The sequence below is a fragment of the Mytilus edulis genome, chromosome 6 (assembly GCF_963676685.1).
Source record: "Mytilus edulis chromosome 6, xbMytEdul2.2, whole genome shotgun sequence".
In the NCBI taxonomy this organism is placed as follows: domain Eukaryota; kingdom Metazoa; phylum Mollusca; class Bivalvia; order Mytilida; family Mytilidae; genus Mytilus; species Mytilus edulis.
Genome location: NC_092349.1, coordinates 23,903,718 through 23,975,806, shown reverse-complemented (window position 1 = coordinate 23,975,806; position 72,089 = coordinate 23,903,718). Strand labels below are relative to the sequence as shown.

Sequence of the window (72,089 nt, the reverse complement as noted above, 5' to 3'; positions counted from 1 at the left end):
TTTTGATAATCCTTTAATTGCTTTTACGTAACTAAATAAAATACATGTCAATCATATAAATCTATAACATTATTATTACATAAAAAGAGAATAGTTGACCAATAAAAAGTAACTTCATAATATTCAAAATTGACGCTTAAATTTCATTGGTGAATAAAATAATTCCAATCAGCACGTAATGTTGGGGTTAAAAAGGGAACACCGCAAACTCCCAACATCACAGATCACATATCACACTTTAATGTAGATTGCTGTTTGGAATAAATAATTGAAACATCATTGTATTTTATTCACCAGGTATGTAAATTGTTAAAGTATAAACTATTTTCAAATGAATTTTAAAGTAAGAATTTATCTTCTGATTTAAAAACTTAGATATTTAAAACTTAACTTAAATTTATAAAAGATTTTCATTAACAGAAATAAGTTAAAACAAAGTTTACTATTTAGATCACAGATCACATATCACACTTTAATGTAAATTGCTGTTTGGAATAAATAATTGAAACATCATTGTATTTTATTCACCAGCGCCAGGCCTCGAAAGTGCAAGTGTCCGAGATGAGGGACACGACAGCAGAAGGTATTACAAAGACCTGAATATGAGCGAGCTAGTATTCCCCAGATTACCGAGTGAAGATATTGTCCAAAGCCCCATTATGATAGAGACGCTAAACCCTTAAAATGCACCAAAGCGAGAAAAGTCCCTAGTGAAAGAAGTCAGTCCCCCGACATTTAAGTGTTACTAACGTTTTGGAGGGAAAGGGGAGACAACCTGACAGAGTAGCGATTCTTCCCCCTTTTTCTGCATTACAGATACACCATACACCACAGGACCATACACCTTACACCATTACACCATTACACCAGTACACTATACACTTTTTTGGGGAAGTTTACACCATCCAAGGGCTGTATATATATAATTTCCACATTATTTATGTATATGCCTGTCCCAAGTCAAGAGCCTGTAATTCAGTGGTTATCGTTTGTTCAAGTGTTACAAATTTGTTTTTCGTTCATTTTGTTAATATAAATAAGGCCGTTAGTTTTCTCGTTTGAATTGTTTTACATTGTCTTATCGGGGCCTTTTATAGCTGACTACGCGGTATGGGCTTTGCTCACTGTTGAAGGCCGTACGATGACCTATAGTTGTTAATGTTTGTGTCATTTTGGTCTTTTGTGGATAGTTGTCTCATTGTCAATCATATCATGCACATCTTCTTTTTTTATATTTCATCCATTTGTATATCAATATATCCTACTATGCTTTTAATAGTGCAGTGTAAGTGCATGGTGGACATTCTTTTGTAAGAAATCGATTTTTCTGAAAGATTAGATATGAAAAGCCATTCATATTTTCCCGCTAAAAAATACAGAGTTATCGGTCCTTACCGGGAGTTTTGTAAAACGTTTTTGAGATATTCTTCCGCAAGCTTTAACACAATTTACAATTTCAAACGTTTAATGTTTTGCATTTTATTTTCTGTAATAAAGCATTAGCATGAATTTTATTAAATGGCGTGCATATATATTTCCAATTTCCTTACTATTTCCTATACCTTTCCTAAGATTATAAATATAAGGCGATGTTGTATAATTGCCAATGAGACAACTTTTCACCAAAGTTCATATCAAGTAGATGTTAGCAATAAAAGGTAACGGTACGACCATCAACAATGACAAAAACCGATACCTTAAAGTCGATGATGAAAGGCCACGACATAAATAAAAAGTGAAACAATTAAATTGAGAAAAATAACGGCAATTATTCACAAATCAATTGGGAAAAACAAAAATTCATGACATGAACCATTACAACCACTTAATTGCAGGTTTTATACAAAAGTCAGGCACATACATAATGTGGCGGGTTTAAACATGTTTGTGAGCGCTCAACCTTCTAACATATGAACAAACTATAGAAACCAGTTGAAATGGCTTATCTCATCAGATACATACAAACAGAAAAAAACTTACTAAAACATAGACCGGACGTGACAGAGTATTCAGCTGAAGGACGCCTCTGGGTGCGGGAATTTCTCGCTACATTGAAGACCTGCTGGTGACCTTCTGCTGTTTTTATTTGGTCGGGTTGTTGTCTCTTTGACACATTCCCCATTTCCATTCTCAATTTTATACATCTCTTACAACAAAATATAAAAAGTTTAGATCTAAGACAATATATATTGATGTTTCGACTAATGATGGGTCTTAGATTTAGCCTTTTTAATATTTGTTTAGGCTACAACAGTGAACTAATGGAAGAAATAAATGTCTAAAAAAAAACGAATGATATAAACATACAACAAAAGTGCCTAACTATATAAGTTTAACATAGAAAAGTAAACGTATAATTGATTTTAAGACCGAGAAATATTTTCCAGTTAACAAACATATATACATAAGTACATGTACGTTCAATTGAAATTAAAATGAGATTTATAGAATAAATTATCGAAGAATCCAAAAAGAAAAATATTCAACGAGTGACCGAACAACACATGAATTTGCTAATACGCGCAGCTTATTTGAATTCTTTGATTAGTTATTCTTTTTATTACATTGGCAAATGGCTTTTTTTTTAAGTAGAAAGGGTAAGAAACTAACATGTATATCTAAATGAGATTTAAATTTCACACACATTATTTGATAAGAAGATACCAAGTCAATAGCTGATAAAGGAATTAAGAAAACAAATGGCACACATACAGGTGAACTCGTGTGGACCCTGCAAGATGATTGACTAAAAGGAAAAATGTAAATCCTATAATGCACTTGTCATTAGTCATTTCTTTGCATGTCTACTGTCATAATCTTAACAGACTAAATGCACTGATCGAGGGTTTGGTGTTTGAAGGCTCTACCAATGTTAGGAGTTAAAGAACCATATTTTACCCAAAAAAATGGATGTAGTCTAATCTATGACATATATTCATTTCTTAAAAAAAGGGGGTGGGGTAAAATTGAAGAAAAAAAAAAAAATAAGCAACTGCGCATCCAATTTATGATTTCAAGCATGTCAGTCATTGTGATTACAATTTCTAAAACATATCATTTTTTTTTTCTTTTTTCTAATATATTTTTCCGTGTTAAAGAAGTTATCTAGTCCTCCCCTCAGTGCTCCGTATAAAAACACTTTGGGGGAAAACACAGATACATTGGATTTGACAGTTTGACACCACCATTTAATTGTTTTTGTGCTGCTACTCGTTACTCGACACGTTACTAGGATAACCTTGGGCTGATATGTATAAAACTACTTATGCGAAAGGACGGATTTGTTTCTACATGCCCTACGATAAATAGATAATACAATACGATCTGTCCTACTAAAAAGCGCCCGAGAGCGCCCGAGAAAAGAAAAAGCGTCCGAGAAAGAAAAAAAGGCCCCGGAGAATAAAAGAATAATATTTAACATACTATCAGTGGGATTTCCAGTGACACTAGAACAATAGAAAAGTCACTCTTCTTATGAAAGAGATAAAAAAGGTCTAAAAACAGGAGAGACAATTTACGCATAAAACCCGATATGCATAGGGATGAATATTTCTTAAAACACAAAACCATTATATAACTTTTATACAACCACTATAAATAAAGTATATGTTAAAGCTAAATGTGTTAATATATGATTTTTTTATTGCCAAACATGCTGTTAATTGAACAACCTATTGTTCAACATAGGGGTGTGTAAAAAACTGCCACATTTGACTGCATATTTTTCTTTTTTTTTGAAAAAAATATATATCAAACCTTAATAATGTAGCTTTCTAGGTATCCAATTTTTAACGTGTTCCGAAATGTAGTTTCGTCACAAGAATTTTTCAAAGTTGTGTAATTTTGTCTTTATGAATGTCGGTAAATTCGTATGATCGAGCACACCGACAAGTATATCGTTGGGACAACTCGATATAATGTAATCAATTATACGCGAAAGATTACCTAATGTGAAGTTTATCAAAATCATCATAAGATAATTGATCAACACATTATGTTTGAACAACATGAGTCCTACAATATAAGATTTAAAGTTGCATATCATTTACATTCAACGTTTTAATGGGATTTTTTTTTACTACAATGTAACCTCGAGGTTCAACGTTGATAGCAAAAAAAAATCCAAGAAATTTTTTGAATGATATTGTAAATGATATGAACCTTCGAATTCTTATAACATCGGAATAGAAAATATGTGATCCGAATTAACCATGCACGTGTGTTACAGAAGATTATGAACTTTTATGAAGTACAGGGGGTAAGGGTTTTTCTTCAACAATATTATGATCCCAAATTTGATGAATTTTGTTGGCAATACTTTAATATACACACTACATATAGCAAAGTATATATATTAAATCTCAATGTATTATTATAAGGAAAAAATGTTTGACTCTGTAAAAAAAAATCTTCCCCCCTCCCCCGTATTGCATGTAATGGTTTAAACCTAAAGGATTCGCACTAACTGCCTAAAAGGGGTCCGCTTCAGTCTTGAATCAGTGATTTTTTTTTTATCATAAACAAAATATTGTCTCACACTGAAAGGGGCAGCCGGGCAACATGCACAGCCCGGATTGTCAAAACAACTAAGATTTACAAATATGATTACAAACAAAAACCATCAGTTGGACAATCTTACAGGAATCTGATTATCTCTACTGATAAATAATGCAACACTAATGACACATTTAAGTTTTGGAATGATTTTATTCACAAAGAATGTTTCTCATTGGTATACATTTCTATGCTCTTGTCTTTTCAGAGTTTATATTGGAAATTAAAAATTGCTGCATGAACGAAAGACACTAGCTCCACATTCCTATGCATATGATTTTATATGTACGAGAATCATTCCATAAAATATCCGTTTGATATCCTTTCAATGCATGACAGTGTCTAGTGGTTTTTCTGCCACAATTACAAGGAAAACCTGGCTAAACTTGTGCTAAATCAAACACTTGAATCTTACATCGCTATTGATAATAAGCAATTATTTAAAGGGTCATCCGGAACTGTTGGGTTTTATGACAGTCTTCCTTCCATACACACCATCGCTGCAAAATAATTTGAACATTCAATTAGATGATTATAATATTATTTGGCAATCCAAAGAGAACCTGAAAACATCAGACCACAATAAACAGAGACCCCCAAAAAAGCCAAGTAGTTAGTTACATATCAAATCATCTTTTGGCTGTCGACAAAAAATAAATAAAATCTAAATTTCGTAGCATTTTACCCCCCCCCCCCCCCTTTTTTTAACTGAATTTGTTCAAGGTATGGGGGTTTTACCCCTTTTCAGATTTCAGTATGTCATGTTGTATATCTTTTATAAATTAGATGAATTTCTAGCAAGTTTCTACGATATTCTTTATCATTTGACAAAATACTATGCATCTGAGTTAAATTGTTTACTATTTGAAAAAGCGCGCCTTCTTTTACTTTAATTTACTTCCCTTTATTTCACATAGCAACAAATATTAAAAACTGCCACATTTGACTGCATATCAATTTTTTTTCCCAAAAAAAATATATGTCTAGCAGCATAATTAACTTTACAAATTGGGAGAAAATCAAGATGTTCCGACTATAGGTTAGTATTAAAAAAAAATAATGAAAGGTTGGCATGATTCCAGGTTTGAACCCTGGCGACACTTAAAATCGAAAATTCACTCATTTACCTATCATATGAAGATACGATGATGTGATAAACTTCACAATTAATAATTTACCTGGTGCATTATCATATTCACATTACGTTGACACGTCTCAGTTCGTCTGTGTTAGCTCCTTTCAAGCCCGTAAACAATGTACACCATTTTCCGCTATTATTTACCGATTACCTCTAGTCAGAAGAGCCCACTGTTTACAGGGGCGATAATATTTTGTCACCGGTTCACGCACTGCTATATAGTAAAAAATCATTTCTGTAGATCACCGAAAGGGGAAGTGGTCTAGAACACAGTATTATTTTATTTAGGGGGTTCACTATACACGCAAATTTTTATTAATCTTCACTTCAAGGTTAATCGAGCAAATTTTATTATTATTAGTAAAAAAAACTCTGTAAAAAGCCTTATTTAAAATAAGGCTTTTTACAGAGTTTTTTTTACTTTACTACGGGCTCATAAGGATCTTAAATCTGATTTTATTGCTGTGTCCACAATAGACACAGCAATATTATTCTACGTATTTCACCTGTATCGGTTTGGACAATTCCATGGACTATTCCATACACACACCATTATGCTTAAGGGGTTTTCATATGTCATGTCAAGATGATATAGGCTATTTACCGTTGTTTGCCACCAAAAACAAATCTGGTAAAGTCACTTTTCTGAAAAACCAATATAAATATAGTTAACATATTTATATATTTAATCTAACTGTGTTCATTGACCCGAATGTCTTAATGACAACACACACCTAAAATTCGTTTTGGTCTATTCCTTCTTCTTCTTCTTCTTTCCTCTATAACTTCCTCCAATAGTTGGAGTACACCAACCTTACTAAATTAAGGCTGGTTAAACCCTTATAATAATTAATTATTCAGTGAATACATAACTATTTAAAAATAACATTATAAAAAATATATACAGTTAAATCCCTGAAAAAATAATAATAATAACTTCTATGTACATTAAAAATGTGTCACAATTAAAAGGTTATTAATAGAGTTTTACGAAAGTTTTGAATATTATTTACAAGACATACATTATAGTAAAAAATCTTTACATTCACTAAAACAGTGTTACTAAAAGGTAAAAAGAAAATATAAAAATAAATAGTTTTCAGATTTCTGCCTGCTACAGCTACTACATCTGTCTATGTGTACTACTAGGCGATATATCAATCAATAAAATCATGCATATAAGCTTATATGTCCTAAGCGATCTGATTATGCATAGCCATTATAACATGTATAACTATCTGTTATATATATATGTGTGTGTGTAGCTACTGGGTATTAAAGCTAAACATGCATATTTATTCCCTTTATAGGTATAGCGCGGCACAACCACACTGACCAGTTATTCTACTATTTCATGGATTTTCTCAGCATTTAATTTTACATACAGGATTGATAGGTTTAGCGCGGAACACCCACACTGACCTAGTTGTTCTGTACAAAAGGCTTGGCGATGACTTTACATTAAAGATAAGCAATGTTTCATACTACGGAGTTTAAGACAGCAAATGAAGGCATAGCGCGGGACAGCCATATTAACATAAGGCCACACCAATTTAATTTCTTGTTCTACGGATTTTTGGACTCCAAAAATTGGGGCGAGCGAGCGATTTGAAAATTTTAATAAAAAAATATTTAATTTGCAAATTTTTTAGGCGAAGCTTAAAAAGCAAAGGCGAGCGATTACAATTTTTTTTTGTAAACATAAAATAGTAGGTTTTGACTAAATTAAAACTTGATTTATCACTTGTACCTTGACATTTCTTTAATTTATGAAGTATATTTTCCCTGTTCAACAAGAAATAGTTGAATAATTAAATCTGGTCTATGTGTGTGTGACTGACAATGAGACAATTCTCCATCCAAGTCATAAGCAGGTTCAGAACAACCCCTTAATGTTATGAATATCCCTTTTATGAGGGGTCAAAATATTAAAGTTATAATATATTTGTTTTGTAAAAACACTTTAAGTACTAAAGGACTTATATTTTCCCAAAGAACTATAATATTTGGTATTAAAGGGTAAAAACATGTCCAAGAATTTTGTAATATTCCTGGACTTTAACCATGTTAACACATTTACTTTAACAGTTTAATATTAGGCCCCTATTCAAAATAAGTGGATCCGGACCCATCCCTCTTTTAGAAAAGTTGTTTAAAATATAATGTATTTCTCCTCTTTTTGAGTAAAAAATTCTAAGTTGTCAAAGGTTTTGTATAGTAGCACTGTACAAATCCTTAGTATTTCTATTTTCTTTTCAAAAATAGACTTAACAGTAAACATGGTAAAATGACCCCTTCAATGCCCTTGTCTGAGGGAGGGTTGGTCCCAACCTGATAACAAACATTGGTCAAAGTATGGCCTTTTACACAGTGCTTTGATAAAGATCAACCAGCAAGTTATAAGGGACCACAACTTAGTATTGTACACAATTCAAACAGGAAAACCAACGATCTAAATTATATTTCCAAACGGGAAAATACCAATGAACCCTGAGAATGAACCACATCAACAAACGATAACTGCTGAATCAACCAGGACAGGTGCACAAACCTGCAGCGGGTATGACCGTCACCATACATTATAATTGCAGTTGACGGCAAATCCTTCAGAAGTTCTTTGTACTTTATTTTTAACAACGAACATTTATTTTATAGGGAATAAAAGATAGGGGGAAAGAAACCAACGTTTTGTTCTGTACTGGTATTTCTATTTATATCGGAGCACTCCCGCTTGGATTAAATTGGTTTTATGCTGAAACAAATATTCTCGCAGATATTTACAGTGTTGTGGGTGCTGATAGGTTTAAAATCGTTATATAAAGGCTAGACTGTGATTTTAAAAAACAAATGTTGAGATCTTTTTATAATATTTACAAAAAAAAACGGTGCGGGAAATGGACATGATTTCATTTCCGGATGCGGGAAGCGGGAATATAATAAAAATTAAAAAAATCTGTTTTGAAAAAAATAGGTGCGGGCGGGTCCGTCGAACAAGGAATCAAATTGGTGTGGCCTAATGAAGATTTAAAATTCGGTGTATAAGATTGATGTAATTAAGGTTTAGCGCGGAACAACCACACTGACCTAGTTGTACTGTCGAAAAATCATTAATGATTATTCCTTAGATTGTCCAGAGAATACGCCATATTTCATTTCGTGAAATTGAAGATAACTGATTAAGGTATAGCGCGGTACAACCACACTGACCTAATGGGAACTAGATATTAAGAAAGGATACTCTCTTTAGATGGAGTCTATAACATAGGTTCCTGCTTAGTTCTTCTATTGAATTAAGAAAAAGGTCATCCAGAGGGAGAATATTGTTTAGAGCCAGTTGCTGACAATCCAAGATTAGTTGGGCAATACAAGTTCTCTCGTGAAAGTTAGAATTCCAGTTGCCTAGCCCAATTTTATTGATGGTAATTCTTTTGATAACACCAAGAGATTCTCTGCGTATACCTTCCAGAACGGGACAGCGAGTGAGAAAATGGATGATATCTTCTTATTCCATGACATTTGCGCGGGAAATATTCATCAGAGACTTAATTTTAATGGACGTTCATTTGGAAAATTTTACTATCTATTTTATGTGAACAATTGTCATATGTGTTTGTGTTTCGTACATTTAAAGGATCAACGTTATTTAAATCGCGTATATCTTCATTTGACATCAGGTTTGTACGCATTTAATCTCTTCTCTAGTCTATAATCTACAGAGGCGGATCCAGGATTTTGGAAAGGGGGGGCGAAGATTATAAATTTCGCCGAGCGAAGCGAGGCGAAAACTTTTTGAGACCTTTTTTGGGCTAAAAACATAAAAATAAGTGTAATATGCACTAGTTAAACGGTTCCTGGCGTGGGGCATGTATATTTCATAGTTGCTGTAAAGTGTAAGGGTTGGACATTTTTCATGCTGTTTTCTCCCTATTTTAAAATTGTCTATCATAAAATGATAGTATTGATCGAAAGCTATGTACTGATGTATTTGATGTAGGACTTGTCAGTAAAAAATAGACATGGAAATTCGTTGAAATTTACAATACGACCGACACGAGTTAAAAAAGACAAACAAGCAGTTTTTATCAAAATATGTGACTAATTATGTTTCACCCAACATAACTAAGGGAACCGAAGTGAGGGGTTCCAAATCCACCAAAGACTACGAAAGTGTCTGAAATGACAACAAAGTTATGAATGACGGTCGACAAATGGAGACATAAAGGTCACATCCAGCAGGCAGGTTACAGTCTGGTCTTGAAAAAAAGTATTCAATATATATAAGTCCGGCGAAACAGACATTCCGGTCAGACATGTAAACCCCGGCCACAAAAAAATACGCCCGTTTTTATTCATCATGTTCATTAAATGCTAAATAATTATGTTGGAAATTTTCGTTTTTAATAGCAAAAAAGTGGAGAAGACTATTTTTTCAATCCAGATACGGCCAGAATTTTTGTTTAAGGCAAGTCATTTTTTTTCTCTCAAATATCTCAGACTGCCTCCTCAAATCAAATGCTTCGTACCTGAGACTTGAAATCTTTCTAATACTGACTGGGGATCCTTATTCAACTTTGTTATTAATAAAATATAAAATAGGCTGGGGCATTTGGGGTTAGACATGTTTTCGTATGTAAATAATATTGTGGAACTTTTTTTTCATGAGAGTATAATAGTCTATAGAGTATTTACTATTACTTTCTTTTTGGTGGAATAGTGAAACAGAAGTCAATACGTTCTTGCTCAATCCTGTGTCGCTTTGAAGGTGTTCTGATTGTCATGACATCCTCAGCCTAAGCAATGTATATTACTGTAATTTGAATTTCAAAATGACCGAGTGACGTTTTTTCAACGCACTGGTCAACTCCACCATAACAAAGCACACGACTTTGACAGTCAGTAAATACCAGCGAAAAATATCTTCATAAGTAAAGAATTGTCGTATACAAATTAAATACTCGGGAAATGGCAAAGTTCACGAAGTCTAGTCTGATTAATCATTTTACAAAAAAAAAAAAAAAAAAAAAAGTCCGAGCAAAGGGGGGCGTACGCCCTCTACGCCCCCCCCCCCCCCCCTGAAGCCGCCACTGATCTAAACTGAAGGCCGCGAAAGGACACATGTCATGTAGCTGCGGTATCGTAGCTCTTTCGGTCCTTTTGAAATTTTTTGACTATTTGCGGACCATATGGTCCGCAAATCGCAAATAGTCAAAAAATTTCAAAAGGACCTAAAGAGCTACGATACCGCAGCTACATGTCATGATGACACGTGCTGCACAATCCCACACATTTCAACGAACATAAAAGTTACTATTGAATAGACTTTATCAGCTGTTTATAGACATCTTTATGCATTTCATCCCCTAATGTCAGTCATGATAACACTGGCATTAACAGCGGAAACCGTGTATTCGCGAATTCTGTCTTTCGCCTGCTATGGACGACTCCATACACCATTGTTGTTCAGGGGTTGTTTACTTTTTAGTCGTATCTGGTATCTTAGGCAGCAACCATTTGATTTTCGGGGGGGGGGGGGGGGGGGGGCTATGTTTTTTTTTCTGTGCAAACTTTTTTTATCGCCTTTGGCGAAGAACAATCTATTTTTTTAGCGACAAACTGAAAACAATTTTTTCACAATTTTTTCTTTCAATTTTAGCAATACATATAGTGGCAGCTGAGGGTGAAACAAACAAATTTTTTTTCTCAGGGTCCGAAACAAATTATTTTTTTCACCAAAACCTAGGTCTTACATAGTTGATGCGTATCCAATCCGTGATTTGTATATATTTCAATGGTGCTCTCGGTGCCCCCCATAAAAATCAAATGGTAGCTCCCTAAGGCAAAAAAAATATATGTTTGTTTACGGGTATCTGAGAGATCCTACATGTATTTTGAGCACCCACCCTAAGCCATTTTATTGCCGTCGTAAGAAATAATCCAATCATTATAAATAGGGCCCGGGGAACTCTCGCCCCATGGACAACTCGGACCTAGTCCAAATAATTATGACGTCTGGCAAGGCTATTTTGTCGTAGGAAGGCGTCCCAGAAAAAAAAAATGGCCTTGCCAAACGTCATAATTATTTGGACTAACTCGGACCATGCAAGACGGGCCACACAATTCAAAATCATGGCGCAAAAAATAAAATGGACAAAATAATAAAAAGAAAATACCGACCTACCTACCTACCCTACATATTTTGATGATGTAACCTTAAACAGACATGTTCGTTTTCTCGTTTGAATTGTTTTACATTGTCTTATCAGGGCCTTTTATAGCTGACTGCGGTATGGGCTTTGTTCATTGTAACATGTACAACAATCAAACATCAACCCACACTAAACTGAATGTAATTGAAAGACATCTAAAGGTTGATATCAGAGGAGGATTTGGGGGGGGGGGGGGGGGGGCGGGCCCCTGCTTTTTGAGAAAAAAATTGGTTGCTTATATAGGGAAGCACTGAATCGTGACTGGAGCGAGCCCCCTCTTAGGTCAGTCAGTGGGCCCCCACTTTAGAAAATTTCTGGATCCGCCACTGGATATACAGTATCGAACAGAAGATAAAAAAGGGAACAATACGGTGAATTTTAGAGATTAATATTATTTCATGTACATGCATTTGAAATATTTAAGATATATTGTTGCGATTTTTTTAGTTCTAGGTTCCACGGTGACCTAGCTTCCATTTTCGAAAACTGTGATTTAAATGCTAGTCTATTAGAGGGATATTTCCTTTTCATTGGTTGTAGATATGGAATCTTATTTTACCATGAAGTCAGATTTGAAAATGACTTTTAGGAATGAAGATATCGTAAAGACTGAATGTCAGTTTTAGTCTTATATATGTACTTTATAATTTTAGTCTTGCATGTACATAATCATGTGTACATATATCACTGATTCAGTGGCAATGGTAAATAGACACTGACAAGTCTTAAATTATATTTCGTAGTTTTGAATGTTTTGTCTGTTGACTAAAATTAGGTGGAGGTTTGTGTGTTCTTATTTCCAACAGAGGTAAACTCAACACATATCAATATGTGCATGAAGCAAATTGATAGTTGCTAGATACGGAATGATTGTACCACAAGAAAGTTTTAACCTGTGTATATATACTTAAAATATGATAAAAAAAAATCATGTCTTTTTCAGGACTTCTGAATTCGAATCCAACCATGTAGTATGGAATGTTTTTTGAGATGTGGTTTTGGTCGATGGATGTTAAAGAAGGACCTGTAGTACAAAGTATATCACTGAATTTAGCTCTTTGTCTAAGTGTATAATTGAATACTTTGCTTTGAGCTCAGTTCATTGTTATGCAAATCATTCTTTGTGAAATAAAGATTTGACAGAAAACTCTCATGTACAAGGATTTGTCAAAGTAGTATCACCTCTATTTACAATGTAAGTATTAGGGAGATAAAAGCATTCTATTTTGATTTGAACCAAACATACTATAAAAAAAAAGAACAAATTTACCTGAGAATGCTACTACCACTACTAGCAATATGATGCTAGGTTGTTTTAATACATCTGTACTAGCTGCCTACTGATGACTCGGTTCTGAGTGTAAATGGTCCTTCAACTATGCGGGGAAAAATTATAAGGCATATCTAGGCTTATCAATTTCTAAAACAATATTTCATTGTACATGTTTGAAATTTTTAAACAACCTCACAAATTTTGGCAGTTGAAATACATGTAGGTATCCTGTCGTCGTCTTCCCAAGACGGATGGTTTCCAGATAATAACTTCAGTATAAGTAAAAAGGAAGCCTTAAAATTATAACATACTGTGGATTCATTTATTTTCGTGAGAAACAACTTTCTGACCATGAAAGGAAGGCTGTGATTGATTTTGGGTATTTTGGTCTCAACAGTTTAGGAAAAAGGGCCCAAATTAGCATTGTTCTTGGTTTTTGCTCTATAACTCAAGTATTAGTAAACAGAAATCTATGATATTTTAACATAAGGTCTATGGCCACATAAGGAGGGTTGGAATAGATTTTGGTAGTTTTAGTCCCAACAGTGTAGGATTTAGGAACCAAAAACAGGTCCCAAATAAGCATTTAGGGGGGGGGGGGGGGCGGGCCCCTGCTTTTTGAGAAAAAAATTGGTTGCTTATATAGGGAAGCACTGAATCGTGACTGGAGCGAGCCCCCTCTTATGTCAGTCAGTGGGCCCCCACTTTAGAAAATTTCTGGATCCGCCACTGGATATACAGTATCGAACAGAAGATAAAAAAGGGAACAATACGGTGAATTTTAGAGATTAATAATATTTCATGTACATGCATTTGAAATATTTAAGATATATTGTTTCGATTTTTTTAGTTCTAGGTTCCACGGTGACCTAGCTTCCATTTTCGAAAACTGTGATTTAAATGCTAGTCTATTAGAGGGATATTTCCTTTTCATTGGTTGTAGATATGGAATCTTATTTTACCATGAAGTCAGATTTGAAAATGACTTTTAGGAATGAAGATATCGTAAAGACTGAATGTCAGTTTTAGTCTTATATATGTACTTTATAATTTTAGTCTTGCATGTACATAATCATGTGTACATATATCACTGATTCAGTGGCAATGGTAAATAGACACTGACAAGTCTTAAATTATATTTCGTAGTTTTGAATGTTTTGTCTGTTGACTAAAATTAGGTGGAGGTTTGTGTGTTCTTATTTCCAACAGAGGTAAACTCAACACATATCAATATGTGCATGAAGCAAATTGATAGTTGCTAGATACGGAATGATTGTACCACAAGAAAGTTTTAACCTGTGTATATATACTTAAAATATGATAAAAAAAAATCATGTCTTTTTCAGGACTTCTGAATTCGAATCCAACCATGTAGTATGGAATGTTTTTTGAGATGTGGTTTTGGTCGATGGATGTTAAAGAAGGACCTGTAGTACAAAGTATATCACTGAATTTAGCTCTTTGTCTAAGTGTATAATTGAATACTTTGCTTTGAGCTCAGTTCATTGTTATGCAAATCATTCTTTGTGAAATAAAGATTTGACAGAAAACTCTCATGTACAAGGATTTGTCAAAGTAGTATCACCTCTATTTACAATGTAAGTATTAGGGAGATAAAAGCATTCTATTTTGATTTGAACCAAACATACTATAAAAAAAAGAACAAATTTACCTGAGAATGCTACTACCACTACTAGCAATATGATGCTAGGTTGTTTTAATACATCTGTACTAGCTGCCTACTGATGACTCGGTTCTGAGTGTAAATGGTCCTTCAACTATGCAGGGAAAAATTATAAGGCATATCTAGGCTTATCAATTTCTAAAACAATATTTCATTGTACATGTTTGAAATTTTTAAACAACCTCAGAAATTTTGGCAGTTGAAATACATGTAGGTATCCTGTCGTCGTCTTCCCAAGACGGATGGTTTCCAGATAATAACTTCAGTATAAGTAAAAAGGAAGCCTTAAAATTATAACATACTGTGGATTCATTTATTTTCGTGAGAAACAACTTTCTGACCATGAAAGGAAGGCTGTGATTGATTTTGGGTATTTTGGTCTCAACAGTTTAGGAAAAAGGGCCCAAATTAGCATTGTTCTTGGTTTTTGCTCTATAACTCAAGTATTAGTAAACAGAAATCTATGATATTTTAACATAAGGTCTATGGCCACATAAGGAGGGTTGGAATAGATTTTGGTAGTTTTAGTCCCAACAGTGTAGGATTTAGGAACCAAAAACAGGTCCCAAATAAGCATTTGTCCTGGTTTTTTTTAACAATACCATTAGCATAAGTTAATAGAAATCTATAAAGGTTTATGACCAAAAAAGGAAGGTTTGGATTATTTTGGGGAGTTTTAGTCCCAAGGAATAAGGGCCAAAATTAAACTTTGTTTGCTTTCATCAAAAAAATGAATTATTGTGCTTCTTTGATATGCCAAATCTAACCGGGTTAAGATTCTTAATTTTTGGTCCTGTTTTTAAATTGATCTACATTAAGGTCCAAAGAGTCCAAAATTAAAATTAGCTTGATTTTAACAAAAATTGAATTTTTGGGGTTCTTTGATATGGTGAGTCTTAACATGTACTTAGATTTTTGATTATGGGCCCAGTTTTCAAGTTGGTCCCAATCGGTGTCAAAAATTATTATACTAAGTATTGTGCAATAGCAAGAAATTTTCAATTGCACAGTATTCTGCGATAGCAAGAAATCTTTAATTGGACAGTATTGTTCAATAGCAATAAATGTTCAATTGCACAGTATTGCACAATAGCATGACATCTCCAATTGCACAGTATTGTGCAATAGCAAGAAATTTTTAATTGCACTGTATTGCACAATAGCAAGAAATATCTAATTGCACAATATTGCGCAATAGCAAGAAATTTTTAATTGCACAGTATTGCCAATAGCCAGGAATATACAATTGCACAGTATTGTCCCGTTTTCAAATTGGTCTACATTAAGATCCAAAGGGTCAAAAATTGAACTTTCAAATTGTTTCATTTCAACAAAAATTGAATATATGGGGTTCTTCAATATGCCGAATCTAACCGTGTATTTAGATTTTTAATATTTGGGCCCGGTTATTAAATTGGTCCACATGGAGGTCTAAAGGGTCTAAAATTAAACATTATTTGATTTCATCAAAAATTGAATTCTTTGGGTTCTATGATATTCTGAATTTAACCATGTATTTAGATTTTGGATATTGGACCAAAATAGGTAAATGTCCAATTTAAAATTTTTAAGTTGAAGTTCTTTATAGACCACATTCAATCTGTGTCAGAAACCTATGTTGTGTCAACTATTTAAACACAATCCAAATTCAGAGCTGTATCCAGCTTGAATGTTGTGTCCATACTAGCCCCAACCGTTCAGGTTTCAACCTCTGCAGTCGTATAAAGCAGCACCCTGCGGAGTATCTGTTCCATTCATTTTTATTTCTTAATTTGTGTGAACTAACATTGTTACAGTAAATGTTAATTACTACACTTGCATACCACAACAAATACTGTATTGGTACATGTATCACTTATATTTGTATCCATATAACAAAACAAAAAATGAAAAGGAATAATTTTGCAATATATTTTGAGTACTAAATAGCTTTTAAGGTATTTAGACATAGTAAGACTTATTAAGAAGATGTTGATGATATCTCCTTGACATGCTTCAAATTCGATCAGATTACTTTTGAAGCAGTTATGAGTCTTTGATGCATGCTCACAAAGGTTCTTTTGGTGAAATCATTTTTATATTGGTCAAAATTTGTCTTTGCTTCGACCAGCTTTGGAGGAGATATAAAGAATTGATATAAATCAGCACAGAGGTTTACTTCCTATCTTATTTAGCCCCAATAATCATGTCAGACATAAGCCATTGTCATTACTTAAAACCAATAAATGTATTCTAATCTGAGGAAGAAATTCGACATTTTAACAAAAAAATTTACTAATGATACTGAGGATCCACCACAAAGTAATGTAAATAGAACCATACCAATAGTAAGCAAATACCTATAAAAAAGATGAGGTATGATTGCCAATGAGACAATTCTCCACAAGAGACCAAATCGACACAGAAATTAACAATTGCTCTCCCAGCTACAAAATGTATCCAAAACCAAAGATGTAGAACATGTTCTATCATAATCATTTGGTAACTAATGTAATAACTGTCTCCCCATGTCTGCATTGAACATAGAAAAATATCAAATAAATAACACTCCTAATGCTCAGATCGGTTGTCACTGTGCAACACAGTTATTAACACCATATAGGAAAAACATAGAACTTTATTGTCATAAAACACTGTCAAACATCCAAACATACTATCCACACTCATCTGTGTCCACACTTGTAACCAATTGTAAAATATACAATCACAATGAAAGATCGACCGGCAGATTTGATTAACAACAATGTATCATCATATGATTTTTTCCAATAAATTTCTCCATTGAATGTGTAATTTATAAACACAACTTTTTATTACTTATAAGTATATATATCAAAATTATTGTACATACAGGAAAAGAGTAAATTATTTTTCAAAAGCCTCATCTATCGCGGAGGAATTAGATAATTCCTAGAAACACGGTCCATCTTCTCATTAGGACATGTACAAAGGCGGAAATCGAAATTGAAACTTATCTTTGACCTGTAATATTATTTTATATCTGAAAATAGAAATGTATGTATCTGACAACAACATATTTATGTTAAAGAAAAATATATGAATTGGTGATTGGAGATTATATTATTCTAAGCCGACATATTTAAGAACGTGTTTCGCCGATTTTATGTGATATCTATACAAATGTGCATCTGTTTTGAAAGGTGTACTTCACTATTTCAGAAAATAAAACAGAAACATGCATTTTTTTTCGATTTTCAGTTACAATCGAAATTATGTGCAGAATCTATCTAAGTTTCAAATTAAAAAAAATGCTTGGCATGAGTAAAGTTTTATCCTTTCCAGAACTACATATATAGACAAAAGTTCACATGACATTTCATTGCATATAAAAAAAAACATCAATGGAAATTAACCAATCAAAATTAATCTCTTTTTTCCCCTGTGTACAAGCTTTACATCACTGCACACACGGACATAACGAACGAGTTCTGATATATAAAAACCGTATGATGCTTGTTTACAATTTGACTCTCTGTGGAGCGTACGGGCCTGAACGAAGAAGAATTTATAAAACATGTTTCGCGAAGAACCTCATTTAATGTTCATACTAGACAAAGAAAAAAATAAAAAGAACCAGTTTTAATTTTTTTATGATCTCAATAGCTCGACATTTCTTCTCAAAATTACAAAAAAAAACCAACATAAATAAAAACAATGAATCGAACCCTCCCCCCTTCCATACAGTTCACGTATTTGTGGTTGAGGAGTTCCAAGCACTATGCAAGTAGACAGACGAAGAAATAAACCAATATGTATGGGGTCTTCCGGGTTAACAGTACGTCAGTGCTTTTATATTGTCTCGTTTTCACTAAATGTTTTCTCTTCCTGTGTTCATTACTCATCGAGCTGAGGCCTTGTATGCAGCAAGGCGTATTTCTTACGTGCTGCTCAGAAAGGTAAATATGATATTAAGTTGTATGACAGCATGATCATTTTCCTTCAAAATGCTAAGAAATTTTTTTCAACTTTTAAGAACCATGCTTAAATGCCTTTTCCAACCGTGGGAAAATTAGAACTTTAAAAATTTACTATTATCAAAAGTTTTTAAAGAGGGACTCAACATAGGAAGGATCATAAAACGGATGTCTAAAGCAAATATATGAATGAAATACATATTATGATGATTTTTGAAAAACACAAAATCACAATGAAAACCGGAAGATTCCATTGGCGACAATATGTCAAGAAAAGAATGACTTATTTTGCTGAAGTCTCTCCTATCGGGGAAGGCGGAAATCAATTAGCTTTAATCTTATAGTTTTGAAAACTTATAGTTACATGATTGTCAAAAGTTGTTTTTTTCAGTTATAAAAATTTGTTTAACTTTAATTCATGACATATAGAAAAGAGGTAAATGTCGGAGAAGCGGAAACCTCTCATCATAGTAACATGTAGAAAGACGGAAATTGAAACTTAAACTTAATTTGAACTGTTTTATCGTTTTACATCATTAAAACGGAAATATATGTATCAAAAATATATAAATTTTGAGAAAAATCTATGCATTGACAATTGGCGATTCAATTATTTTAAGACAAATTTACGTACGTTTTCGTCTATTTAATGTGGTTTCTATACAAATGTGCATCTTTTTTAAAAAGGATAACGTTCGTCATGTTTCAGAAAATTAAACAGATAAATGCTTTACTTTTTTTTCCATATTTAGTTGTAGCTAAACGAGCCAACCTTTACCAAAATCTGTGACATAGCTCATTTACTTTAACTTGACCTTAATGTATTTTACTGTTTATGAAAACTGCATGTCGACAGAGAATTACGTATTAGTAATTGAATTGTATTATATAGTTTTTTTCAAAGTTATTTCTTAAATTGCAACGAAAATAATATCGTAATGGATAACGCATGTGCTCGATTTTTGACTTGAGTAAAACGGTTCCTCAGTATGGTGTCACACCACTTATTCATTCAATTAGCATTTAGAACATGTAAATAAAATTGAGAAAGGAAATTGGGAATGTGTCAGAGCGACAACAACCCGACCATAGAGCAGACAACAGCAGAAGGCCACCAATGGGTCTTCAATGTAGCGAGAAAACCTACTCTGACAAATAAATGAAACTTCACTTAATGAGAAGTTTTGAGGCCAAATTGACTTTTTCATTAATTTGAATTACAACTTTAGGGTAAACATGTTACTTAGTTTGCTTACGTGTAGAGAAGGTTGTTAGCAATAGGCGACTTCCGGAATGTCAATAAACTGAATTACCTCTCCCAAAATATGTGAAAAGTGTTTTTTACATTTTGTTCATAATGCAAAGTTATTTTAAAAACTTTCTACAAATCTTACTTTTACCCATCATTGCAAACCAGAAAGTCTAAAATTAGCAGTATTTGTACTCTACTGTACTGATTATTACTCGATCATTCTGAATGAGTCTAAAATAATCAGTAATTGTACTCTACTGTACTGATTATTACTCGATCATTCTGAATAAGTCTAAATTTTACTGGAAATTTACTTGACCCCAATCTTAACCATACTTGTATGTATTGATTTGTACTTGATCATGCACAATCTAGACAATACTTAAAAGTCTGAACTAATACTCAATCAGTCTGAATCATTTGTAACTTTAAGACCCTTTACAGCTTAATATGTGGTGAAGGGTTTTGCTCATTGCGGAAGATCTTATAGTGAACTATAATTGCTAACTCCTTCGTCATTTGGTCTCTTGTGGAGACTTGTCTCTTTGGTTTTTTAACAATAGATGATTTCCTGAATGAAAAAAAAAACATTGCGTGTTTCACCCGTATTTACGATGCTAAATCTAAAGTGTGTAGATAGTGTTGTTGCACTTTTACATTTTAAATATCTCAACTTAAGTAGTTTTTAATTATTGAAAAACAATACTAGTAGTTAATAGTTTTAAATAGTTTTAAGGAGTATGATTGAATTTAAGTAGAGTAGAACTCGTTTTTATAGTTTTACTTATAATTTTGCAAGTTAAATTAATCTAATCGTAATTTTTCAGTACAATATGAATTATGTAGAAACAAAGTTACAATTTCATTTAAAAATAACAGTATTTTTCGAATAGTTTATTACAGTGTAGAAAGTTGAACGTTAATCTTAACGGGATTCCTAAATGTTATGGCACCTTCAGTAGGTCAGTCTAGTCATTACGAGTTCAAATAATAGTCGTCTGCAAATGCAGCTGGTGGCTATTTAATAACATTGTTTTTATCATCTCTTGGAATCAGGTTAACTTAGTGTGAAATTTTCTGTCTAATGTTGCAGACGTAAACAGTTCGCTTTTATCACAGCGAAAACACTGTTGTGAAATTATAATAAATGTTGTAAATAGTCGATACAAAAAATAGTTATAAGCAAACATTCGATGTCACTGCTTTAGAGGAGGTGATACTTTTGCAAATTTAAATGTGAAATTACAAAAAATCCTAATGCAATTGTTATAAAATATATCATATAACAAATGCTATGAGAAAAATATAAAAATATTCATAACTGTCATAAAAGCGCGGAATATAGTTTCAATTGGGAGATATATTCTCCGTAACACATGGGAATATCAACCAGAATACAGGTGCGCCTTTACATGCGATTTCTTTATATTTTAAAATAACTAGAGGCTTTAAAGTACGAAGCCCTGTTGGTCTGACACAGATTATAAAATGTCTTTAAAAGTCCTGCGCTGAAGATGTATAAAGTCTAGCGCTGGAGATATAAAGTCTAGCGCTAGAGATGTAAAGTTAAGCGCTGGATATGTAAAGTCCAGCGCTGAAGATCTAAAGTCTAGCGCTGAATATGTAAAGTCAAGCGCTGAAGATGTAAAGGCTAGCGCTGGGGATGTAAAGTCTAGCACTGGAGATGTGTAAAATCTAGCGCTGAAGATATGCAAAGTCTAGCGCTGGGGATGTAAAGTCAAGCGATGCAGATGTAAAATCAAGCGCTGGAGATGTAAAGTCTAGCGCTGAAGATGTACTATCAAGCGCTGGAGATGTAAAGTTAAGCACTGGAGATCTAGATGTAAAGTATAGCGTTGGAGATGTAAAGTCAAGCGCTGGAGATGTAAAGTCCAGCGCTGGAGATCTAAAGTCTAGCGCTGGATATGTAAAGTCAAGCGTTGTATATGTTAAGTCTAGCGCTGGGGATGTAAAGTCTAGCGCTGGAGATGTGAAATATCTAGCGCTGGAGATATGCAAAGTCTAGCGCTCAAGATGTAAAGTCATGCGCTGGAGATGTAAAATCAAGCGCTGGAGATGTAAAGTATAGCGCTGAAGATGTAAAATCAAGCGCTTGAGATGTAAAGTCCAGCGCTGAAGATGTAAAGTCTAGCGCTGTAGATTTAATAAAATTAACGGTATCAATTTTCTTGCACCAGATGCGCATTTCGACAATACATGTCTCTTCAGTGATGCTAGTGGCCAAAATATTTGAAATCCAAAGCTTATAAAAAAGATGAAGAGCTATAATCCAAAAGGTCCAAAACGTATAGCCAAACCCGAGAGGAATCAGAGCTTTGCATGAGGGAGATGCATTCCTTAATTTATAATAGTTTCTATCATTTTGTAATAGCAAATTTTAATAACACATAAAAAATCCGTATTTTCATGCCAGTACCGAAGTACTGGCTACTGGGCAGATGATACCCTCGGGGACTAATAGTCCATCAACAGAGGCATCGACCCAGTGGTAGTAATAAAATTAACGGTATCAATTTTCTTGCACCAGATGCGCAATTCGACAATATATGTCTCTTCAGTGATACTCGTGGCCAAAATATTTGAAATCCAAAGCTTATAAAAAGCTGAAGAGCTATAATACAAAAGTCCAAAAAGTATAGCCAAATCAGTATAAAGTGAAGCACTGAAGATGTAAATTCAAAAATTCAGGCGCTGTAGATGTAAAGTCTATCGCTAGAAATGTAAAATCGTGTTTTATAGTGTGTTGCAAATAAGGATGCAGAATAGCCTCGGTCACATCTTACCGGATAGCTCGAACAAACGCCTAACGGAAAACTTGTTTTCAATCCGTTTATGTCCGTTAGACGTCCGTTTAGTTTAAACATATTTTATTTGCTGAATTAAAGCAAAAAGGATTAGACACAAGTAAATCATACTTATGAAGTCTTCTCCATAATACAATATAAAGTTACAATAACAGTATAATATAATGGACATGCATATAAAACAAACATGCAGTTTATACTATAGGGTTATTGCATGAATATTGGGGAATATTGTCCCGAGTAGAACTTTATATTGAACGAGCTTGCGAGTGCAATATATGTTCTACGAGGGACAATATTCCCCAATATTCATGCAATAACCCTTTTATTGTATAGCAATATAATATTTGAAAGTAAAAAATTGTGCAAACTAAGATTTTGTCGTTGATGACGTCATGAATTTTGAAGATTTATTGCACTAGTGCAATATTAAAATTTATTGCACGCTAACTTTTGGTTACTTTCTGTGGGGAATATTATATTGCTATACAATAAAATATAATACTAGCTTTCATAGGTGAACAAAGATGAGACAAAGTAAAAAAGGAAAAAGAAAGTTTGAAAAATCGTATACTTCTTTGATGATGACTTGTGGATTGATGACAACGATGACATCCGTTCTTATTCGTAAGACGTCCGTCCATATCTGTTGAATGTCCGTTAAGCGTACGTTTTATCCGTCGACGTCCGTTCTGTCCGGTGGAACATTTTGAGTATATTCAAAACGTTGAACGGACGTCCAACGGATTAAATGTCCGTTAAACGTCCGTTAGGCGTCCGTTTTGTACAGTACTCGTCCGTTTCGTTTCAATTTTGTATACGTTACGTGTCCGTTATACATCCGTTGGTGGTCTGGATGATAAACTCACCAGCGGACTTCAACCGGACGTTTAACGGATAAAACGGATGTTGAACAAATGAGAAACGGACTTCTACCGGACGTATAACGGATAAAACGGATGATCAACGGATCTGAAACGGATATAAGCCACTTGAAAATTTTGCGTCAGAAATGCCAATTATTGGTATGTCAGACTTCTTAAGGTTCATGAATTCTTATTATTCATAATCAACCTTAGAGTACGGGCGATTCTTCACAATCAAGCAGCTCTTATTGAGGTCAGACACTGACCTTTTGCAGTATTTTGAAGAATAAACCAAAACAGTTACACCTAAACATTTTGAATATTTATGCGATGTACATGTATTATTATTGTTGCCTTTTATTATTTTCGTATGTATTGTTCATCCGTTTTATCCGGTACGCTTCTGTTAGGTTTGCGTTTTATGCGGTACTCTTCCGTTGGATGTACGTTCGACATCCGTTCTGTCCGGTACGTTTCCGTTTCTCGTACTTTGCATATCCGGTATGTGTCCGTAAGGCATCCGTTACACATCCGTTGTATTCGGTCAGTACATCAATGGACTCCCAACGGATAACAATTCTGTCAACGGACAACTTTTATTTTCATTCGTTAGGCGTCCGTTCGTGCTTCGGTCACACCTTACCGGATAGCACGAACGGACGCCTACCGGATGAAAAAAAAAAGATGGCCGGACAGAACGGATGTCCAATGTATATACGGATGGTATGCTGCTTTCACGAAAAAATACTTTGGGTAGCACTTAACAAAAGAGAATAAGCCTTCTTCAAATCTCTTCGATCATAAGCTTATGTTTTTCAAAAATGTCCATGAACCAGAGTTTGAATGGTGTCGAAACTTTTATATTGACTGCTTTATTTGAATGAACGAATCAGTGAACTGCTCAGCTTTATTTGAATGAACGAATCAGTGCATTGCTCAGCTTTAAAATTAATGCACTTATATAATAGAATCGAAGAGTACATCGATAGAGTATGGTTATTAAATGGGGTATGTTGTAAATGTTAGACGAAATTGTCTACGTTTTATTTATTCTTCTATAATGTGTACTGTTTTCAGAGTGTTTTTTGTTTTCTTTTTTAGCCATGGCTTAGTCAGTTTTTTTTCGACTTGTGGGTTTTTATGTCCTCTGGGTATCCTTTGCCTGTTTTTAAGTTATGATTTTTATACCCCCGCTTTTAAAAAGGGGGTATACTGTTTTACCTCTGTCTGTCCTTCTGTCAGTCCGTCCGTCTGTCAGTCCGTCCTTCCATCTGTCCGTCAGTCCGTCAGTCAGTCCGTCCGTCCCATGAATATTTGTTGTCGCATTTTTCTCAGGAACTACAAAACAGGGATTTCTGAAATGTGGTATCAGGGTTTATCTAAGTCAGCTATACCGTGTGAAAAAAAGTAAAATCACAAAAATACTGAACTCAGAGGAAAATCAATTTGGAAAGTCCATAATCACATGGCAAAATCAAAAAACAAAACGCATCAAAAACGAATGGACAAGAACTGTCATATTCCTGACTTGGTACAGGCATTTTCAAATGTAGAAAATGGTGGATTAAACCTGGTTCTATAGCGTTCTGATGCGTTTTCAAATTGACCACTCGACAACTTCCTGTTTACCGAACACTTGTATGATTTTACACATGATAGCCAAGTTGAAAATTTTCGTCACACTTTTCTCAGGAACTACAATATAAGGATTTCTGAAATTTGGTTTCAGGATTTATATAAGTCAGCTATACCGTGTGATGCGTTTTCAGATTCATCACTCGACAACTTCCTGTTTACCGAACACTTGCATATTTTTACACTATTAATATTATCCACTTGCGGCGGGGGTATCATCAGCTCGCAGTTTCACTTGTTTTTTAAAGTAAAAGAAATGGCGGATAAATGGTTTATTTTTTAAATAAATTGTTACCTATGTCAAATTCAAAACTTTGCCCGTGTTTATCTTATGAGACCACCAAATGATAGATATGTCTACCGAAACAAAAACATATTCCAATAAAATCGTTTTCACGATATGTTCGATTTTTAAAATCATAATGCATTATAAGCATTTCCAAAATTATTTGATTTCATAATATTAATCCACACATTATTCTATCTTATAATATTATTGTATCTTATAATACATCTTAAATTATGGTGTACCATAATATTCGTTATGGTGTAATGTAACTAGCACTTTACCAAAGAAAATAAGCCTTCTTCAAAACTCTTCAATCATAGCTTTAGTTTTTCAAAGATGACCATTAACGAGAATTTGAATGGTGTCGATAGAGTATGGTTATTAAATGTGGTAATTTGTAGATGATAAATGATAGTTATGAATTAACCGTTTCACAGATGATATCGGATATGTTCCTTATTTCATAACTAAAATCCCCTTTCCTTTTCACGTATATGACATACCGAATTAAAGTATTGACTGGGTTTGTAATAACATGAGCAACACGACGGGTGCCACATGTGGATCAGGATCAGCATACCCTTCCGGAGCACCTGATATCATCCTCAATTTTTGTTGGGGTTTGTGTTGCTCAGGTTTCACCTTTCTGTGTTGTGTATTGGGTTCTATTATTTGAATGTTTGTCTTTTCTTTTTTAGCCATAGAGTTGTCAGTTTATTTTCAATCTATAAGTTTGACTGTCCCTCTGGAATCTGTCGCCCATCTTTCACAGAGAGTGGTTATATTGTTTTAGTATTTTGTAAGCGCGACATTTTTGTAAACTTCTTCGGTAGTAACATTCATATATTATGTAATTTATTATTGTATTAGTTTAAAGCAAGTCAATGGGCCGTCATATATCTTATATGAATTCACTCGTTTACACTTAAATTGGAGAAAACAGTTTCCTTACGACAAAACACGATAATACCATATCAACCCGGCTTTTTTACTAGTCTGAAATGTTGACCAGGATTCAAGTCTTGCTAGTTCACAAACTGTCAGTCTGTTGTCTGCTCTCTGGCTGGAGTGTTGTCTCTTTTACGCATATTCCCTATTTCGATCTCAATTTTATGTAATTAGACATGACGTCCAACTCGGACATAATGATATTATTGTGAATCCGGAGCAATAAGTCATTACTCTCAATAAAAAAAAATACTACTTAATTTGGAAATTAAGGAATACAGGTGTTATAGTTTTAGAATATTAGCTGAGATAATAGAACAATTTTTAAACCTTTATGCAACATTTTTCGTAGCTTTTATATTATACAAATATAGCCTTTGTATGAGGTCGATACAAGGATATATTGACCCGAAAGAAGTATATTGACTGAGGACGAAGTCCGAGGTCGATATACTTCTTTGGGTCGATATATCTTGTATTGACCTCATACAAAGGCTATATTTGTTATATTATTAATTTCCGACCATATTTGTATCAAAATCGTCATTTAGGTTTGTTGGAATTTTATAGATATTATCTCCTTGACAATAACAACATATTAGTTGTTATTTCATTTACTTTTTTTTTTTGGACATCTTATGTATTTGAAGATTTTATTCATCAAATAATCGATCACAGATATCATGTGTTTCAAAACGTTAAACAATATCCTGAAATTCATTACATGACGTCACAAAGTATATCGGTTTTTAGATATTCTAAAAATAACCGTGCGATATGCTTTTTGCAGGTCAATATGCTTTTTGCTATCCGCCGTTTTCTCTCTACCTTCGAAAATATAGTTTAACATGTGACTATCCCTAAACGAATCAAATTTGATAAAATATACGAATTAATAATATTATATTTTATTGTTTGAATCATCTGATTTACCATTCAATGAATTACGATTAACACGTAGTGATTGATATTTATTTTCCTTTGGAGTGTTCAAATCTCTATATCATAAATATTTAATATATTTATTTATATTATTCTATATTATATTTTGACTAACAAATTTCGTGTTTTGACTAGTATGATGTGCACAGAAGTCAACGAATAAATTTGGATAAGTAGAAACAGATTTTTTTTTTTATTTTAATATTATATATTAACAAACAAAAATAAAAGTCTATTATAAATGTCGTCATGCATAAGTCATCATCCACATTTCATACAGTACTAATATATCTGTATTGCTAAAAGATTATTTTGACAGGTTGCACTCCCATTAGTACGTTGTGATATAATTTCAACTAGGCATTAATATTATGAGTTCATTCTGCAATGTGTATAAATTTTCATATCACACGTAAATTATGTCATCTGTTTCTTACCAATTAATCATACTGCTGAACTTAATAATATTGTATTACATGACCTTGCTTCGCATTGAAATAGTTTAATATTTACAATTTATTTCTTCTGCTGTTTTTATACTTGTATATACATTAATTTTGAGTTTCTCGAGAACCAATATGTTATCTTAATTTTTTGAGAATTTTTTTCTGCAGATATATATAGAAGTCAAATGGACAATAACTGAATTTTGATATGCAACGTGTTATGTAGGGAAACAACATACATGACATAGTGCTGTTTTAAATACTCAGGTGTATCTATCATCAAATATTGACCTACGTCGAAATAAATATTTATTAGTAATACATCAAAATGAATATATCTAATTTCTACCCGACTATGTTTATAGATTATTATTTAAAAAAAAAGTCTGTCGTGATGTTTGGATTTTTATTCTAAGATGTAATTTTTGTTAACATGTAAGACAACACAAGAGACTTTTCTTTTACAGACACAATTTTAATTTTCAAGGATTTGAAAAGAAATATTTCATATTTGATGGTGACAGAAAAAATACGATGACCATCATGTATGTGTATTCGAAGTAATTTACCCACCTTACCCAATATACACAAATACACATAAGCAACATTAAAACGGGCTGCAACATAAACTGAATTTGAAACAATAACAATTGCATGTAATGAGTTTTTGTGGATCTGACCATTAATATTAAATTTCGTCAAATCAAGACATATAAACACGCGAAAGTAATGTGTTTCTATACCTATTGTGTACATCATTTGTACATAGTTATTTATAATTTATAAAGACGTCTGAAGGATGTGTTCTATTTTTTTGATAACTTTTCCCCTTCATAAAACTAATGTACATGTGTATTGTAAACGAGGTCAACTGACACACTTATTTTCTACATTTATTTTCTAAAACACGATTTATTCATTGTTTAAGGAACGATAATACATTTTAGAAAAATATGGCTGATAAGACGACACGATTTGTCTCCCTTGTACAAAATACTGTCCTCGATAAAAGACATTGAAGACGGAAGCATTTATAATGATGACGTAAGCAAGGCGACGATTTTCGGATGAATATAATCAATAGATGATCATAAAAATAGCATTTGAAGATTAATAAATTACGGAACTTGTTAGCAGTACCCAAAACATTGTTTTTCGGACACATCAAATTTTATTTTTTCATGCATAATTATGAAATTCAATAATATTCAAAATTATGGACACGCATAATATTACTGGAAATATTATTTAATCTCATAATATTATGGATTTTCATAAAGCAGTCAAATTTAGCCAATTCCATAATATTATGGAGTTCGCTAAGTGCCCCGACTGTAATGTGTATGATTAGGTGATTATTCAAAATATACGAAAAACATCAAATACACAATAAATAAAGAATATAAGAGGATATTACTTTAGGAAGTAGTATAAACTGGTACCATTCTATCTGAATCCAACCATTATAATCAATGTATATAGCTGAAATGATTTAATCAATAAAACTCGATCATATACTAGCTAATAAAAAGCTATAAATAAAATAATACCAAAGTTATTGCATAAAATAAGAGGTATGTCTGTTAAACCTACTAAAATTAAACGCTTTACGTTACCATACTTCTTTCTTTGTATAAAAAATGTCAAAATATAAGTAAAAGAATGATTAAATGTTGCATACTGTTTTATACTAGTATGTTAATCATTCATCGATTTAAAAAAAATGAATTTTCCAGTTTATGTATTGTTTACATGTTATAAAATAAACAGATACGGACAAAACCGTGCAATTAAATTCACTGATATTTTACTTTTATTTCAAAATAATGGGGAAACAATCTCAAGTCGTTCCAGGTTGAATATAATTTTTCCACGCATAAACACAGTGATTCGTTTTGTTTTGCTAGGACAACTGTAGAGGCATATGGGCTTTGAAACTTCTGAGTTATACTTTTTTCTATTGCATTTTTATTGATGGTTCTTTATTTCTATGTACATAAATGCAGTATGAAAATATGAAGATGTGGTATGGTTGTCAATTTGAGAGACCAACTGACACAGAAATTCATAAACAAAAATGTATATATAGCTTGTTTATTGAACTGCTAAAACAGGACTATATTACCACCACAAAAGCTCAGAAGGAGACTGCAGATCGTACCTCATTGATACAAATACTCTCAGAGTTTTTAAGAAATCTGTTTGATTTGGTTCTTAAACTTCTGAACAGATTGTAAGGACGAAAATACACATGAACAAATATTGGGTGAGGTTGGACTTTTTATAAATATAATTCCAAAGAATAAAACGTGATTGGTACTTTATAACTGACTATGCGGTATGGGATTTGCTCATTGTTGAAGGCCATACGGTGACTTATAGTTGTTCATGTTTGTGTCATATTGGTCTTTTGTGGATAGTTGTCTCATTGGCAATCATACCACATCTTCTTTTTTATACTTTTAAACAGTAGATGTCAGCTATCTTGCAATTGTATCCCCTATATTCAAACTAACAAGGCCAGAGGCGTCTGCCTTGCGACAGGCGTAAAACAATGTAACGTGGTAAAACATGTTGTGTAAGATCTTAACCATGTTAACCCTTCTTATAAACCTCTAGCCGATGTAAAATGTAAGAGTGTTGTGCTTGAACGTTATGGTCTATTGTGAAACGAAATTGTGATTTGAAATGTCTAACAGACACCGAAGGGATGATTTTATACTAAGGATTGTCTTATCCCAGGCAAAGATAAACTTAGCCGTACTTGACACAACTTTTTAGAATTTTGGGTCACAAATGCTTTTCAACATGATTGTACTTGTTTGGCTGGCTAAATATTTTGATTTAAGCGTCATTTGTGAGTCTTGCGTACTAAATTATAAGCCTGCTTCCTTTGATAACTATTTACACAACTGTGTCGATGCCACTACTGGTGGACAATTCGTCCCCGAGGATATTACCAGCACAGTAGTCAGTACTCTGTTGTGACATGAATATAAATTATAAGGTCATTTTTGATAAATCTACTGTTTACAAAAGTTTTAATTATTCCAAAATACGAATGATTTACTTATCCCAGTCATAAATAACCTAGGACTTTTTTGGGACATTTTTATTTCGAATACTGGGTCTCAGATGCTTTTAAACTTTGTATTTTTTTGTCTTTTGTAATTTAGTTATATTGAATTGACATTTACCGTTATTTAGCCTCTTACTAGTCTGTTAACAAAATGCTTACTGTGTATGACTTGCTATTCCAAAAACAAAAGACTTTTTTAATATTCATGTGTATTTAAAAAGAAATCTTATGTAATTTCCGGTAGGACAGACACTCTCTCAGATTGTTGAATTTGTTTTTGGATACACACGTATCATTAAAGTTGAATATTTGATTCATCGTGACGGTCTCGATTATAAAAAACAAAACGTTTGTTAGATTAAGGTGTCATACTACTAACTCATGGTACGTCACATCAGGTTGTATACGAAAATAGGTCGGAAAAATACGTCCTTGAATTTAACAGTTGTAGTGATTAATCCTACATTTTATTTCAGTAAATGATTTCTGTGTAATAAACCTATGTCTTGGGTATTTTAAAGCATTATTATTTTTTTTATTTGGGATTTCTATAGAATATTTTGTAGTATTGAGGTTACATGGTGACTTAACATTGTACACAGATAAAATAAGAGGAGAAATTTGATTGATTAACTTTTAGTGATAGTTATTTTCTTATATGCAATGAAATATTATGTGAATTTTTATATATAGTACTTGACAGGATAAAACTTAACTCATTCCAAGTATTTCTTTATTTAAAACAATGATAAATTTTACACATTTTTTTTAAAAGTGCAAATTGACAAGACTAATAGGGGAAATCAATGAGACTATCGATTGATATATGTTCAAAAATATAACAAAAATGATAGGTCTCCGCGCATTTTCTCAAGCTACAGGTTGTGATAAAATGACACATTTTTGTATGGATTATATAGGGCAAAGGAATATTTCAAAATGATAGAATTATCAAATAAATTAGGAAAATATAGTTTTGAAACCATGCTTTGAGAATATAAAGAGACAAAGAGACGGTCAGCGTATGTTTTATCCGACTAAAATACAAAATAGAAAAGTTCCAAATATATTCTTTCAGAAAATGCACTGTTTTAAAGTCACCTCCAATTAAAAGGCCAATTTACAAAGACACCCATACCACCTTGATATTTCTTTGGTATCTTTTGGCCTTTTTTCATATTTGAAATACTTATTTGCACTAAAATGGGTATACCATGTATCAAAGTTAAATGTTAAATTGAAAATTAAAATGGGGAATGTGTCAAAGAGATAATAATCCGATCATTGAGCAGACAACAGGCGAAGACCATCAATAGATCTCCAATGCAACGAGAAACTCCCTTCAGTTTGCCCCTAAACAAATATGTATACTGGTTAAATGATAATTGACGTCATACTCCGAACTATACACAAAAAAACAAACATTAAAATTCATACAAAACTAACAAAGGACAGAGGCTCCTGACCTGGAACAGGCGCAAAAATGCGGCGGGGTTAAAAATGATTTTCTTTAGATCTCAACCTTCCTTCTATACCTCTAGCCAAGGTAGAAAAACAATACGCACAGTAAATCTCAGTTTAAGAGAAGTCCAAGTTCGATGTCAAGAATATGTAACAATAGAAACGAAACAAAATGACAATAATACATAACTTAATAAATGACTATTAGCAGTAACTGATATGTCAGTTCCAGACCTCAATTAAACTAATTGAAAGATTATGTCTTCATCATATGTATATGTAGTCTCCTTATAGAAAATATTTATTAGTGAATGTTTCCGATCGATATATTTGATATTTATCATGTTTATTTACAAAACAGATATATGTTTTTTTTTTATTGTACCCTGTATCTTTATTGATTCCGGGTACTCTAAAAATATTCATATATAAAAATAACAACGCCAAAATGTTAGAACGTAAATAAAGGCAACAGTAGTATACCGCTGTTCAAAACTCATAAATCCATGGACAAAAAACAAAATCGGGGTAACAAACTAAAACTGACGGTAACGCATTAAATATAAGAGGAGAACAACGACACAACAATAAAATGTAGCACACACAGAAACGGACTATGCAGCAGACAAAATCCTATGAGAATAACAAAATTAATATAACATAAAAACCAAATACATGAATTTGTGATAGTTAAGTAACGTGACACGTCTTATTGTAATGTAAATGTACACTCGAAAATAAACGACGCAACGTTAAAATGTAATACACACAGACACGAACAATAATATAACAATGTTATTAGTATATTAGTTGTTTACTAACAAATAGATAAATAAGTAGACAGTCCACATTTGAAATTTTTTGTTTAACCAATTTAAGTGTTTGGCAATATTCTCTGTACCTTATATTTTCGTATTACATAAACTTTGTAATTCTTGGTAAGATATTCAATATTGAATACGTGCCAATTATGAAACTTTTTTCAAATTTTATTTCCCAGTTACTGTTGTAAGTCTTAACTTTTCAACAATATTACAAAGACGGTTTTACTGAGGCGGTGAATAAGACATTATTCAGACTTTAAATACTTTCACGCACATTCAACATGTTCAATTTTAGTGAAACTTGATAGTCGTGTCATTTACAATAAAGACCAGATAATATGAATTCCTACTTCACTTCACTTTTAACAAACCCATTATTAGAGCAGGGACGAATATATCACAAAAATGTCTCTTTAAACTTATACAAATTTTGCAAAAATCAATTAACAGAAGTCAAATAAATTTCTTTTACATTTTTCTATAAGAATAGATAGAAAACCAACGCAGCGAATTTGTCAGATGGTTTTTAAATAGAAGTGTACAATTCATTTGTTATCCAAACAAATGCATTCCTTTTTTCACTAAGTTATCGATAAATTTTAATTTCGAATAAGTTTATATTTCTAATTGTTTAACCCTTTTTTGTATTAAATGTCATGTGAAGGGTTTAAATTGACCCCAAGGCAACTAGAAAGTCTTGCAATTCTATTCGTAGACGCCGTTTTATTCAAACAAAACAATGAGATATTGACATCTGATACAATAACTTCATTTCGGACATAAACAATGTTAAAAGAAAATCCGAGGGTCTCATTCATTGTCATTAAAATTATTGACCTTGATCTGTACAGTTTACATATCCTTTGCAATAAATTTCAAGCAATCATAAAAGTTTTGTAATAATGCACCATTTTGTCTATATTATATAAGATCACTGCCTCGTTTTCTTCAATGGACTCATTTAAGTGAATATTCTGAATGTTATTATTCTAGGTGTGTCTCTTTATGAAAATAAACCAGAATAACTTGAGAAAAGCGAACAAGAATATATGTTATAGATAAGTGTCAACAGGTGGGATACGATATTGGTATAATTGCTGTCAGACAAACGTGACTGTAGCTTACTGATAGGGTTTCGCATGAATTGCAAAGGAACCGATTTCGCGATACGTGGACTTATTAAGTGATCCGAAATGTATATCCGCACGCGATGACAATGTCTTAGGGGAGGGGGGACAATAGCTGTCAAAATCAAATTCATCCATTTGACTCAAACACACATATTTGATTCATAACACACTAAAACACATATTATAATTATAACAAGTATTAAATGAAAAGATAGCAATGCATATACTAGATAATATATATTCGAATTTCGTGTGTATTTGAGTCTAGACGCAATCTGATTCAATATCGAGATGACTCCGAACACTACAGACGGTCTCATGACAAGATATAAACATAAACATATATATGTATAGATATGGTCAACGTGCAAATTGATTTTTCTATGTTAGTTTGATTTCGGGATAAAGATTAAAAAACGAGTTAATTTTCGATTACATCTTTATTAGAAAGATAGATCGAATTAAATGAAATCTTGTTTCACTTTTAAAGCTGGCATTCTTGTTTTTAAGATACTCAGTACTCATAAATCCTGTGTAATCCATCTCTACCTCAGGGGTCACCTACAGTGAATAAATCATCATCGATGATTCTTAGCGTATATCGTGTACATGATGTATATTGACTGAATGAACCATAGTGGCTCATTAAAGCGAATTTCAATACTATTTCGCTTTCATTTATGTTCGAACAAAGAAAATCGTACTTTGATTTTTTTATGTATCTCGCAGCTAGTCCCCTTTTAAAATGAACATATACTATAATGGAATTATACAGGTTTCCAGAGCATATACAACGAACAAATATAAACAGAATAGTCGAACGCCTAAGATAAACTTTACCCGAATGAGTTTTCATTGAAGATTTATAAAAAGGTTTGTTGGATCTTTGTCTGTCCATCCTTTACATTAGTCTAAGTTTTAAACAATTACTAGGGGAAGGGATACAACTAATTTGTTTGTCTAAGATATAAACATTTGTAATGTTCTTTTTGAATATCAAGCGGTTTGTACAAATTTTGTTTAGGTTAGCTTTGGGTTTGATTGACTAATTATCGCCAGAGTATTGTTTAATTTTTAAAATCCAGCGTGGTCGAATTCTTTATAATCATTTTTAACCCATCTTTTAAATAGTCTTTACAAAGGGTTGCACGTTTACTCTTATAGACTAGAGTTTCAGTCTTTTGTATTATTTCTTTTGGTATGTACATATTTGAGGCAATCTAAGGTAAGTTTGGAAGAAAAACATCTTTCCCTTCTATTATTTCATCCATTTATTTTTGACAGTCTTCATTGTTATATTCAAGGTCAAACCAATTTTTGTGAATGCTATCTGTTTTCCAAATATATTAAACATTAAAAAAAATATCATTTATATATGAGCAATCACTATTCATATTCAAATATGAGGCTTAATTGCTGAATTTGAATGAACTGAATCATGATATTTTGACAAGAATTACTAGAACAAGACTTCTTGAAATGTTTATGTTGAATAAACAGCTTGGGATCTTGTGTAGAGACGTCATTGAACTTTTGAAAATAATAATCGGTGTAATGTCGTCGCATGTGTTATTAATCGTAACCAATACTATTTGAAGGGACGAATTTTTTTAAGCAGATGATATAAATTTCATGTGGATATGTTACATATTCGTTACATACGATATTGTGTGTACTCGATTATGCTTTCCACCAACCGTTTCAATTAACAATTACGTTAACAGTCTATAGGTAGGATTTATTTTCCTTGGTAAGCACATTGTTATTAATGATATCATCAAGTAACCGTATTATCAAATTGAGAATGTAAATGGAAAATTAGTCAAAAAGAATAAGTCAAAGAAAATAAAATGAATAGGTTGGCATTTCCCGGGGTAGGATTTTAAAAATACATGATATTTTTAGAGCCATTTGAACATACGAAACTGAGCTCATTGAAAACGCACAAATGAAGACGATGAATAAAAATAAAACTGTTTATTGTTTATAATTTCAAAAAATTTACCTCGTGTGGGAGTAATTCAAGTGTAAAATAACTGACTCAACTACAAACTTCTTAATTATATATTCAGAATCAAATGTTCAAATTCTTCAATACACATAATTATTGTAAGTAATTTAAATGTATTATCTAAACTATTCTGTATTTGCAGATACATCGTCATCCACATGTATGAGCAGTGTTACCAAGGTGAATCACAAATATAATGACATACACCTCAAATTTCTCAAATATTTTATAGAAACCCAAAACAAACAAAAATAATGTGCTTAGAAATACTCAAGATATATGTCAATGACACAGAACTGATTTTCTGCAATGAAAAGGTAGGACCAATCCCCGCAACTGTCAAATTCAAGGGAAAAAGTTTTTCGACCTATCATCAACGTGTACTATGATTTGGTAATAATAAAAAAGAAACAAACTTTAATACAAAAAGTCACATAAAAAAAATAAGATGTGATATGATAACGAGTGAGACAACTCTCCACAAGAGACATCATGAAACAGAAATAAAGAATTATGTGCCACCGCTAGGTCTTCAACAATGAGGCTACTCAGCTATCAAATGCCCCAAATATTAAACAATCAAGCAAGAAAACTAACGGCCTAATTTAAGTACAAAAAATTTAAAAAATGAAATAAGTTACATATCAACAAACGACAACAACTGAATTAACGGCTCCTGACTAGGGGAAGGCACATACATACAGCATGTGATGTGGTTGAACATGTTAGCGGGATTCCAACCCTCCCCTAACCTGGGAGATTGTTGTAACGTTACAACATCAGAACGAACTATAAAATTCAGCTTAACTCATGGATACATATAGAAAACCATCTAACAACTGGTCCTTATGTATACAAATAAAAAAATAAAAGTAAAACCAATTTACTGAATACTTAACTCCGACGAAGTACAAAACGGAAAGTTTCTAATCAAATGATAGTAAATAGATGGATGATTATAGTCAGATAACAAAGAAATACTAACATGAACAACTGAAACTAAATGCATGCTATTCATGATTTTTTTATCTTGAGGAAAAGGCAACAAAATTTATTCACAAGGCGGCAAAAAGTAGCAAACCAGTTTACTTTCTCCAACTGTTTCAACTACCGTTTTGTCAAACTCATCATACATATTAGTTGAATATATGTATACATATTACAATAAATGTTTACCTACCTTATCAAAACAACTTCTGAACCATCAAGCCCTCATAAAAAATTTCCTGAAGTTTTCATAACTACTGGAATGTAAAGCAGTGTTCCGTGTGTAAAAGTTACAGATTTAAAAATTGAAATGACCGATCTGTTTCATTTAAAGTAATACAATTTTTCTTTTGTATAGATTTAAAGAAATCTTTGACAAAAACTTTCTGTTCAGGTTATTTTTTAATAAGTTTGTGGATTTTAAATAAAAGAAATTTCAAGGTCACAACACAATAAGTAAGGAAATCGAATAGACTCCAATAGGCGTAAAAGTTGGCATATTGTGTATGATTAGGCGCTTATTCAAAATATGTGAAATACATCGTATACACAATACATAATATAAGAGGATATTAATTTAGGAAGTAGTATAAACTGGTACTTTTCTATCTGAATGCAACCATAATAATCAATGTATATAGCTGATATGATTTAATCAATTAAACTTGATCATATACTAGCTAATAAAAAACTATAAACAAAATAAAACCAAAGATATTGCATAAAATAAGAGGTCTGTTTGTTAAACTTACTAAAATTAAACGCTTGACGTTATCATACTTCTAACTCTGTACAAGCAATATCAAAATAAAAGTAAAGGCAGGATTAGATGTTGCATCCTATCTGATACTTCTATGTTTATCATTCATCGATTAGAGAATTGTATATCACAGTTTATGTATTGTTTACATGTTATAAAATAAACAGATACCGACAAAACAGTGCAATCAAATTCACTGATTTTTTACTTTTATTTCAAAATAATGGGGAAAACCAGTTGTTCAAAGTTTAATATAATTTTCCCACGCATAAACACAGTGATTCGTTTTGTTTTGCTAGGACAACTGTAGAGGCATATGGGCTTTGAAACCTTTTAGTAATACTTTTTTTATTGCAGTTTTATTGATGGTTCTTTATTTCTATGTACATTAAATGCAGTATGAAAATATGAAGATGTGGTATGGTTGTCAATTTGAGAGACTAACTGACACAGAAATTCATATACAAAAATGTATATATAGCTTGTGTATTGAACTGTTCAAACAGGAATATATTACCACCACAAAAGCTCAAAGAGAGACTGCAGATCGTACCATATTGATACAAATACTCTCAGAGTTTTTAAGAAATCTGTATGATTTGGTTCTTAGACTTCTGAACAGATTGTAAGGACGAAAATACACATGAAAAAATATTGGGTGAGGACGGACCATTTATAAATATAATTCCAAAGAATAAAATGTGATAGGTACTTTATAGCTGACTATGCGGTATGAGCTTAGCTCATTGTTGAAGGCCGTACGGTGACCTGTAGTTGTTCATGTTTGTGTCATTTTTGTCTTTTGTGGATAGTTGTCTCATTGGCAATCATAACACATCTTCTTTTTTTATACTTTTAAACAGTAGATGTCAGATATCTTGAAATTGTATCCCCTATATTCAAACTAACAAGGCCAGAGGCTTCTGCCTTGCGACAGGCGTAAAACAATGTAACGTGGTAAAACATGTTGTGTAAGATCTTAACCATGTTAACCCTTCTTATAAACCTCTAGCCGATGTAAAATGTAAGAGCGTTGTGCTTGAACGTTATGGTCTATCGGGAAACGAAATTGTGATTTGAAATGTCTAACAGACACCGAAGGGATGATTTTATACTAAGGATTGTCTTTTCCCAGGCAAAGATAAACTAAGCCGTACTTGACACAACGTTTTTGAATTTTGGGTCACAAATGCTTTTCAACATTGTACTTGTTTGGCTGGCTTAACATTTTGAGTTAAGTGTCATTTGTGAGTCTTGCGTACTAAATTATAAGCCTGCTTCCTTTGATAACTACATGTATTTACACCACTGTGTCGATGCCACTACTGGTGGACGTTTCGTTCCCGAGGGTATTACCAGCACAGTAGTCAGCACTTTGTTGTGACATGAATATAAATTATAGGGTCATTTTTGATAAACCCACTGTTTGCAAAAGTTTGAATTATTCCAACATACTAATGATTTACTTATCCCAGTCATAAATAACCTAGGACGTTTTTGGGACAACTTTTTTCGAATACTGGGTCTCAAATGTCCTTAAACTTTGTATTTTTTTTGTCTTTTGTAATTTAGTTATATTGAATTGACATTTACCGTTATTTAGCATCTTACTAGTCTGTTAACAAAATGCTTACTGTATATGACTTGCTATTCCAAAAACAAAAGACTTTTTTAAGATTAATGTGTATTGAAAAAGAAATCTTATGTAATTTCCGATAGGACAGACACTCTCTCAGATTGTTGAATTTGTATTTGGATACACACGTATCATTAAAGTTGAATATTTGATTCATCGTCTCGATTATAAAAAAACAAAACGTTTGTTAGATTAAGGTGTTATACCACCAACTCATGGTACGTCACATCCGGTTGTATACGAAAATAGGTCGGAAAAATACGTCCTTGAATTTAACAGATGTAGTGATTAATCCTACATTTGATTTCTGTGTAATAAACCTATGTCTTGGATATTATAAAGCATTATTATTTTTTGATTTGGGATTTCGATAGAATATTTTGTAATATGGAGGTTACATGGTAACTTAACATTGTACACAGATAAAATAAGGGGAGAAATTTGATTGATTAACTATTAGTGATAGTTATTTTCTTATATGCAATGAAATATTTTGTGAATTTTTATACATAGTACTGGACAGGATAAAACTTTACTCATTCCAAGTATTTCTTTATTTAAAACAAAGATAAATTTTACCCATTTTTTTTAAAAGTGCAAATTGACAAGACAAATCAATGAGACTATCGATTAATATATGTTCAAAAATATAACAAAAATGATAGGTCATCGCGCATTTTCGCAAGCTTGTGATAAAATGACACATTTTTGTATGGATTATATAGGACAAGGAATATTTCGGGATTAGAAACTACACAAAATGATAGAATTATCAAATAAATTAGGAAAATATAGTTTTCAAACAATGCTTTGAGAATATAAAGAGACAAACAGACAGTCAGCTTATGTTTTATCCGACTAAAATACAAAATAGAAAAGTTCCATGTATATTCCTTCGGAAAATGCACTGTTTTAAAGTCACCTCCCATTAAAAGGCCAATTTACAAAGACACCGATACCACCTTGATATTCCTTTGGTATCTTTTGGCCTTTTTTCATATTTGAAATACTTATTTGCACTAAAATGGGTATATCATGTATCAAAGTTTAATGTTAAATTGAAAATTGAAATGGGGAATGTGTCAAAGAGATAATAACCCGATCATAGAGCAAACAACAGGCGAAGACCATCAATAGATCTCAAATGCAGCGAGAAACTCCCTTCAGTTTGCCCCTAAACGAATATGTATACTGGTTAAGTGATAATTGACGTCATACTACGAACTATACACAAAACACAAATATTAAAAATCATACAAAACTAACAAAGGACAGAGGCTCCTCACCTGGAACAGGCGCAAAAATGCGGCGGTGTTTAACATGATTTTCTTTAGATCTCAACCTTCCTTCTATACCTCTAGCCGATGTAGTAAACCAATATGCACAGTAAATCTCAGTTTAAGACTAGTCCAAGTTCGATGTCAGAATATGTAACAATAGAAACGAAACAAAATGACAATAATACATAACTTAATAAATGACTATTAGCAGTAACTGATATGCCAGCGCCAGACCTCAATTAAACTAATTGAAAAATTATATCTTCATCATATGTATATGTAGTCTCCTTATAGAAAATATTTATAAGTGAATGTTTCCGATTGATATAATTGATATTATCATGTTTATTTACAAAACAGATATATGTTTTTCTTTTTATTGTACCCTGTATTTTTATTGATTCCGGGTACTCTAAAAATATTCATATATAAAAATAACACCGCCGAAATGTTAGAACGTAAATAAAGGCAACAGTAGTATACCGCTGTTCAAAACTCATAAATCCATGGACAAAAACAAAATCGGGGTAACAAACTAAAACTGACGGTAACGCATTAAATATAAGAGGAGAGCAAACACACAACAATAAAATGTAGCACACACAGAAACGGACTAAGCATCAGACAAAATCCTAGGAGAATAACAAATATAACATCAAAACCAGATACATGAATGTGGGATAGTTAAGTAACGTGACACGTCTTATTGTAATGTGAATTTACACTCGAACATAAGAGAAAACAAACGACGCAACGTTAAAATGTAACACACACAGAAACGAACAATAATATAACAATGTTCTTAGTATATTAGTTGTTTACAAACAAATAGATAAACAAGTAGACAGTCCACATTTGTAATTTTCTGCTTAACAAATTTAAGTGTTTGGCAATATTATCTGTACCTCGTATTTTTGTATTACATAAACTTTGTAATTCTTGGTAAGATATTCAAAATTGAATACGTGCCAATTATGTAACTTTTGTCAAATTTTATTTCCCATTTACTGTTGTAGGTCTTAACAGTTCAACAATATTACAAAGACAGTTTTATTGAGGCGGTGAACAATACATTATTCAGACTTTAAATACTTTCACGCAAATTCAACATGTTCAATTTTAGTGAAATTTGATAGTCGTGTCATTTACAATAAAGACCAGATAATATGAATTCCTACTTTATATTGATAAAAGGTTTTGACAAACCCATTATTAGAGCAGAGACGAAAATATCACATAAATGTCTCTTTAAACTTTTACAAATTTTTCAGAAACCAATTAACAGAAGTCAAATAAATTTCTTTTACGTTTTTCTATAAGAATAGATAGAAAACCAACGCAGCGAATTTGTCAGATGGTTTTTAAAAAGAAGTGTACAATTCATTTGTTACCCAAACAAATGCATTCCTTTTTCACTAAGTTATCGATAAATTTTAATTTCGAATAAGTTTATATTTCTAATTTTTTAACCCGTTTTTGTATTAAATGTCATGTGAATGGTTTAAATTGACCTCAAGGCAACTAGAAAGTCTTGCAATTCTATTTGTAGACGCCGTTTTATTCAAACAAAACATTGAGATATTGACATCTGATACAATAACTTCATTTCGGACATAGACAATGTTAAAAGAAAATCCGAGGGTCTCATTCATTGTCATTAAAATTATTGACCTGATCTGTACAGTTTACATATCTTTTGCAATAAGTTTCAAGCAATCATAAAAGTTTTGTAATAATGCACCATTTTGTCTTTATAATATAAGATCACTGCCTCGTTTTCTTCAATGGACTCATTTAAGTGAATATTTGGAATGTTATTATTCTAGGTGTGTCTCTTTATGAAAATAAACCAGAATAACTGGAGAAAAGCGAACAAGAATATAGGTTATAGATCAGTGTCAACAGGTGGGATACGATATTGGTATAATTGCTGTCAGACAAACGTGATTGTAGCTTACTGATAGGGTTTCGCATGAACTGCAAAGGAACCGATTTCTCGATGCGTGGACTTATTAAGTGATCAAAAATGTATATCCGCACGCGATGACAATGTCATATCGGGGGGGGGGGGGGGGGGGGGGGGGTGCAATAGCTGTCAAAATCAAATTCATCCATTTGACTCAAACGCACATATTTGATTCATAACACACTTAAACACATATTTTAATAATAACAAGTATTTAATAAATACATGTAGATAGTAATGCATATACTAGATATTATATATCCGAATTTCGTGTGTGTTTGAGTCTAGACGCAATCTGATTCAATATCGAGATGACTCCGAACACTACCGATGGTCTCATGACAAGATATAAACATAAGTATATATATGTATAGATATGGTCAACGTGCAAATTGATTTTTCTATGTCAGTTTGATTTCGGGATAAAGATTAAAAAACGAGTTAATTTTCGATTTCACCTTTATTAAAAAGATAGATCGAATTAAATGAAATCTTGTTTCACTGTTAAAGCTGGCATTCTTGTTTTTAAAACACTCAGTACTCATAAGTCATGTGTAATCCATCTCTACCTCAGGGGTCACCTACAGTGAATAAATCATCATCGATGATTCTTAGCGTAAATCGTGTACATGATGTATATTGACAGAATGAACCATAGTGGCTCATAAAAGCGAATTTCAATACTATTTCGCTTTCATTTATGATCGAACAAAGAAAATCGTACTTTGATTTTTTTATGTATCTCGCAGCTAGTCCCCTTTTAAGGTGGTAGACCTGGGGTAAGGGGAATAACTCGTACACATACACTTGGTGTCATTGATGCGTTTTATTACGGCCCTTAATTTCAAGCATCTGTGTACACAGATCGTTTACCTTGGATACTGTGACAGACGCTGATTAACAACAATGAGAGGTTTGTTCCAATCGAAAATAAAATCTAAACGCTCGAACTTTTTTAAAAATTTAAACAGGTCTATAAACTTACAAAACACTAATGACCATACTTATGTAAAACATAATTACATCGATATCGGGGCTGAAGAGGAAGTGGAGGATGAAATCGAAGGAATGGTGATAGACAATGATTGGCAAGTTGGCAGACGCATCGTAGAATTGGGTGTCCTGGCGGAAAAGATGTACTGTTGTAGGTGCAATGTTCCTTTGCACCTGCATGATACCATCCATGAAAGAACAACAGGATTTGGCAGTTATCTCCACATAATGTGCACCAACCAAGAATGCCGAACAGTGACAGATGTGCCAACTGGAAAAGTCGGCCCAACTGGATCATTCAATATCACTGCCAAGATAGTTATAGGTAGATAATTATAGATTATCGTTGATCATCTCAACGAGATTGATTTTCTCGCTTGAGCTGGTACAGCGAAAGTGAGAAAAGCAATCGAGTTGAGATGACCAATGATAATCTATTTATCGCTATTTTACCTATGACGACGTTGTCAATTTCATCATGTTCATGTCAATTTCGTTAGCAACGCCACGTGGCCTCCTTAGTTTCTAGTGATAATTATTCCATCTCAAGCGAGTAGCATGATATGAAAATTATCACAAAAAAAGATCAAACGAAAAATGCACAAAATAGCGATAATTAAATATATCAATACTTTTTTAATCAAAACTTATTTCTATTTCTGTACAAATAAAGGACATACCCCCAATGCATGTAAACAGCGTACTACGATAATCACACCTTTTTTCCCGTTTTATCGCTATCTGTTTATTACATTTAATACAACTCTTGTACATTATCGTGTACATTTCCTATTTCACCCCACAAAAGTAGAAAAATGTTGCATACATATCTATTTATGTTAGATTGTATCTGTAGATAATATTTTAGAGAAGATGAGATTGACTTCTATAAATTTTAAATACATAATTGTGTGTATAGTTACTTCCCCTGATTTTTTCCCATTTAGAATTATCCTCCAAATTATGTTTCGTTTCAAAAAAGTCTTTTACAATAAATTATCTATAAGAAAAGATATTTTCAAGTACCAAAAAGGTAAAATGATTGTTCAAAGTTTATATTTAAATTAATAATTGCAATGAATGTTATTAATGTGCAGTATATTGTTTACATAAATGAAAAAGTTATAAATTTCCTTTGTCAAGTCAGGAATTTTATTGACTGCGTAAATCAAGGTTGTTATAAACTTCCAATTGTCATTCTTATTGATGTCTAGCCATTCTAAAATATAATCCCTAGTCTACTGTTTAAATTGTGTAACAGCATAACATAACTCTAGTTATATGTAAAATGAAAAAAGGTGAAACTACAAGGAATTTTATTTTTAAAGTTTGAAAAGTTAGGTACTACAAGGAATTTTATTTTCAAAGTTTCAAAAGTTTCAAAGCTTACCAAAATTTATGTGACTGTTCTCATACTACTATTTATAGTAGTCTCAGGCCAGTTTCAACATTTTTTGAAATATGTTACTGCCAGTTTTCTTTTAATACTCTTTAAAACTTTTCCTTTTATTTTGTTCAAGTTTCTAAGTTTTTATTAAATCAGGAAAATCAATACAAGTATAACGATGTCTTCCCCCGCATTAACATGATATTACATCACATAAATAAATATATATTATGTATGACAAAATATCAAATCAAGGTTTAATGTTGCAAACAGTTAGTACATGTAAGGGACCACATCAAAAGTTAAATGTAGGATAAAAAACTTAATTTACATATTTTTTTTTCATCCCTAAGTAATTAGTAAGTAATTTTTATTTGTTTGAAATTCAAAATTACTGGATTGACACCAAGCAATACAAAACATACAAACACATATATATATATATATCATATCAAATTCATAAACATTGTATACATATAAAATAGAATATGTGGTATTATTGCCCATGAGACAACTATCCACAAAAGACCAAAATGACGACAAACATTAAAAACTATAGGTAACCGTACAGCCTTCAACAATGAGCAGCTTCTGAAATAAAACTATGTCATTTTCTGATAGTTTTGACACCAAAAACTTAATCATGTAAAATTTGGAAACACATTTATATTATACAAATATTTGTATTTATTCTTGCCTTTGATATAGATGTTCTCATTTAATTTGTATCAAATTAATTGGTATTATCATTGAAATGCCAAATGAGGATTCAGAAGGGGGGGGGAGGCCTTACATGGGAAAAAATTTGATTAATAATATAGAGAAGCACTGAAGTGTGACTGGAGTGGTCCCCTTATGTAAGTCAGCCCCCCCCCCCCCCCCCCCCTCTTGCATAAAGTTCTGGATCTGCCACTAAATGCTATTGTACTTATTGCTAGTCTTATGAGAATAATTATAAAAATTAGAAAATGTGGTATGATTGCCTAAAAGATAACTTTCAATCAAAGTCCAAAGGATGTAAAAGTTAGCCACTGTGGGTCACTGAACAGCCTTCAACAATGAACGAAACCCATAACACATAGTCATCTATAATCTAAAATGTCAAGAAATTACAATAATTGTAAAATATATGAATTCAAACTTATGTATGAAGTCCATTGTTAGTGATATTTGCTTAGGGGCCAGCTGAAGGACGCCTCCGGGTACAGGAGCTTCTCACTACATTGAAGAATCATTGGTGGCCTTCGGCTCTTCTCTGCTCTATGGTGGGGCTTTAATACATTCCCAACTTCATTTCTCAATTTTACATTTTGTACAAAACAAAGAGTTATATGTAATCAGGTACATTTTGTACTATTAATTCAAAATGAATCAATTTCCTTCTATTTATGTTATGAAATTACTCATGTCAATAAGCTAAAACCAATTTGAATGTAATTTTTGTTTCATAAAATGTTTTCTTTCATGTAGGAATGATACATGCTGGCCTAGGATATGCACAAATAAGAAACTTTCTGACAGAGTGTAACTTGCCAGTGATGAGTAAATCTTGCTTCCAAAAACATGAGAAGAAAATGGAAAAATCTTTGTGTCTGCTGCTGAAGAATCATGTAAGAATGCCCAACAACTGGAAAAGGAAATTTCTGCAGATAAGGTAATACTACATATCATATTATAATAAATTTGACTTTACATTTTAATCTACTGCTGGACCTCTTTCAAAGCTGACTTATACATAATATCAAAATAAGAAAAAGTTGTAGCCAATGAGACATCTCTCCACAGAACCCAAATTACACAGGAATTATCAACCATAGGTCACCCTACGGCCTTAAACAATGAGCAAAGCCTACACTGCAAAGTCTGCTATTAAAGACACAGAAATTACAAATGTAATACTATTCAAGATTTATTTATTCAATTATATATATATATAAAATACTGAAGAATATTTTTCTAGACATTTAATGCGTTGTTTCTTCAGGGGGAGGGACCTGACAAAATTACATCTTGTACACAAAAAATATAAACTTATTATTTTTTTCCTTATCTGCATAGTATCGTCTATTCCAGAGGATCTGGTAGAAATCAAAAAAATTTACTGGTTGGTCTTTTTTTTTTAGACTTCTATATATAATAAATATATATGTTAAATATTGGGCTGAAACAGATCAATAAATTTATTTCAAAGGGATTAATAAAATTTGTAAATTTTTGACTGGTTTGTTTTTTTTATAATTCTTTTCTATGAAGCTAAAATGAACAATATAAATTTAAGAAATTTAAACAATTTGTTAACTACCTTATTGCAATGACTAATTTTAAAAAAATCATGAATTTTAGGAGTTGGAGCTTGAGGTCAGTTTTGATGCAGGTTGGCAGAAACGGGGATCCGGATTTAATTACAATAGCTTAACAGGTAAACTTGACTTTGTAAAAGAGGGATGAAAGATACCGGAGGGGGACATTAAAAGCCATAGATCAAAGATAAACTGACTACGCCATGGCAATGATGGCTAAATAAGAAAAAAGTTTTCACTTTATTTAACTTTGCATTATTTATATTTGTTGGTACAATTGTCTAAAAAGATCAAAACCTGTTATCACAATCCGATAAAAATACTATAGTATATATATAAATTTCAATTATTAATGGACATTGGGGTATCCAAGGGTTGTAACCAATCCCCCCCTTTTTTTTAAATGGCTGTATCCGCCCCTGATGGGTATACAACAAACTATATGTCCATTCAATATTTCACATTATATGACATACAATATATATATATATATATGTTTTATGTATGAGATTCTCACTTATATATCAGTATACTAGTAGTACTACCATCTGGTCAACCTAAAAATAATGTAATGAATGAACATTTGTAGACCTGCTAGCTTAGATGCATTTAGATTCAAGTTCAAAATATTTAATACAGAATCAGATGTTATATACAAATTTAGACTATTGATTCATGTTGACAAATATTTCTACTGTTATAGAGAATTTCTATACTTCATAGAAGTACTAAGTATATATACATGTATACAGTCTCTATTTTAGATTTATTGAGTTTTATTCTTTCTGGCTGACTGATCCAATCCTACATGATTTTCTATTCATATTTTAAATAAATATTTAGTCTATTTCTAACAAATAAAATTTCTACCAAACTATGTAATTTCAAATTGAATTACAGGACATGCTTCAATGACAGGAAAGCAAACAGGGAAAGTGACCTGTTATGATATCAGAAGTAAAAGTTGTAAATTTTGTGAGCATCATGAGGGAAAGAAAGACACAGTTCCAAGTCATGACTGCTGTAGAAATTGGTATGGGTCTAGCAAGTCTATGGAACCAGATATGGCTGTTTCCATGGCACATAAGATGAATGATAATGAATGCCCGATTGATGTAATTCATGCTGACAATGATTCTACTACCATGTTAAAACTGAAACTGGACTTTGAAAACTTGAAGAAAAAGGACGACCAAAATCACACTACAAAGGGAATAACAAAATCAATGATTGAATTGTCTAAAAGGTAATGAAAGTTATGTTTTCAGTCATATTGGTTTTTTGTGCTCTTATCTTAGCTATGAGGATCTAAAAGGGGATCCTTCAATTCTCTATTCTTTTTTTTTATGCAACTTTCTCTATTATCTGATCTTTATTTTTCAGCACCTCATTATTCCCTAATCTTTATTATTTTGTCCATTCCCCTCTATTCTTTTATTTTTTGGCCCATAATTTTCTATTATATGACCCTCATTAACACCCTCACCTATGTTGAGCAAATCATATTATAACATTTATTGTTGAGCACTTCATGTATAAATGTAAATGTTCACTGGATTGGCATTTCAGTGGGCCAGTGGTGGATCCAGAAATTTTCATAGGTAGGGGACCACTGACTGCCTTAGAGGGGACACTCTGGTCATGCAACAGTGATTTCCTATATAATCAACCAAATTCTTCCTCTCAGAAAAAAGGGGTTCTACAGATGGGTGCACTCCTAACCTGTACAGCAAGTTAACTTGATAACCAGTCATTTGGACTGGTCAAAGTTAACCTGTGACCGAATATAGGACTGCTCTGACCAGTCCTAGGACCAAAATCTAGTTAACTTGAAAAGCGGACTTGGACCTAGGACTGTTTTTATGTCTGCCAAAAAGTTAACTTAGAAACAGGTCCGCTATTGATATAAGTTAACTTCGAACCAGTCCTGTCATAAGTTAACATAAGTTAACTTCGGAACCAGTCCTGTCATAAAGTTAACATAAGTTAACTTGGAAACCGGTCCTGCCACAAAGTTAACTTCTGCTTGAACAAATCCGATCAAAACCAGACCTGTTCCCAAGTTAACTTTTGACTGGTCTGGTCAACACTAAGTTAACTTGTAACCAGGACCGCTCTTCGTTGATTTAAAAAAAAATATTTTTAATATCTTTGTTTCGTAGTATATACATCGAAAATAAAGTAATTTGAAAATTAATACTTCCGTTTTATGAACAGGATTAAACACAAATAATTGAAAATAAGTACGCACAGAACGTAACACAAATTTATCTGTGATCTGACAATCTATCTATTATAAAAACGATCTCGGTTACAATGATAACCAGTGATAACAGGTACTGCATATATATATATATATTCCGAGATCAAATTCAATCATATTATGTATATTTTTGAAAAGAAGTATATTTAATGTTAGGTGTATACGTCCTTGTTAGTTATACATCCTTGAACTATGCAGCCACAATCAGCAATAGTTTAATTCATTTAAATAATGACTACAAATTTTTGTTCGCCTAAATTAAGGGTGCCAGCATGTCTTCTTTTTACTCAAAATACTGATACGTAACAAAATTTCAGTAGTTTTGATGCCTCCAGTTGACTTGTACAACAAAATTATTTGACCGCATCCACCAAAACTGACCATATATGCACTTTAATTTGTAAATCTATATACCCGCATAGTAAATCAGCCATATTTTTTATGTCAGGATTCAATGTATAATACAATCATGACAATGGACAGCAATATTGCAATATAATAACAACAAATTTTTGTTCGCCTAAATTAAGGGTGCCAGCATGTCCTCTTTTTACTTAAAATACTGATACGTAACAAAATTTCAGTAGTTTTGATGCCTCCAGTTGACTTGTACAACAAAATTATTTGACCGCATCCACCAAAACTGACCATATATGCACTTTAATTTGTAAATCTATATACCCGCATAGTAAATCAGCCATATTTTTTATGTCAGGATTCAATGTATAATACAATCATGACAATGGACAGCAATATTGCAATATAATAACAACAAATTTTTGTTCGCATAAATTTAGGATACCAGCATGTCCTCATTTTATTCAAAATATTGATACGTAACAAAATTTCAGCAGTTTTGATACCTCCAGTTGACTTGTACAACAAAATTATTTGACCGCATCCACCAAAACTGACCATATGTGCACTTTAATTTGTAAATCTATATACCCGCATAGTTAATCAGCCATATTTTTTATGTCAGGATTCAATGTATAATACAATCATGACAATGGACAGCAAAATTGCAATATAATAACAAAATATTTTGGTTCGCATAAATTTAGGATACCAGCATGTCCTCATTTTATTCAAAATATTGATACGTAACAAAATTTCAGTAGTTTTGATACCTCCAGCTGACTTGTACAACAAAATTATTTGACCACAGTACCAAACTGACCATATGTGAACTTTAAATTGTAAATCTATATACCAGCATAGAAAATCAGCCTTATTTTTAATGTCAGGATTCAATGTATAATACAATCATGACAATGGACAGCAATATTGCAAAATAATAACAACAAATTTTTGTTCGCCTAAATTAAGGGTACCAGCATGTCCTCTTTTTACACAAAATACTGATACGTAACAAAATTTCAGTAGTTTTGATACCTCCAGTTGACTTGTACAACAAAATTATTTGACCGCATCCACCAAAACTGACCATATGTGCACTTTAATTTGTAAATCTATATACCCGCATAGTAAATCAGCCACATTTTTGATGTCAGGATTCAATGTATAATACAATCATGACAATGGACAGCAAAATTGCTATATAATAACAAAAAATTTTGGTTCGCATAAATTTAGGAATTCAGCATGTCCTCATTTTATTCAAAATATTGATACGTAACAAAATTTCAGTAGTTTTGATACCTCCAGCTGACTTGTACAACAAAATTATTTGACCACATTACCAAAACTGACCATATGTGAACTTTAAATTGTAAATCTATATACCAGCATAGTAAATCAGCCTTATTTTTAATGTCAGGATTCAATGTATAATACAATCATGACAATGGACAGCAATATTGCAATATAATAACAACAAATTTTTGTTCACCTAAATTAAGGATACCAGCATGTCCTCATTTTATTCAAAATATTGATACGTAACAAAATTTCAGTAGTTTTGATACCTCCAGCTGACTTGTACAACAAAATTATTTGACTGCATCCACCAAAACTTACCATATATGCACTTTAATTTGTAAATCTATATACCCGCATAGTAAATCAGCCAAATTTTTGATGTCAGGATTCAATGTATAATACAATCATGACAATGGACAGCAAAATTGCAATATAATAACAAAAAATTTTGGTTCGCATAAATTTAGGATACCAGCATGTCCTCATTTTATTCAAAATATTGATACGTAACAAAATTTCAGTAGTTTTGATACCTCCAGCTGACTTGTACAACAAAATTATTTGACCACATTACCAAAACTGACCATATGTGAACTTTAAATTGTAAATCTATATACCAGCATAGTAAATCAGCCTTATTTTTAATGTCAGGATTCAATGTATAATACAATCATGACAATGGACAGCAATATTGCAATATAATAACAACAAATTTTTGTTCACCTAAATTAAGGATACCAGCATGTCCTCATTTTATTCAAAATATTGATACGTAACAAAATTTCAGTAGTTTTGATACCTCCAGCTGACTTGTACAACAAAATTATTTGACCGCATCCACCAAAACTTACCATATATGCACTTTAATTTGTAAATCTATATCACCGCATAGTAAATCAGCCACATTTTTGATGTCAGGATTCAATGTATAATACAATCATGACAATGGACAGCAAAATTGCAATATAATAACAAAAAATTTTGGTTCGCATAAATTTAGGATACCAGCATGTCCTCATTTTATTCAAAATATTGATACGTAACAAAATTTCAGTAGTTTTGATACCTCCAGCTGACTTGTACAACAAAATTATTTGACCACATTACCAAAACTGACCATATGTGAACTTTAAATTGTAAATCTATATACCAGCATAGTAAATCAGCCTTATTTTTAATGTCAGGATTCAATGTATAATACAATCATGACAATGGACAGCAATATTGCAATATAATAACAACAAATTTTTGTTCACCTAAATTAAGGGTGCCAGCATGTCCTCTTTTTACTTAAAATACTGATACGTAACAAAATTTCAGTAGTTTTAATGCCTCCAGTTGACTTTTACAACAAAATTATTTGACCGCATCCACCAAAACTTACCATATATGCACTTTAATTTGTAAATCTATATACCCGCATAGTAAATCAGCCATATTTTTTATGTCAGGATTCAATGTATAATACAATCATGACAATGGACAGCAATATTGCAATATAATAACAACAAATTTTTGTTCGCATATATTTAGGATACCAGCATGTCCTCATTTTATTCAAAATATTGATCATAACAAAATTTCAGTAGTTTTGATACCTCCAGTTGACTTGTACAACAAAATTATTTGACCGCATCCACCAAAACTGACCATTTGTGCACTTTAATTTGTAAATCTATATACCCGCATAGTTAATCAGCCATATTTTTTATGCCAGAATCAATGTATAATACAATCATGACAATGGACAGCAATATTGCAATATAATAACAACAAATTTTTGTTCACATAAATTTAGGATACCAGCATGTCCTCATTTTATTCAAAATATTGATACGTAACAAAATTTCAGTAGTTTTGATACCTCCAGCTGACTTGTACAACAAAATTATTTGACCGCATTACCAAAACTGACCATATGTGCACTTTAATTTGTAAATCTATATACACCATGACGTACCCGCATAGTATTAATCAGCCATATTTTTTATGTCAGGAATCATTGTATAATATAATCATGACAATGGACAGCAATATTGCAATTTAATAACAACAAATTTTTGTTCGCATAAATTTAGGATACCAGCGTGTCCTTCTTTTATTCAAAATATTGATACGTAACAAAATTTCAGTAGTTTTAATACCTCATGCTGACTTGGAAAACAAAACTATTTGACCAAAACTGATCATATGTGCACTTTTATTTGCAAATCTATATACCCGCATACCATTGTACCGAGCGCCTTAATGTCTTCTCCTGGCGCTCCTGTTCACATTTTAGTAGGACCGTAAATGTACACGTAATCAATAATATTGGAAAACCATTAATGCAAAAAATATTCTGAATAAATTGAGAATGTCAGAATTTCATCTCTTTATTTATAATAACAGTCACATCATATATAGGAGTTCATGATGGTGTACGTGTAAAACAAAACTATTATGCCACATCATCAAAGTACCAACACTGACATGTCTGAATTCATTTGTACTATTTACAATGATTTAATAAAAAAAAGTATACGAGGTTCTCTTCTTGGAATCTATTATGTCGGTTGATTGATTTTGTTTATAGTTAAACGTCAAGTGGCAACTATTTCATTAAAGTGCGCATTGACAGAGTATAATTTTAGGACGTCCCATATAAATATCGGCAATGACAAATCTCTCGATAAATCTGACGAATTTGACGAGATTGTTGATAGTTTTACCACATCGTATGCTTACGGACACTGTACAATTTCTGTTAGAATATTCTGCGGGAAATAGAATAGTAAATCCAATGCAAACAAGTTGAATATCAATGAAATATCCATGCAAGTATAAATTTATGCATAAAGTAAAATTTAGGAAGGGACAGGTAAACAACGGGGAACGAAGTAACGTAGACAATGTTGCCGATATCCCGTGATATAAGAATATTGTTCCGATGCGTTGGATAACCTTTCTATCCGCCTTCTAATAAAAAAAAACTCTGTGTGATCGTATAGCCATTTTTTATTTATATAAAAATACATGTATATCAAATAAAAGAGAGCATTTGTATAATATCTAGTAGAGTCTAGCGAGTAAATAATAAATGATATCTGTGGAAAAACAATGCGAATGTTGTTTACATATTTTAATGAAAGCTCAAGTCTGATATGAAAACTCTTATAACGATAATCTGTCATAAGCAGACCTGTCCTCAGGTCTGGTCAATAGCAGACTTGTCCACAGGTCTGGTCAAAAGCAGACCTGTCCTCAGGTCTGGTCAGGAGCAGACCTGTCCACAGGTCTGGTCTGAGGCAGACCTGTCCTTAGGACTGGTCAAAAGCAGACTTGTCCACAGGTCTGGTCTGGGGCAGACCTGTCCTCAGGACTGGTCAAAAGCAGACTTGTCCACAGGTCTGGTCTGGAGCAGACTTGTCGATAGGTCTGCAGCAGTCCTAAAAAAGCAGACCGTAGGTCTGGTCCACCAACGACGAAGTTAACTTGCTTGACTGCTTAAAAATTCTCAAGTTAACTTAGAAAGCAGTCAACAAGTTAACTCTAAGTTAACTTTTGTCAAGGTTAGGACCGCACCCATCTGTATTTAGGTTCAATCAATCAATATTAGATAAAAAAAGAGATTTTTCATCCCTGTGCAGTTTTAGTCAAACTAACTTAAATTTAATTATTCATTTAACACCCTGATTTTAAGTTACAACTGATGTAATGATAAATTATATGATTTTGTATGCACAAGGAGCTGAAGCCAGGAGAGGTTATTCCCTATTTGAACCGATGTTTCATGTATGCTATAACACAGAACAGCAGTAGTGAACTTGAAATTGATGAGGGTCTTTCCAGAATTGTTGCCCATGTCTTTGGAGATCATGAATTGTGTGGTGCAGTAGACTGGTGTACATTTAAAGATGATCCTATATCTTTCAAGTATGCATGACTCATGATGATTTTTTATGGTTTTTTTTATATTGTAACATTGCTGTCTCATTCACAATAACCACATCACTTTTTTACCTGAAAACATTAATATTTTTAGGCGTAGATCCAGCCATTTTAAAAATGAGAGGGTTCCCAACCCAGAGTAAAGAGGGCTTCCAAGTATATGCCCCCATTCAAATGCTTTGATCTGCCAAAAAAACGGGGTCCAACCCCCGGAACACCCCCCTTGTACTTGAGGTTTTCTGCTAGCAGTTAGGTCATTTAATTTTTGCAAATTTTTAATTGTAATGAAAATTTAAAAAAAAAAAAAACTAGTTCATATAAAAATAACTTTAAAAAACATAATTATAGTTCAACTGTACAAACAAATGCTAACATTATTAAATATGTAAACATTTATTGTATATAAGATATAAGAAGATGTGGTATGAGTGTCAATGAGACAACTCTCCATCCAATAACAAATTGGAGAAAAAAAAATAATCTGTAAAGGTATGGTCTTTGACACAGGGCCTATACACATTTTTACCTAGTCATAAATGTAAAAAAATAATAATCATATTCAGCTAAATGACATATGTCATCTTAATCTGTTATTACAAACTATAAGCAGATAGGGCATATATCCTTATGCAATACAAACTTTACATACATTCATGTCAATACCAACCATATTGAACACATAAGTAATACTTGTGTAATAGTTTAGCTTGATTAAATTACCTTAAGATTTTTAGAAATTTTGTTTATTTAGATATAAAAGTCTTCCTAATGGAAAGCCTCTGATTAGTGAAGATTTGAGGAGAGATTTAGAGAATCTTATAGAGAAATATAAGAGCAAAGCATCTTCACTCAGAAATTTAGGATCCACACAGGCTAATGAGAGCTTCAACCATTCTGTAGCAACGAAAGCTCCAAAATACAAGTGAGTAAAGTTTCTATAATATTGTTAAGTTAAAAATAGAAATAACACATGTTTTTATTATGGCCAGAACTATTATTAGGGTTACTCCTGAATAAGAAATTTTAAGGATTTTTTTTTCTGTTATTATTTTGAATATTATTATAGATAGTGATAAATTGTAAACAGCAATATATGTTAGCAAAATGAGATTTAAAAATAAGTCGCCGTTACAAAAATGCACATGCATGGTCAAAGTTAACCTTCAATTCTGTATTCTTTTTTTTTATGCAACTTTCTCTATTATCTGATCTTTATTTTTCAGCACCTCATTATTCCCTAATCTTTATTATTTTGTCCATTCCCCTCTATTCTTTTATTTTTTGGCCCATAATTTTCTATTATATGACCCTCATTAACACCCTCACCTATGTTGAGCAAATCATATTATAACATTTATTGTTGAGCACTTCATGTATAAATGTAAATGTTCACTGGATTGGCATTTCAGTGGGCCAGTGGTGGATCCAGAAATTTTCATAGGTAGGGGACCACTGACTGCCTTAGAGGGGACACTCTGGTCATGCAACAGTGATTTCCTATATAATCAACCAAATTCTTCCTCTCAGAAAAAAGGGGTTCTATTTAGGTTCAATCAATCAATATTAGATAAAAAAGAGATTTTTCATCCCTGTGCAGTTTTAGTCAAACTAACTTAAATTTAATTATTCATTTAACACCCTGATTTTAAGTTACAACTGATGTAATGATAAATTATATGATTTTGTATGCACAAGGAGCTGAAGCCAGGAGAGGTTATTCCCTATTTGAACCGATGTTTCATGTATGCTATAACACAGAACAGCAGTAGTGAACTTGAAATTGATGAGGGTCTTTCCAGAATTGTTGCCCATGTCTTTGGAGATCATGAATTGTGTGGTGCAGTAGACTGGTGTACATTTAAAGATGATCCTATATCTTTCAAGTATGCATGACTCATGATGATTTTTTATGGTTTTTTTTATATTGTAACATTGCTGTCTCATTCACAATAACCACATCACTTTTTTACCTGAAAACATTAATATTTTTAGGCGTAGATCCAGCCATTTTAAAAATGAGAGGGTTCCCAACCCAGAGTAAAGAGGGCTTCCAAGTATATGCCCCCATTCAAATGCTTTGATCTGCCAAAAAAACGGGGTCCAACCCCCGGAACACCCCCCTTGTACTTGAGGTTTTCTGCTAGCAGTTAGGTCATTTAATTTTTGCAAATTTTTAATTGTAATGAAAATTTAAAAAAAAAAAAAACTAGTTCATATAAAAATAACTTTAAAAAACATAATTATAGTTCAACTGTACAAACAAATGCTAACATTATTAAATATGTAAACATTTATTGTATATAAGATATAAGAAGATGTGGTATGAGTGTCAATGAGACAACTCTCCATCCAATAACAAATTGGAGAAAAAAAAATAATCTGTAAAGGTATGGTCTTTGACACAGGGCCTATACACATTTTTACCTAGTCATAAATGTAAAAAAATAATAATCATATTCAGCTAAATGACATATGTCATCTTAATCTGTTATTACAAACTATAAGCAGATAGGGCATATATCCTTATGCAATACAAACTTTACATACATTCATGTCAATACCAACCATATTGAACACATAAGTAATACTTGTGTAATAGTTTAGCTTGATTAAATTACCTTAAGATTTTTAGAAATTTTGTTTATTTAGATATAAAAGTCTTCCTAATGGAAAGCCTCTGATTAGTGAAGATTTGAGGAGAGATTTAGAGAATCTTATAGAGAAATATAAGAGCAAAGCATCTTCACTCAGAAATTTAGGATCCACACAGGCTAATGAGAGCTTCAACCATTCTGTAGCAACGAAAGCTCCAAAATACAAGTGAGTAAAGTTTCTATAATATTGTTAAGTTAAAAATAGAAATAACACATGTTTTTATTATGGCCAGAACTATTATTAGGGTTACTCCTGAATAAGAAATTTTAAGGATTTTTTTTTCTGTTATTATTTTGAATATTATTATAGATAGTGATAAATTGTAAACAGCAATATATGTTAGCAAAATGAGATTTAAAAATAAGTCGCCGTTACAAAAATGCACATGCATGGTCAAAGTTAACCTTCAATTCTGTATTCTTTTTTTTTATGCAACTTTCTCTATTATCTGATCTTTATTTTTCAGCACCTCATTATTCCCTAATCTTTATTATTTTGTCCATTCCCCTCTATTCTTTTATTTTTTGGCCCATAATTTTCTATTATATGACCCTCATTAACACCCTCACCTATGTTGAGCAAATCATATTATAACATTTATTGTTGAGCACTTCATGTATAAATGTAAATGTTCACTGGATTGGCATTTCAGTGGGCCAGTGGTGGATCCAGAAATTTTCATAGGTAGGGGACCACTGACTGCCTTAGAGGGGACACTCTGGTCATGCAACAGTGATTTCCTATATAATCAACCAAATTCTTCCTCTCAGAAAAAAGGGGTTCTATTTAGGTTCAATCAATCAATATTAGATAAAAAAGAGATTTTTCATCCCTGTGCAGTTTTAGTCAAACTAACTTAAATTTAATTATTCATTTAACACCCTGATTTTAAGTTACAACTGATGTAATGATAAATTATATGATTTTGTATGCACAAGGAGCTGAAGCCAGGAGAGGTTATTCCCTATTTGAACCGATGTTTCATGTATGCTATAACACAGAACAGCAGTAGTGAACTTGAAATTGATGAGGGTCTTTCCAGAATTGTTGCCCATGTCTTTGGAGATCATGAATTGTGTGGTGCAGTAGACTGGTGTACATTTAAAGATGATCCTATATCTTTCAAGTATGCATGACTCATGATGATTTTTTATGGTTTTTTTTATATTGTAACATTGCTGTCTCATTCACAATAACCACATCACTTTTTTACCTGAAAACATTAATATTTTTAGGCGTAGATCCAGCCATTTTAAAAATGAGAGGGTTCCCAACCCAGAGTAAAGAGGGCTTCCAAGTATATGCCCCCATTCAAATGCTTTGATCTGCCAAAAAAACGGGGTCCAACCCCCGGAACACCCCCCTTGTACTTGAGGTTTTCTGCTAGCAGTTAGGTCATTTAATTTTTGCAAATTTTTAATTGTAATGAAAATTTAAAAAAAAAAAAAACTAGTTCATATAAAAATAACTTTAAAAAACATAATTATAGTTCAACTGTACAAACAAATGCTAACATTATTAAATATGTAAACATTTATTGTATATAAGATATAAGAAGATGTGGTATGAGTGTCAATGAGACAACTCTCCATCCAATAACAAATTGGAGAAAAAAAAATAATCTGTAAAGGTATGGTCTTTGACACAGGGCCTATACACATTTTTACCTAGTCATAAATGTAAAAAAATAATAATCATATTCAGCTAAATGACATATGTCATCTTAATCTGTTATTACAAACTATAAGCAGATAGGGCATATATCCTTATGCAATACAAACTTTACATACATTCATGTCAATACCAACCATATTGAACACATAAGTAATACTTGTGTAATAGTTTAGCTTGATTAAATTACCTTAAGATTTAAAGAAATTTTGTTTATTTAGATATAAAAGTCTTCCTAATGGAAAGCCTCTGATTAGTGAAGATTTGAGGAGAGATTTAGAGAATCTTATAGAGAAATATAAGAGCAAAGCATCTTCACTCAAAAATTTAGGATCCACACAGGCTAATGAGAGCTTCAACCATTCTGTAGCAACGAAAGCTCCAAAATACAAGTGAGTAAAGTTTCTATAATATTGTTAAGTTAAAAATAGAAATAACACATGTTTTTATTATGGCCAGAACTATTATTAGGGTTACTCCTGAATAAGAAATTTTAAGGATTTTTTTTTCTGTTATTATTTTGAATATTATTATAGATAGTGATAAATTGTAAACAGCAATATATGTTAGCAAAGTGAGATTTAAAAATAAGTCGCCGTTACAAAAATGCACATGCATGGTAAAAGCTAACCCAAAAAAAATAAAACTTTTACAAATGTCTTCTCCTGAAACAACTGAGACAAATTTAACGAAAACTTGGCCACAAATAATCATTAGAGTATTTAGATATTAAAAATATATCCATTGACCCTGCCTGCAAACCAAAATGGCAGACATAGCTAAAAATAAAACATTGGGAAAAAATGCTATTTTTTACTTTTAATTTCTAAAACTATAGCAAAAGTATAACGGCTGTATTATTGGATGCATCAATTGTAAATGAAAAATATCATGTGAGTGACACATGTTTTTATATTTCAGACACTATGGTGGTTCACAATCCCTGGCAAGTAGAGTGTCATCAGCTGTGCTTCAAAAGAATGAAGGTTACAATTACTTAGAACAGGTAAATGTGAATTTTTGTAGGTTTTCATAATTCTTGATAAATCTAAGAAAAGCCATTGCTACCTTTTGTAGCCGACTATACAGTTTTGGTATCCTCATTGTTGACAACTATAAAAATGCCTATAATGACTTGAATCCACTTTGTTTAAAATTTAGCAATATATTGTCTTATTGACAATTATACCACATTTTGTTTTTACAATTTTTTTTTTATACATAATCATTTACAATTTATTTTAGGAATGACTGTAATATTTTTTCTGTCTATGAAGAAAAATAACATAAAAAATTTGATGCACACTGAATAACGCGCATAGCAGGTTATTTAACAGTGTGCACCAAATTTTGTATGTTATTTTGAATAGACAGAAAAAATATTACAGTCATTTCTTATAATTTAATTCTAAATTCCATTTTAAACCGTAGAAAACCATAAAAAACGTTGATGATGTCATGGTCACATGACTAAAATATGTCTATGGGCTCATAAAAAAATAACGTCAACTGATCAGAAGACATGTTACATTCAAAATTAAATTATTTTCATAAAGTTTTACATCAGCATTACTACAATTGAAGTGGTTACTTCCTTTATTTTTAGGGGTATGAGTGTGCCCCAAAATAGGGTCCCTTTTTCATGCCCGGCTGGTCAGAACAGGGTCTTCTTTTTCATGTCCAGCTGGTTAGAACAGGGTATCTTTTTCATGCCCTCCTGGTGAAAACAGGATCTTTTTTAAACAAAGTATTTGTCTAGAACATGACCACTTATTTCACTTTTTATGGAGCAAAAGGAGTTGATTAGATTTCTTTTTTTTTTGCTTTACTCTTAATCCTTGTTGAATTGTATGATTGTAGTAAAAAAACGTGTCTAGAACAGGGTATACATTTTTTGAGCGGGTCTAGAACAGGGTACACATTTTTTGAGCCTGTCTAGAACAGGGTATACATTTTTTGAGCCGGTCTAGAACAGGGTATACATTTTTTGAGCGGGTCTAGAACAGGGTATGTCTTTCAATGTTTACTAGTTAGAACAGGGTTTCATTTGGCATAGTTATACTTAAAGGTTAGTCAGTAGCCCCCAGGGATACCATGCAGCAAACTTTTTGCTTTTGTATAAGCATATGATTCTTACTAATTTTTTTAGGTTAACCTTTAAAATATTTACTACATAATATTTTTTGCTTTGTTTGCATCGGTTTTAATTTAATCATTACATTTGCCTCACATACAAATGTGTCAGTTATAAAAATTTTAATCTGTACTTCTTACATCATAATATTTCAGATGAATGACGCTGCACTTCTTTCACCTGGAGAATATACAAAAAGTATTGCAAAGAAACTTGATTCAGAAAAACTCAAGAGAAAGATTAAGAGGCAAAGTCGTGAGTTCAAGAAAAAAAGGACTGAACTAAAGAAAAAAAGGAATAAGAAAGAAAGGCGACTAAATATTCATGAACCGGTTTCATATCAATCTGAAGTTGCAACAATAGGTTTTTCAGATACTGAGGCTATTACTATACCATCGCCATTGAAATTGGACGGCACAGAATCCTTCACATTTTTTTATCTTGAAACCACAGGTTTAAGTAGAGTAAGTGATATTACTCAGACAGCAGCTGTACATGATAAGAAATTATATCAATCTTATGTTTTACCTAGATGCGATATTTCATTTGAAGCCTCAAAAGTAACCGGAATAACCTGCTGTCTGGCTAAAAATAAAATGTATGTGCACGGAAAAGAAGTGGATACTAAATCCCAATATGAATCAATATTAGATTTTATTGAATTTTTAAAAACAATTCCAAATCCAATCCTTGTTGGACATAACATATGTAATTTTGACATGGCAATTTTGTCAAACAAATTGAAGGAATTCAATTTATTTTCTTCATTTTGTAATGTTACTTCAGGATTTCTTGACACACTTAAATTAGCAAAAAGGATTTTCCCCCGAATTGAAGTAGACAATTACAAACAATCAACTCTTATTTTAAAGTATGTTGGTATGGAATACAGTGCACACAATGCCACAGAAGACGTACAGTCCCTTCAACATTTATTTCACCAAAAAATGAAGAATAACTGTAAATATATCGATCTACATAGCATTTACTATTGCAGTTGCAAATCTACTTATGACAGTTTAGTGCAAAACAAAACTGTGAGCAGAGATACTTGTATGAGACTTGCAAAGAATGGAATATCTTTATCCCACTTACAGATAGCTAACAGTAGAGATGCAAACGGAATTAAATTATTGTTTCAAGAGTTCAACATTCCTACCAAAACTGCCTCTATATTTGTTTCTGCTTTTGCAACTGAACAGTAAATTTCAATAGTCATGACGAAAGAAGTTTTTGTTACAGGAATGCTGTTATCAGATTAATATGCACAGAATGTTTGAACTTGTCATAATGTACACCATCAGGTTTATAATGTATCAATTTATATTGTGTTTTGTCTTGAAAAGATATGTTGGTTATTCTTTTCTATGAGCTAAATATCTTACTTGATTAATCTTTTTTATAAACTACATTTGTAGTGACTGCACTTAAATTTGTAGCATACATATTTCAAAACAAAAAGATATATCTGAGAAATATTCACAATAAATTTTCTATACAGCTAATTTGGAAACCTCAGAACTAGAATTCATTGTGATAGGACACCACTAAAACAGTAAGATTTGTATGCCCCACCTACAATAGTAGAGGGGCATTATGTTTTCTGGTCTGTAAGTCTGTTCGTCCCTCGGTTCATTCGTTTGTTAGTCTGTCTGTCCCGCTTCAGGTTAAAGATTTTGGTGAAGGTAGTTTTTGTATGAAGTTGAAGTCCAATCCACTTGAAATTTAGTATACATGTGCCATATGATATGATCTTTCTAATTGTAATGTCTTATTAGAGTTTTGACCCCAATTTTACGGTTCACTGAACATGGAAAATGATAGTGCAAATTTCAGGTTAAAGTTTTTTGGTCAAGGTAGTTTTTGATGAAGTTGAAGTCCAATCAACTTGAAACGTAGTATACATGTTCCCTATGATAAGATCATTTTAATTTTAATGCCAAATTAGAGACTTTATTCCAATTTCATGGTCCACTAGACATAGAAAATGATAGTGCGAGTGGGGCATCCGTGTACTGTGGACACATTCTTGTTTCATCTTTTTTGGAAAGTCTATGCATGTATGTACATGTACAATCTATACAGCTAATTTGGAAACCTCAGAACTAGAATTCATTGTGATAGGACACCATTAATACAGTAAGATTTGTATGCCCCACCTACAATGTATATATATCTTTACTGCAAAGTGATAACTTTTTAAAAACTACTTCTAAAGGTGTGTGGCAAAATATTTATAAAGTCCTTTTAACAAACCAATTCTAGGCAAGCAAGCATGAACTTTCACATTGGAATCATTTCAAGAAGTTTGAGTGTTTCATGTTTTGTAATAAATATGAAATTACTATATTGTATGCCAATGTGATTTAATGATAGATATAAACTCAATTTACTGTCAGTTAGTTTTGTAATAATGTTCATTCAATCAAATTTTTTTTATGAAATGGCATACATACTAACTTAGGAATTCTATTTTTTTAAATTTCATTTTGGCTTTATCAAATACATGCATTTAATTTTAGCAGAACATGATTTGCAGAACAGGATGCAACCCTCTGGCGCACTTTGAAAAGTCGTAAGGTTGTAAGTCCCTGGCGTAGATGGAATAAGCTCGTAAACTTGACCTGCTGCAAATCATAGTGTGGGGAGAATTGGAAATTTTATTTTAAAAACTGGTGTTTGATGAGTATGTATGTTGTTTGGGTGTTTGGTGAATTATATCATTAGTATATTCAGTTATGTTTTCTTGACTTTTTCTCTTTGAAACACTGTTTAAAGGATTAAATATACAGTGTGCTTCATATTTTTTCATGTTTCAGTTACTCAAAGAATTCCATGAAAACAAAAATTTGATTGATCAATGTTGATATCTTACATTTGTACTGCAGTTTAAAAAAAAATCCCAAAAACTAAATATATCGGATGGCAACTACTAGACAGCATTTGTTTACCCTTTGTATGCTGTTGTTGCACCCTGCTGGAACTAAAGAGTATATTGTTATTATAACAAACTGTTATATTTGAAACATATATACTAATTCTACTGAGATAATGAGAACTTTCAACATGTTCAAACTGCATATAAAAAAATAGTGAAATATTTTTATTTTTCTCTTGGTAAGTGACACATTTAGATCAGATCTCGTGCAGACAGGCTTGGGATCACTTTCTATATACAATGGGTAAAGAAAGATGTGGTGTGAGGGCCAATGAGACAACTCACCATCGAAATAACAATTTAAAAAAGTAAACCATATAGTAATGTATGGCCTTCAACACGAAGCCTTGGTTCACACTGAACATCAAGCTATAAAGGACCCCAAAATTACTAGTGAAAAACCATTCAATCGGGAAAGTGATAGGACGTGCCCCTGGAATAGGTCACCTTTTCAAGTCTGAAAATATGTGAATAAGTTGAGAAAACTATCAGAAATATATGGTAAGGTAAATAAGTTTTCATAACTTTGTCTTTATTGGTGTTCATGTTGTTATCAACCAATTTGTGACATTTTTGGTTTTCCTCTTCTACATGTTCTACATTCATGACATTACACATCACAGGATACTCAAACAATATGGGAAAAGGTAACATTTTACCTAGGCAATACATGAAAAGGTTTACATTTTTGTTAACCTAAATTTTATGAAAAGGATGGGGTAAAAGAAACACAGCGACACCTATCAATTGAGTATTGAAGCCTCACTACCCCCCCTTTTTTTGCCCCATCTTGAGCAGACAGGTAGCAGATTTGAATAATGCAGAAAGGGACATGCAGACTTGAAAAATATGATATAATGGATTACAAATTCAGCAGTCTTACCAAAATCTTATGATCATCATATGGATGCAACTCTGAAAAGTCGGATCAAAATCTGAAGTCTTCAGATTCAAAACTGTTCAAGTCCTAGCAATTATCGGCCTATTGCAGGTTGTGCTCTTGTGGGTAATATCTCAACTACTATCAAAATACTAGCTAAAGCTAACAATTTACTCACATTAGCACACAGAAAGTATTTTGAAATTGAAGGATTGGGTCCTTTTGGTGTACACAAGTAAACAAATATGACGGAGCGGTTGTTTTCCAGGGGAATGAAACCAATGTCATTGTGATGAAACGAAATTTTACACTATTTATGTTTGGGCCTATGTAACTTAGTTAATACATAAGTGGAAGAAGGATGTGTCACAAACAAACTCACTTATAGAGTAAATTATACGGTAAATGCATAGATTTTATCAAACTTCCACTCAAGACGCTTCTTTCTTGGCACCCTCCCCCTTTTTTTCTACGTCCGGGGTCCGAATCTTGAAGATAAATACTATTTGAAATGAACAACGGAATTATCATATATATGTAATCATTGTGTTAAACAACATCTTGAACTGTATACCATAAATTATGGCTATGAGGGTTTATAGATGTCAATTTTCGTTATTTTCTTCAAAAAACCCTATTTTAGGGGGTCCATTTGGTCACTTCGATCAAATTTTTCGTAAAATTTCAAACGGTGAAAATTTATAAAAAGTTGTCATATGAAAAATATATGACTGATAAGTGTTCCAGTAGTTTTATATGCAAATTAAACGACAAAATATTTTTCCACATGTATTTATATATAAAAAGTGTTAAATGAGACTTACCAAAGTTTTGCATGTATCTGTTCGTTCCTACCTTACATTTTATTAAAAAATATCACATATGCCAATTATAGGTTATATTTACTTTAGAATATGATACCATAATACAATCAAATAGTAACAGTCATAATTTAGGCCGTGCATTTTCTCGAATATATGAATATATTTACCTATTGGTATTTTGGACTGGCTTAAATGATGGCCGAAATTGACCATATTCAATCAATTCTAAAAATAGAACTAAACGATCAATTTTGTTTAAACTTGTCCAGAACATGTATTGAGGCATACCTATTGATTGGTATAAATTTAAAAAATATTAAACGACGGGAAAATTTTAGGGTTACTGAGGCCTACCCCCTTAAAATGAACATATACTATAATGGAATTATACAGGTTTCCAGAGCATATACAACGAAAACATATTAACAGAATAGTCGTACACCAAGGATAAACTTTACCCGAATGAGTTTTCATTGAAGATTTATAAAAAGGTTTGTTTGATCTTTGTCTGTCCATCCTTTACATTAGTCTAAGTTATAAACAATTACTAGGGGAAGGGATACAACTAATTTGTTTGTCTAAGATGTTAACATTTGTAATGTTCTTTTTGAATATCAAGCGGTTGGTACACAATTTGTTAAGGTTAGCTTTGGGTTTAATTGACTAATTATCGCCAGAGTATTGTTTAATTTTTAAAATCCAGCGTGGTCGAAGTGTTTATAATCATTGTTAACCCATCTTTTAAATAGTCTTGACAAAGGGTTGCACGTTTACTCTTATAGACTAGAGTTTTAGTCTTTTGTATTATTTCTTTTGGTATGTACATATTTGAGGCAATCTAAGGTAAGTTTGGAAGAAAAAAATATGTCACTTCTATTATTTTATCTATTTATGTTAAGTTTCTTTTCATCCAGTTTGATGTTATCTTTTAATAACTATGTTAGCTGTTTAATACTGTTACCGTCACTTTTTGACAGTTGATATATTCAAGGTCAAACCCATTTTTGTGAATGCTATCTGTTTTCCAAATATATTAAACATTTAAAAAAAATATCATTTATATCATGGTGAGCAAAAATTATTCATATACAAATATGAGGCTTAATTGCTGAATTTGAATGAACTGTATCATGATATTTTGACGAGATTTACTAGAAATAAAGGGCGCGAGTGCGACTTGAAGACTTCTTGAAATGTTTATGTTGAGTAAACAGCTTTGGATCTTGTGTAGAGACGTCATTGAACTTTTGGAAATAATAATCGGTGTAATGTCATCGCATGTGTTATTAACCGTAACCAATAATATTTGAAGTGAAGAATTTTTTTAAGCAGATGATATAAATTTCATGTGGATATGTTACATGTTCGTAACAAACGATATTGTGTGTACTCGATTATGCTTTCCACCATCCGTTTCAATTAACAATTACGTTAACAGTCTAAAGGTAGGATTTATTTTCCTTGGTAAGCACATCGTTAATAATGATATCATCAAATAACAGTATCATCAAATTAAGAATGTAAATGGGAAATTAGTCAAAAAGAATAAGTCAAAGAAAATAAAATGAATAGGTTGGCATTTCCCGGGGTAGGATTTTAAAAATACATGATATTTTTAGAGCCATTTTAACATACGAAACTGAGCTCATTGAAAACGCATAACTGAAGACGATGAATAAAAATAAAACTGTTTATTATTTATAATTTCAAAAAATTAACCTCGTGTGGGAGTAATTCAAGTATAAAATAACTGACTCAACTACAAACTTCTTAATCATATATTCAGAATCAAATGTTCAAATTCATCAATACACATAATTATTGTAAGTAATTTAAATGTATTATCTATACTATTCTGTATTTGCGGATATATCGTCATCCACATGTATGAGCAGTGTTACCAAGGTGAAAATTGCCAATCACAAATATTATGACATACACCTCAAATTTCTCAAATATTTTATAGAAACCCAAAACAAACAAAAATAATGTGCTTAGAAATACTCAAGATATATGTCAATGACACAGAAATGATTTTTCTGCAATAAAAAGGTAGGACCAATTCCCTCAACTGTCAAATTCAATGGAAAAAGTTTTTCGACCTATCATCAACGTGTACTATGATTTGGTAATAATAAAAAAGAAACAAACTTTATCACAAAAAGTCATATAAAAAAAGAAGATGGGGTATGATAGCGAGTGAGACAACTCTCCACAAGAGACATCATGACACAGAAATAAACAATTATGTGTCACCGCACGGTCTTCAAAAAAGAGCCTACTTAGGTATTAAAGGCCCCAAAAATTAAACAATAAAGCAAGAAAACTAACGGCCTAATGTAAGTACAAAAAATATAGAAAATGAAATAAGTTACATATAAACAAACGACAACAACTGAATTAACGGCTCCTGACTAGGGGTAGGCACATACATACAGCATGTGATGTGGTTGGACATGTTAGCGGGATTCCAACCCTCTCCTAACCTGGGATATTGTTGTAACATTACAACATCAGAACGAACTGTAAAATTCAGCTTAACTCATCAGATAAAATACATCTAACAACTGTTCATTATGTATACAAATAAAAAAATAAAAGTAAAATCAATTTACTGAATACTGAACTCCGACGAAAGTACAAAACGGAAAGTTTCTAATCAAATGGTAGTAAATGTAGATGGATGATTATAGTCAGATAACAAAACAATACTCACATGCAAAAACTGAAACTAAATGCATGCTATTCATGATTTTTATATCTTGAGGAAAAGGCGACAAAATTTATTTACAAGGCGGCAAAAAATAGCAAACCAGTTTATTTTCTCCAACTGTTTCTATTACCGTTTTGCCAAACTTATCATACATATTAGTTGAATAAATGTATACATATTACTATAAATGTTTACCTACCTTATTAAATCAACTTCTAAACCATCAAACCCTCATCAAAACTTTTCTGAACTTTCCATAACTACTGGAATGTAAAGTAGTGTGTAAAAGTTAAAGATTTAAAAATTAAAATGATCGATCTGTTTCATTTAAAGTAATACAATTTTTCTTTTGTATAGATTTAAAGAAATCTTTGACAAAAACGTTCTGTTCAGGTTATTTTTTAATAAGTTTGTGGATTTTAGATTAAAGAAATTTCAAGGCCACAAACAATAAGTGAGGAAATCAAATAGACTCCAAAAGGCGTAAAAGTTGGCATAATGTGTATGATTAGGTGATTATTCAAAATATACGAAAAACATCAAATACACAATAAATAAAGAATATAAGAGGATATTACTTTAGGAAGTAATATAAACTGGTACCATTCTATCTGAATCCAACCATTATAATCAATGTATATAGCTGAAATGATTTAATCAATAAAACTCGATCATATACTATCTAATAAAAAACTATAAATAAAATAAAACCAAAGTTATTGGATAAAATAAGAGGTCTGTCTGTTAAACCTACTAAAATTAAACGCTTGACGTTATCATACTTCGAACTCTGTACAAGCAATATAAAAAAAAGTAAAGGCATGATTAAATGTTGCATCCCGTCTGATACTACTATGTTGATCATTCATCGATTAGATAATTGTATATCCCAGTTTATGTATTGTTTACATGTTATAAAATAAACAGATACGGACAAAACAGTGCAATTAAATTCACTGATTTTTTACTTTTATTTCAAAATAATGGGGAAAACCAGTCGTTCCAGGTTTAATATAATTTTTCCACGCATAAACACAGTGATTCGTTTTGTTTTGATAGGACAACTGTAGAGGCATATGGGCTTTGAAACCTCTTAGTTATACTTTTTTATTGCATTTTTATTGATGGTTCTTTATTTGTATGTACATTAAATGCAGTATGAAAATGTGAAGATGTGGTATGGTTGTCAATTTGAGAGACTAACTGACACAGAAATTCATATACAAAAATGTATATATAGCTTGTGTATTGAACTGTTCAAACAGGAATATATTACCACCACAAAAGCTCAGAAGGAGACTGCAGATCGTACCATATTGATACAAAAACTCTTAAAGTTTTTAAGAAATCTGCATGATTTGGTTCTTAGACTTCTGAACAGATTGTAAGGACGAAAATACACATGAAAAAATGTTGGGTGAGGTCGGACCATTTATAAATTTAATTCCAAAGAAGTTGATAGGAACTTTATAGTTGACTATGCGGTATGGGCTTAGCTCATTGTTGAAGTCCGTACGGTGACCTATAGTTGTTCATGTTTGTGTCATTTTGGTCTTTTGTGGATATTTGTATCATTGGCAATCATACCACATCTTCTTTTTTATACTTTTAAACAGTAGATGTCAGCTATCTTGAAATTGTATCCCCTATATTCAAACTAACAAGGCCAGAGGCTTCTGCCTTGCGACAGGCGTAAAACAATGTAACGTGGTAAAACATGTTGTGTTAGATCTTAACCATGTTAACCCTTCTTATAAACCTCTAGCCGATTTAAAATGTAAGAGCGTTGTGCTTGAACGTTATGGTCTATTGGGAAACGAAATTGTGATTTGAAATGTCTAACAGACACCGAAGGGATGATTTTATACTAAGGATTGTCTTATCCCAGGCAAAAATAAACTTAGCCGTACTTGACACATTTTTTTAGAATTTTGGGTCACAAATGCTTTTCAACATTGTACTTGTTTGGCTGGCTTAACATTTTGATTTAAGCGTCATTTGTGAGTCTTGCGTACTAAATTATAAGCCTGCTTCCTTTGATAACTATTTACACCACTGTGTCGATGCCACTACTGGTGGACGTTTCGCCCCCGAGGGTATTACCAGCACAGAAGGCAGCACTCTGTTGTGACATGAATATAAATTATAGGGTCATTTTTGATAAATCTACTGTTTGCAAATGTTTGAATTATTCCAAAATACTAACGATTTACTTATCCCAGTCATAAATAACCTAGGACGTTTTTGGGCCACATTTTTTAGAATACTGGGTCTCAAATGCTCTTAAACTTTGTATTTTTTGTCTTTTGTAATTTAGTTATATTGAATTGACATTTACCGTTATTTAGCCTCTTACTAGTCTGTTAACAAAATGCTTACTGTATATGACTTGCTATTCCAAAAACAAAAGACTTTTTGGGGAAGACGGCTTCAAGCCGTCAATCCCCAATGGGTATGACCAGAGTGACATTCCCTCACATCATTCATTTTGTTTTTATAGTGTGAAAAACCCCCCAACTAATCTTACTGAGAATGATGAGGTGGGAAGCACAAATGAATAAATTGACTTTAAATACTTTTGTACACATTTCCCTTCTGTTTCTCTCGAAATT

The 72,089-nt window shown here is 32.1% G+C and overlaps 1 pseudogene; it reads left to right on the top strand.

Moving 5' to 3' along the window:
- The first annotated feature begins 44,061 nt into the window (after nucleotides 1-44,061).
- Nucleotides 44,062-64,189, top strand: LOC139526289 (uncharacterized; annotated as a pseudogene).
- Nucleotides 64,190-72,089: the final 7,900 nt, after the last annotated feature.